We start from the raw sequence: 72,089 nt of genomic DNA on the forward strand, positions 1-72,089 counted from the left end.
TGGGGCTCACAGCGAGCTGAAGGAGCAGGCATGGGAGGCAATCGCAGAAAAAATAAATGCCCAAAACCCTTCAGTGAAGAGGACGATGGACGAGATAAAAAAGAAGTGGCACAACTTGACAATAACGATGAAAGAAAACTTCTTCAAAGATGAAAGAAGCATCCCGAAAACCGGTGAGTACTAGTATATTTAATAATTTCTCTTCACGCTCAGATCAAAGACTAAATCCATCTGTCGACTTAATTTGTGTAGACTATACCTTTAAAACGAAAACGAATTTTTCTGGAAAAAATAAGGGAGTGCAGAATGGTGATATTTGATTGGGATACCGTCGTTTGGTGGTAAGTGGACCAATATCTTGTGATACGTTTGTAAACAGTAGAGTAACTATCAGAAAGGCCTACCACAGCTAACGAGGATCGAGGAACGATCGTGCTAGTTGAGTTTGAGCAGGTCCCATTCATGATGTTTAGTGTAAAAGGTGTTCTGGAGAGGACTACCTGGACCTATTTGAGGGCCATATTAAGTCAAGAATTGGTGGTGGTTGTTCGAAACAGGATGTTGGAAACCAGGTTGTTGGAAACCAGGTTGTTGGAAAGCAGGTTGTGCAAAGCAACACAGAAGGCAAGTGTCAGAGGTTAGTTGCCTTCCTCTGTGTAAAGTCGGTGGCGGTGAGCCCTGGATTACTGCTTTGTTGTAGTGCCTTCCAGACTTTACATGCCATGATAGCTTGTATTGGGCGAAAAATATTGCTTCTAATGTTCCACTAAGCTTACGAATTGCAACAGAAAACAATGACATCAAGTAAAACGGGAAGAACTGCTCAAAAGAGGGTATTACTTTACATATTGTCAGAATAAATTGTAGCTCAATGGGCCCTTTTTATAATTGGCTAAAGAGCCCTTAAAATAATTTATATTTTTTTCACTTTAAATTGAACAGGGCAAAGGTATTGCATTGATTTTTCCATTTTGAAGATTAAGAGTCTGATCTGCATTCTCATTGTATTTTATGTTTTCAGAGCTCTGTGGTTGAAAACCAATGGTGGGTTGTGTTGATGTTGTGACGTCAGAAGCGGGGTTTTTAGCTGGATTCTGCATTCAGGTCGTAGAGGGCGGGATTTGATTCTGTGGAGCTACTGATTTACGTTACACTGAATGTTTATTACACTGAACAGTCTACTGTTAATTTTGTTTTCCTGAGACAGCCCAATGTTGTAAGTAGAAAATCACTGCATATTATGATCGCTCAATATTTACTCTTTTGCCTGATGTTAATGGTGATTATAATGGTGGATTGATGTGATGTATGAAATAAGATTAGTATCATAGAACATCCATACGTTTTGAATGTAAATGTACCACATATAAGTTTTGGTGTAAGTAGCGTATACGATAATTCATGCTGGAAAAGTACGAAATATCCAAGTAAGGTTATGATATTATGAATGAGCAAGAAGCTCTATTAATGTACGATTATGACTTAATTATGAACAGAAGATGATGGTCTAAATTTAGTTAGCTAGGGAAAGTAGCATTTGAGGTAAAAGGGAAATTTTAGCACAAAATGATAGAAAGTAGGTCGGGTCAATTTGCATGACAAGGGTAGGCATACAGAATATGGAGTGAATATTTTGATACAGGCATCAAGGATAATAATGTCATTTATAGTTATTATTCGGTGCTATGCATTAATTTGGAAGACAGTTTGTTGCATCAAACTTGATTGTTTTAATTGCGTGATGCATATGTATATCAGCCATGCTGATAATTTGTTTTATCTGTTCTATCTTTTATTAAAGGTTGAACCACTCATTGGTATCATCGCAAGGGCATTGTTGTCGAGTCGTCATTGCAGTTGGGCTTAGTAATACTCATAACGTCACCGTTCCTACAGGTTGTAAAAGCATGTTATATCACCTTAAACTGGAACGTAGGCTCCAGCTTTAATTTGCATGCTACCTAAGTGACATTGCCATAGTACAGTCATCAATAGGGAAACAAAAGTAGTACTATGTTAGGCAGTTTGGCTTGGTCTATCACAAATGCCCCTTTGAATATTACACTACAGTTAATGTGCTATACCATTAAAACTGAAGTGCAGTACACGCCAGGATTGCCCTGGGCATCTTGATTTTGAATTTTTTACAGGGGCCCGTTTCACATAGCCTTTTTTCAATGACAAATGACAAAAATCAGTGACAAATCTGATGATAACCAATCAGAAGCAAGTATTTCAGTAGCTTATAACAAAAACTGTCATTTGTCACTGATGACAAGTTTTGTGAAATGCCCCTCAGGTCTCAGTCTCTATCATGCGAGGACAAACCACACTCTCATGTTGCTATATTGCAGACGTCCAGGAGACAGAACTTTGAGCGGCACGTCGGACATGGTGACCTTGAGCCGAGCCACGTCTCTGGTTTGTCCTGTTGTTGTCTGCTCACCCACCACTTACACAGGCACTCCAGACACCACATGGGCCGGCAGTAGCACTGGACACACTCCCCCTGGGTTGGGTCGTCACACAGCTTCACCAGCTTGACGTTGGATGGGGTCTGCAGGCAGCCTATGCAGGCCTCAGGACGCTAGCGAAGGGAGGGAGGGAAGGTCATTGGAAGGATAAAGATTAGATAGGTATTACAGTGTCAGTCTATGCACTGATACATTCTAAGACTGTATAATCTACTGAAAACCAGAACGACATTAACTTGAAACCTTCTGATTCTCGTAAAATGATTCCATAACCCCAAAGTGATCATCAGCTTTTTAAATAAGGTTAGAAGGGCAAATGTGCAACTGTCAGTTGGGCTTCATTTAATTCAGAGCACGAAGCTTTGCAAGTCTGAACCACTCACAACATTTGTGAACATTCAAGTTTCTGGTCTTACAGTTCTTTTGAAAAGCTATGCATTGCATTCTATATGAAAGTAATAGTGACTTATGAATAGACCAGTTGACAACCTTGTATAAAATGTAATGTGCATAGAAGTTAACTCTACATTAACTTGTGTGCAGGCAATTGCATAATATTATGCTTTCCATTGAGCTCTTTAATAAACCATTTAAATGTCTTACATAGATATTTAAGGATGATTTCATTTACAGATGCAAAAAACAATCTTTTCTGGTCATTCCTCTCATAAGAATCACTGAAAATATTTCTGTGAGAACACAGCATTAGTAAACTTACCGGTGCCCCATCGGGTAAGGCGTATCTTTGGTTACCATCCACCTGTTGTCTGAATGCCTCTAGGAACCTGTCAGTCAAGGTCTGTTGGATGACTACATTCCTAGCGTTGACTATCGGCATGCTCACCTTATCCTTGAGGTCTCGAAAATCAAGTGCATTCAACCTAGCATCACACAAATAGAAACACGGATAGTGTCTGATTTATAAGGATCTTCAGAAATTCAGATATATATGTGGTGTGGTTCTTCAAATGGAAAGATGGACTGTTTGATGACAAGTTCAGGAATAGATTGAAAGGAGCACTGTAATTTTATGGATTGATAATATCAAGTTTATACAATACATTGTGTAAACTATATTTAACTGTGAGTGTGAGAACATCAAAGAAAGAGTCATAAGAGTTTAGAATCTTTTTATAATGTTTAATTCTAAGACAGATGATGTGTAAAATCCTTTTTTGTGTGGAAGATTTGATATTACAGAAAACTTTAATTGCTTGAGGTGATCATCATCATAACAATAACAATAATACAATGTGTCAATACTATGTTATATTTGTTCTTTTTTTAAAGATGGAAAATAAATTTTGGAGAATATTGACTTTCAAAATATTTCTAGTTTCCATTTAAAAAAAAGAGTGCCTTCATAAAATAATACAGATATTAATATATCTGTATTCATATTTATCCCTTGTTTTGTTATTACGTTCCAACATGCAACAGTGTGATTGCCACACATCATTTCTTCACACGTTATGTTTTTGGAAAATAAAACAAATATATAGAGAATAAAATACCTTATTTGGAATGGTTTGATATTCCTGTTGATACTAACTACCTCAATGGTCAGAATTTGTACACCAGTGCTGCTCTCGTGAGATAGAGCATGATCCACAGTCTGCAAAATATTCAAATGGCAGTCTTGTTTGTGAGCAAAGCACACTGAATATGCAGAAGTCCTAATGATCCACGAATCTGTGACGTAAACTCTACAACTTGGTGGGCCGGTGGAGAACTTGTTGATCCGCCGGAATTCAATGTTGATGTTGGAACATACAGCCCACCACGAGTGGTCATGATGTCCGAGGGTGGCCGAAACAGGGTGATTTGACCAGTGTTTTCTTGACCAGTAGTATGCTATGACCAAGGCAATGATGGTGACCAGGACAGAGGTGATGAGGTAGGCAAGCCATATGGAAGATACTTTCCATGGTTGAAAGAGATTGTACTCTGGACAGACCAGACCAAATCCTATGTAGTAACCTACCAGGAAAAAGAAACAAGACAAGTAGAACCATTACAGAAACCGATTTATATTATGTTCATGTTTATTTTCATTGTATCCAAAGGAAACATATTATCTCAGTTCTTTGAGTAATTGCATAAAACTATATAATATAATAAAGTAGTGATGGCGCTGTTGATCATCAGTACATTATATTTTGTTGTTGTTGTTGGTAAATGTTTTATGGTGTTCATTCAGTATTGAATATATACGCCATAAATATCTTCAATTTTATAAGAAAATCAGTTATAGTCTTCATAAGAAAACTGAGAATAAAGATTTGTAATGAAATAATTAATTAATAAGTAACGCAATTCATTAGGAGTCTCTGGAGTCTGGATGGTTTGCAACTTCGTGTTTCTGCTTTTTTTAAAGTTTAATCTGGTCAGCCTGGTTTTGATTGCATGGAAACTAGCTTTGCCCGATTTGAAACAGGCTTCTCGGCTACTCGGCGTGCGTGCGCGCGCCTGTTATACATGTATGTCTGCATGAAAATTGGAAGTTCTTTTTCATCCTGATAAAGTGGAAGGAGATTAAGTGCATCTGTACATTTAACAAAGTTAAGTTTATTTTTTATTGTATTCAAAGTATACTTAACAAATTAAAATGTATTAAAATTTACTTAACTGTGTGTGTTCTGTCAAATATCATCTTGTTGCACTTTTTAGCGAAGTATTCATGCTTGTGCAGCGATTTCATCATAACAATTCAAAGGAACACAATATGAGTTATGGTAGTGAGACCAAATTTCGCATTGAGAATAAGTTAGACAAGGCTATGGAAATGTTTACAACCAATATACAACTCCTGATAGGCAAAATTGACCAAAAGGCTGATAGGTCTGAGGTTGTTTCCATCCAGACACAACTCACTGCAGTCAAATCTGATTTGGACTCGCTGAAAGTGGACCGACAAACAAATGCAAACAAAGATGTTGGACTCTGTGTGAGTGAAATGGAAGAGAGAGAGGTAAGAAAACTAAATGCTGTGGTTTTCAACGTTCAGGAGAGTGATAGCATAGATGATAAGATTAGGAAAGAGGAAGATACTAACTTGTTTCAGGCAATACTCACACAGATTGATGCTCCACCCACTAAGATCATAGACGTTAGACGTTTGGGGAAATACAGCAGGGAAACGGCCGCTGGCAAACCACGCCCCCTTAGAGTTAGCACCGAAACAGTCAAAGAAAGGGACTCGATCATAAAATCAGCTCCGCGACTAAAACAATTTGTTAACACAAAGAGAGTTGTTATTCGTAGAGACTTAACTCCGATCCAAAGAGAGGAAGAAAAAAACTTATACATGGAATTGCAGGAAAAAAAGGGAGAGTCAGCCCGTCAAGGGGATATGAATGCACAGTGGGTGAGAAGGAGGGGAAGGGTGACCAACATCGGGACATATATAGAAGCAGCACAAGCAAAGAGAATGGAAACAAATGTGAGAAGAAAGACAAACATAACACCCGTAGAACAAGTAAAAGACCTGGAGAGCCGCGAAGACTTCCCAGAAATCAACCAGTAGGTTGTAAACTTAATAAACTCAAGTGCATTTATGCAAATGTAGATTCATTATTGAATAAAAGAGATGAATTTAAATCAATCATTACTTTGTATAAACCACAAATAATTGGCATTACAGAAGTTAAGCCAAAGAATTTACGTTACAATGTTGAAGTAGCTGAAGTGAAGCTAGATAGTTTCGATATTTTTCATAATCTCTACGAAAATGGCCGTGGGATTTGTTTGTATATATGTAAGAGCCTCAAAGCAGAGGCCTATACAAGTTTTTCTGTTAGTAGCTTCAAAGAAGCAGTTTTTGCCACAGTTGATTTTCAGGAAGGTGGTAAACTCCTTGTAGGTCTTTTTTATAGAAGTCCAAACGCAGATAACCGTGTAAATGATGGGTTGTGTGCACTTTTCCAAGAAGTGGGTCAGAGTACCTTTCAGGATGTTTTGTTAATTGGGGATTTTAATTTTCCAGACATAGACTGGGGATTAGAATCTTGTACAAAGGGTGTAGAGCATCCAGCTCATAAATTTATTGAGAGTACTAAAGATGCTTTCCTAGTACAGCACCAAGTTCAGCCTACACGGCACCGTAGTGGCCAATGTTCCAATGTCTTAGACTTGGTTTTTACAGCTAATGAACATGCTATTGCAGATATTACAACCTCTGCCAGTCTTGGCAGAAGTGATCATTATACATTGATTTTTGACATGAAAATAAGAGGCCAAGGCGCCAAAACTGGAGAAACAAGATACATTTATGATAAAGCAGACTATGATGCAATGTATGATAAGATTATGGAAATTGATTGGAATAATGAATTTTGGGAGATGTCCATGGAAAAATCATGGTCTTTCTTCAAAACTACACTGTTAGACATCTTTAATCGTTATACACCAAAGAAAACACTAAACGTAAGTCAGAGGAAAAAACATTGGATGAACAGAGAGACTCTGGAAGTGGTTAGAGAAAAACATAGACATTTCAGAAAGTGGCAAGAGATGAAAAGCGAAAAAAATCGGGAAAAGTATTCTAGTGCAGAAATTGAACAGCAAAGACGTTGTTATAGTAGATCCAGCAACCAAGCAAGGTGGCAGTGTAGGAAGGCGGTGAGTTCATATGAGAAATATATAGCCTCAGGAGTTAAGAAGAATGCAAGAGCCTTCTGGTCATATGTAAACTCAAAAATAACAACTCGGGAAAGTGTCTGTAATTTAACCAAACCTGATGGGAGTAAAACAGAAACGGATCAGGAGAAGGCTGAGGTTTTGCAAGATTTCTTCTCTTCAGTTTTCACCCAGGAAGATTTACAAGATATTCCTCTCCCTTTAGATGTTGAATTTGACACTCCACTAGACGACATACAGATTACGTCAGGAGATGTGTTTGAATTACTGCGTAGACTTAAGCCTAATAAATCTCCGGGGCCTGACAAAATACATCCCCGTCTACTAAAAGAACTAGCAGATGTGTTAGCTCTACCGATTTCTTTGCTGTTCCAAAAGAGTCTTGAAAGTAAACAGTTACCCCAGGACTGGAAATCTGCAAATGTTACCCCGATTTTCAAGAAAGGTAACAAAAGTGATAGTAAAAATTATAGGCCAGTTAGTCTAACAAGCATTATTTGTAAAATGATGGAGAATCTTGTGCGTAAGCAATTGCTTGACCATCTTATGACGAATGATTTGATTTCAGTTCACCAGCATGGGTTTGTAGTTGGTCGGTCTTGCATCACCAATCTTTTAGAAGTGTTGGACCAGTGGACACAGATTTTGGATGATGGAGGCACAGTAGATGCCATATATTTGGACTTCATGAAGGCGTTCGATACGGTGCCTCACCACCGACTGCTTCTCAAATTAGAATCGTATGGAGTTCGTGGGAATGTACTTGCATGGTTAGAGTCTTTTCTGAGTGGACGGCAGCAAAGAGTAGTGGTCAGAGGCAAGCAGTCTAAGTGGGGCAAAGTCCTGAGTGGAGTGCCGCAGGGCAGTGTGTTGGGTCCATGTTTATTTTTGCTATTTGTCAATGACCTTCCAAAAGTTGTCAACTCAAATATTTCGATGTTTGCAGACGACACAAAGTTGTATGTCCGTGCTGATACTGCAGATTTAAGAAAGCAACTTCAAGAGGATCTGTCACGTATGGAAGAATGGGCTGAGAAATGGCAGCTTTGCTTTCATCCTGATAAGTGTACTGTTTTAAGGCTTGGGAAGTTACCGGCAGAAGCCTCTACAGACTATTGTATGAAAAAGGGGACAGACTCTGTAACACTATCTGTTACAAACGTAGAAAAGGACCTAGGTGTCCTAGTAGATTCACAACTATCATTTAAAGATCACATTTCCCAAACAGTTCTCAAAGCGAATCGAGTACTTGGAGTTATCCGTAGGACATTTATGTACCTCAATACTGATACTATGCCGTTTTTGTTTAAAGGCCTCGTTAGGCCCATTTTAGAATATGGACAAGCCGCATGGTCCCCATACAGATTAGGAGAACAGAGAATGTTGGAGAGCGTACAAAGACGTGCAACAAAGATTATTCCTGGCCTTAGAAATTTAACATACCAGGAGCGCTTGACCAAACTCAAACTACCAACTCTTGTTCACAGGCGTAAAAGGGGGGACATGATCGATGTGTATAAGTACGTGAATGGCTTGTACACTGTGCAAGAGATGCCCTTTAAGATGAGTACAGAAGATCGAACTCGAGGTCACTCTAGAAAACTTGAAAAGAAATATTCAAGGCTAGATATAAGAAAATACTTTTTTAGCAATAGAGTCGTGGAACTGTGGAACGGTCTCCCAGAAAACGTTGTGGCAGCTGGGTCGGTAAACTCTTTTAAGAATAGACTTGATAGTCACTGGTCAAAGAGTGTACCAGTAAGCCTTCTGTATGAGCCGGTCTAGGTGTTGTCTATTGTCTCATGTTATTACACAACCTCCTCCCTCCACAAAATAGCAGTAATCACGGAAGAATCCTGGATCGATGAACAGGCTTAGACCTACAACATCGTGTTTTAAAGTAAAGTAAAGTAAAGTAAAGTTCATGGACAACCTTTATCTTTTCAATTCAACTTTATTTTGAAATTTTGCCATCATTCATGGAAAAAGACTCAAAGAGTCGCCTAAAATTAGCTTGTCACACTAAATTTCTTAAAAATCTACGGCCTGGCCTGGCCTCCTTAGGCCTATAAAGAAATTGTCAAGATTGCAATTTTGTGTGCTTTCCAAAAATTTGTGACCCAACCGATTATAACTATCAGGGTCATGATTATCAAGAAAACCGTTTCATTAAAATTTAGATATTCACATTTAGCATTCACGATGTTAATTGTTATCCATTTCATATTAAGCAATTATTTTGCCTTAATTTGCATCTAATCTTTTATAGTTGATCATCTGTAAAGTCTTGTGCAAGAATTCGGTCTCATTCTTTGTTGGACCTTGTTGTGTGTACCATTTCTGACATCAAATTTTGAGGTCGCATTAAACTCCATTTCTGAAACTCAACATTAATTGCTTAGCTTTGTAATTAATTCCTTACAAGTTTACAACCATTTACAATTAAAAGAATGTTAGACCCCCCCCCCCTATTTTTGTGGATGTAAATTTGATTAAACAGTATTCGGCAAGAAATAAGATATCAAGGAATCGATCAATCGTGACATTTTTGAATAATTTTTTTTTTTTAATGTGCACAAACTTTTACTTTCAGGAATTCAGTTCTAGAAAAATCTAGTCTAGATTGACTATTGACAGGTTGGGTTTGAAAAAAAGAAAATTAATTAATGAAGGAACACTCTACTTACCTAAAGGTATTAGGGTGTGAAAAATTATAGTTGCTGTCGTCCTTTTGATGTGATACTGAACAAAATGAAGTTCTTCACTCCCCAGCCAAGATGAAAGCAGATTCTGGATAGTAAGGCCTGCAGATCGAAACTCGCTCGGAGGGACAACCAAACAGGCCGATAAAAGCATGTAAACTAACGTGAAAACGAAATCCGCCGAGGCCTGATACATTTCTATTTTCAATGAATGATACTATTGTATAATTTATAACGAGAGATGTTGCTGTAAGAAGTACAAAACACTTTTCACGAGGGGAAATAACCAGAACTAACGCGAAATCAGGTACCAGTGGCAGTATCGAGATCTTAAGTCTTTACACCGATGCGCTAGCGGGCTAGCAATCGTTAGCTTCCCGTCCACGTCGTGTCCTGATGAGCACACAGCTACCGCACATATTACGATGGAAATAGTCGACTGAAATTTTAGGTGACTTTAATCGAAATATAGAACTGCCTTGCCAAACAACCTATGATCATAAGTAGAGCTCAGTGATTAATTGTTATTTCTCTTTGTCTAATATATATACTTATCAAATTTACTTGTAGACCTATATTAATTCGAAAAATAATGCCACCCATGATTAATGCCAAAACATATTTTAAAAAGATATCACTACGGACATGATTAAAATGACTAAATTGACACCTCTAAATGTTGTTGATTCAAATCATAGAAATATGAGGGTCCTGTCTCTTCATATCTCTCAGAATCTGAAAAAGGAGGTCATATTTATATTCAAATCATTGATTTATATTAGTGAAATGTTAAGAAACATATAAATAAATTACAGACTTAAAATATATTTCAGGCGTATATAGGCACATTTTCACGGGGGGGGGGGGGGGGGGGGGGGACTGACACAATTTGTCCAGATAAAATCTTTTCCATATAGTCACTAAATTCTGGATGTGAGAGAGCAATAAAAATAATACCAATAATCACGATGACTTTGTGGTACAAATCCGTTGATGGAACTTTAAAAATCTTTTGGGGCAGGGGAGTTTCTGTTATATGTTTGATACCATCATGTGTTTGTGATTTGGTCTCTCACTGCTTACTTCTTGTGAGGGGTGTTCGATCTTTATCAGTTTTGTTAATAATATTTAAACAAATCCCCTATCACATCCCAACTGCACACTCTCTCTCCCCTTCTCCCTCTCATCATCATTACTTTCATTATAATCATCATAACCATCATCATCATTACTTTTATGATCATCATAACCATCATCATCATTACCCTCAACATCCTTTTGTAACAACTACACTATTTGTCTCTTTTAAAATATATTTTATCATACACTATAACGTAAAAAGGAAGAAAAGATTTATATATATTTAGACAGAGAGAGAGAGAGAGAGAGAGAGGGGGAGCAAGACCAACAGTGGAAAAGAAGAGAAAAAATTAGGAGAGATGCTGGGTAAAAGAGTGAGAGAATGGAAGAGGAAAATGCTCACTATGAGACAGAGGTCAGTAACTGGAGAACTGTTATCACCATCATCTCCTTTATCATCATTATCATCATCTCCTTTATCATCATTATCATCATCATCTCCTTTATCATCATCATCATCATCATCTCCTTTATCATCATTATCATCATCTCCTTTATCATCATCATCAACATCTCCTTTATCATCATCATTATCATCATCTCCTTTATCATCATTATCATCATCTCCTTTATCATCATCATCATCATCATCATCATCATTATAATCATCATCATATCATCATCTCCTTTATCATCATCATCATCGTTATAATCATCATCATCATTATCATCATCTCCTTTATCATCATCATCATCATTATAATCATCATCATCATCATCATCATCATCATCTCCTTATCATCATTATAACCATCGTCATCGCCATGGTCACCTTCATCATCACCAACATCATTATCATCATCATCATAGGCCTACATTTTTGTTCCTCTATATTCTTATATACTAAAGTGAAAAGAGAAGGAAAAGAGATAGAGAAAGTTGGTGTATGAGTCTAACACCCGAAAAGAAAATTAGGAGAGGAGCTAGGTAAAGAGAGTGAGATGGATGGAAAAGAAGAAAATGTTGACTATGAGACAGAGTCCAGTAAAAAGAGAACTATCGTAATTATCATCATCACCTTCATCATCATCATCATCATAATTACCATCATCATCATCATCATCATCACCTACACCATTATCATCATTACCACCATCATTGTCATCTTCATAGGCCTTAATTATTGTTCCTTTTCATATATATTTTCTTATATATATTAAATAGTAAAAAGAAAGAAAAAAGTCTTACCGTGGAAAAAAAGAAGAGAAGGAGAGGAGCTACAAGGTCTAAAAAAAGAAAGATGTTGTATTGCCCTTTAGGTGCCAAAACATGGGTCCGTCGGTCAGAAATCTTTTTTTTTGTTTTGTTAACTCTCTCTTTGGGCTGATATTTTTCAATTTTGAATGCATTAATACATTTTTTCTTCTAAAAAAAGGTTTAAAAAAACTTGTTTAAAAAGCCGACCATTGATTAAAAAAATTGTGGGGTTGGTCGCAAAGGGCAAAACAACATCTTTTTTTTATAGACCTAATAGATAAAGAAAGTGAGACCATGGAAAAGAAGAAAATAATTAATTATCATGAAAACAAATAGTTCAATAATGAGACTAAGAACGACACAATCACATCCAATGCAGCTTTGGTGTATTGCCAAAATCCTACAATTTCCCATTATTAAACATATAGAAGCCAGTCAAATTTCACACAAAGAAGCCATGACTCAAGTACCTTTATCACATAATAAAACTCACTGAAACAATCAAAATAACCCAGTCATCACTATGACTATAAAAATAAAGGAAAAATAATCAAAATAGAAAAATCACTTCAAATACTGACAAATTTCATGCTTTTTTTTCTCATTTAAAACATGGTGAAAGAAAAAACCTGAAAACTATACTGACAAGTACACCTACCAGTGTGTGTGTTTAAGGACAATAAAATGCAACAATTCTCTTTATCACATACAAATCAATTGTAAATTAACCTCACACAAGGGCCTATATTTAATTGTTAACAATCTATTCTTAACATTCGTTGAGTGCTATCATTTTCAATGAGGAAACTTTTGATTCTTTCATACCTATTTGCAACAAGTGTATTCAATATAACAGATGGTGATACATATGAAAAATACATCACATCATACTACAGCTGTTGATGATGGCAGTACATCATTACATTTGAGCCTTTTAATAATAGATTCTCTACATAAATTGTATTGTTCTTGCCTATATACGATATCATATCAATGTATCATAATATGATTAAATGTAAAGGACCTGTTTCTGAGAGGATTTTTGACTGGGATGGCATATATTTTGAGGGAAAATTGTAAAATCTTTTCTAAAATAGAAAAATTACATCATTGTTTTGAGGTGGTAGAATGTTGTCATTGATAAGTACTCTGTTTGGAGCCAGAAGGTCTCTAACTCATATCTTTTAACATGGAGTTAAAGTCCTTCTGCCCCCAAACAGACAAAATGATAACAGCCAGGTTTATATTTGATTTTGATAATTATCTTCATACTTCGAATTTTTAATTTCATTTTAAATTCATTTGTGATTAGTAACAGTTGGAAATTCTGAATAATATGTTATACAGTGTGGGAAAAATTTATGTATTTTGGCTGCATAAGATACTAAATATTAAAATACTTGAATTAATTATTAATCACACAAATATATCTGATGGAACTCTAATGCTCTATATATTGGAATGAAAATAAGTTGGCATTCAATTGAAATTCAAATAATATATTCAATCTTAATTTGCAAATAAAGGCGCATAAATATATACCGAATTCCCAAATACCGCTAATGTTCGGAATTTACAGCAAAATTCAATTAGTCCTACTAGGAAAAATGTCAATATATATATTAATACTAGCAGCGCTGTAGCATTTGGATTATCAATATAACAACTAGTGAGCCAGGGTAAAAGTTAATCTACTATTAATGGCTCCAGCCGGTATACCAAAAAACTCAGGCACACACATGAAGATAAACAAAAGGTGAAAAAACAACCAGTTTTTCTCACAAGCTTGGAAGAGCAAATACGTAACAATATTAAGTACAGTACAATGGCAATGCGTATAATAATCAACAGCCAAATACAAACTCAAAGGAATTCACCTTCTCCTGTTATAAATCGTAAGGTGGAAATCAATAAAATAAGCCTAAAAAAATGACTATTTCAATACAATCAAATACGGTATAGAAACAAACATGAATGTTCATTTTCTGAGTTAGAAGGTGAACAAAAAAGAAAAAAAGACAATATTGGTATAATGATTTCAACATTGTCTGAGGCACATCTCTACTATAAGACTGAAAAGACATGTACCAGAAGTAATTGTTGTGATAAAAAAAGGCAAAATACATCCAAAACATCCAGAATATTCATTTCCAACAAGTGCCCTATCGAACCCAGCACTGATAATATGCATAAACACTTACATGGTAAAGAGAGAGAGAGAAAAATCAGCTATTGACTGCTGTGTAATACTTTTTGTCTATTCGTCATGCAATTCATAGAGTCAAACTTTGAAACTTTCCAACAAAATTTGGTCAGCATTCATACCAAATACTAGCACTAATCTTGAAAATCCACTCACATTCAAATATTACAAACATCTCACATCACAGTGTGGAGAATAATGTTAATAGATTCATAATTGCCTACAAAGGTTTCCAAAATTTGTACCAAATAACAGGATATTACATATGCGCAAAAATCCCCGCAAATTTACAAAAGCATTCTATATCACTATTCAAATTCAATATTTGAGTAATTCTGTATAATAAAAAAACAACCCAAAACAGGTAACAAACATTAAATACTCTTTTGATAACACCACTGTTAATACTAAATAGTAATTTCTTTGTATTTAACTCATAAGATCTGTTCCATTTGTTTTTTTAATTTACAGAAGGGTTTTCACCACAAGCTAATCTCAAATTTATAGGTGTATAACGTTGAAATAAAAGTGAAATATTCATGCCCCATTTAATACTCAGATAAAAACAATTCACAATGGTACAGTATGTTTGTACCAATTTACATTCCTTCAATTTTTACAATTCAATGTTTCTCAAACTTTATATATGCACACAGAAATAATGATTTGCATGTGACGACCCTATTCTCCAACGTTTCTAACAAATCCAGATGAAGAATATTCTCTACTCTACACAAGTTATATCCAGATATTCAAAGATACAAGAACCATCTTATTCTAGACATTCTAAATAGCATTTGCCTCTAATCAGTCATCAGAAGTATGTCTTCCCATCAACAAGATGAAACATCCCTTAATCTGGGTTACAAAACAGAGCTCTAATTGGATCTCAGAAAAATAATGTTTTCTATTTGTTTAATATGCCACAGTTAATGAAAGTTTAGATGTGTATGTTTAATAGCAGAGTTAAGACATACAAATGACCAATGCATTTTTCAACAGGATGAGAAAAAAAATGATGTCACTGGATTACAGCTTTTACGGTATGTAATAAGCAACAGCAGTTAGGGATATACTACAATAAAATAGTTGACAGCTATCCTTGTTTTTTCACTCATCCTTGTAAACAACACAACTTTTCCTTTTTTCAAACATGGATTACATCATTTAAGTTAAAAACAATGTGGTTCCTACAGTACTGAATCTTGGTTAATTCAATTACTTTTTCATCTGTGGCAAATTTGGTCCATGTTTTTCTTTTAGTAATATAATATATGCCAATTCTTTTCCCCCTATTGATTACTATACTCTATCATCAAGTGTTATAAGTTAAGAATAAATACTGATTTCATACAAGTAATTCAAAAAAAATCTTGATGAATGATAAAGTCAAAGTTATAATACATTTGATGTACTTTGTTTCGTTAGAAGTGATGGTTTTAATTGTTCTGTCATAGAAGCGCTACGAGGGACAATCACACACTCACATTAATGGACAAACGGATAAACAAACAAACAAACAAACAAGGCTGTGAAACAGAACAATCCTAATCAGTATCAATATCATCATCATCATCATCATTACTATTGTCGAGATTAAGGCTACACAATAGTTGCAAAGAGAAGCTGAAATGAGGTAGTTTGGTGACTGGTGACTATCACATCTAAGACAAAACACCAGCATAATAGTGTAGGCCCTATGAGAGCAGAAGACCAGCAAAGTCGTCACAATCTCTGCCTGAAGAGATTCTTTGTTTGGGTACATGTACCCTGAAGTCAAGTACCATCCAGTGACAATAATATTCTAATATGAGTTTTAAAAAAAAATGATTTGAAGGATGCATCTCTTTGTTCTCTTTTTGCAGCATAATTCCTTTTTAATGGAATTTTTAGATTTTTAGAATCTGTATGATAGAGCAACACCCTTGCTTTAATACTACACACGCATAAATTCTTTCAATATTCTTTCAATATTCTTCTGTAGTGCTACGGACAAATCATGATTTTGAACACTTTTGATCTAAGAATTTTACAAATGCAAGACATATCACAAAACTTCACAGCAAATCCAGACTTGTTTCTTCATCTAATGCTGTATGATTTCCCTGCAAAGCCGGGAAGTCTATTGAGGATACCAGAGAGGTTCTACAAATGCTAAGTGCAGAACATCATATAGGTAACTGTCATTTCAAATCCACACTTGAACGATTCAGAGGCACTAGACTTTGACAAGAAACAGACGAGGCATTAAACCCCTCCACTACTTCGTTCATTAACGATACCTGACAAAACTGGAAAATTCAAACGTATCCTAACAAAAAGTCATATATCACATGGTTCATGAGTAAAAACCTATCTTCTAATATGCGCCCATATATGCTCAAAATAGGAAAATGCTATCACAAAGAAAAGGAAATTTCCTACATCGAGTCTTACCGTAACACTTCCATGCTTCATACAACACAACTTGTTAAATTTTCACACAATGAGGAAATACATTCACTCCATGAACAAGGCATTGTCATTTGTTTTTTCTATCATTTTTTTTATTATTATTTTTTTTCAACCACAATGTTCCAGAGCACAAATCCAACTATCCAACTATCATTAACGATGTTTACTAAATACTCAATATGACATAATTCCACTGTAAAAAATTGAAGATGATATCAATAATGTATTTGTTTGTTAAAGAACACTGCAAAGTCATATGCTATCATTATTATTCAAGTGGTAAGACTCTCATATCCACCATACAGATAATGCAATTAAACAAATCCACAGCTAACGATAAATAGACCATTAGAAAAAAATTGTTTCATACATTTTTTTGTCTTTTGATATCTCATGATATATGATATACATGTATTCCTACGTCAGAGGTACAGTGATACAAAATACTGTGTATAAGTTCTTTTTACACTGAAAGCCGCAGCCATCAAAAAGCGAATAACTTGTTGGTGAGATTCTAATGAAAGCATGTATACACAACAAAGCCTGATATATAAAACCCAGAAATCTTTATATTCACGCCCAAATGAGTCTTACAGCTCATTCTAACTACTCTAGCACTAACTCTTAAAAAAGACTAGGCACTCTTGCTCTTCAGATAAGATTTATAAGAAAAAAAACACGAAAGGAAATACAAGTGACTCTGATTCGCGTGTAGGTACATTTTCAAAATTCTTAACCCATTTTTCTATCAAAATTGCATTCACATGCTAGATACTGATTAGAATAATATCAATCAATTGATGCGCGGGAAGCATAACATTTCACTAGTTTGGTAAGTTTTGCTTATCATACACCTCTAAAATCCACTTCATTGCTTGCTTTAAATCAGGAAACATTGCATCTACTTGAAAAGAGAGAATCATGCATGTTAATTTAATTGAAAAGGGGCATTTTTGAGGGGGATTGGAGGGGGGGGGGGGGGAATAGCATATTTCATGCATAACAAATTGCTTGCAGATGGAATACTTTAATTTCAATATTTTTACATGAAACAAAACGAAGGCTATTCAATATGCTGTGAGGTTGGGGAAGCATGTTAGAAGATGCATCACAATCCAGGAGAAATTTCTTGAATTCACAGAATTATTCCAAAATATGAATTAAAATATGAATCAAAATTTGAGAAAATAGCACAATTTTGTACAAAAATGCTATTTTGAGATCAAAAGGTTATAACAGTTTCTTTCAATAGTGTTGATAGCATTTTTTGGGAATTGTTGTTATGACAATATATGAATTGTTGGCAAAGTGGACTGGAGACAATATGAAATCATGAATCTTAAAATGATGTATTGTTCTCTTATGGCATTTGACCGTCTCCTTTATAACCTCATCTTAACCACTGAAAATCTAACACATATCCATCTCAATGTTTGCTTGAAATGACATCACCTTGACATGTATGGTAGTATAGGTCTTGCATGAAAATATAGAAGTCCATTCTAAGCACAGTTTCCCTTTTTCCTTTTTTGTTTTTCCTAAGAAAGCACCACATAGCAGAATACACTATTGCATATTGCCAACTAGTACAAGAGTTCATCGGTAATAATACTTCATAGTTTACAATCAACAATCAGGACTGGAAAAAACGTGTAAGAAAATAAACTTTCAAAACATGATAAAGAAAGGGAAATGGTTTTGTTGTTGTTTTTAGTAGAAGTATTAGTTGCAAAATGACAAAAGAAATACAAGGAACAAAACTAAAATCATTTCTCCAAAGAATAAATATTGCAAACTGGGTAAACACAGAAGTGGATAGAGCAAGCAGGTATAGTAATACAATATTGGCAACATGAAAACAAAAGACTGATGACACAACTTGACCTACTTATAAAAAAAAGGTATAAAAACAAGTCAAACGTGACGATTACACGAGATCTATGAAAGTGGAACGTGAATATAAAAAGTAAGTACACCATAGCAAATTGTCAGTGCCTACTTGCAATATAATATCAAGACACTCTAAGGAAACCTCACCAAAAAAAAAGGAAAGAGGAACGACTTTGGACGTAAGGAAAAGAAGGAAAAAATAAAAACCTATAAGGCACTGTTAATGATCGATAGAATGGAGGGAAATATAAAGAAGAAAAAAAAATCACTCATATCTATAAATGCACATATAAACAGTCGTTGCCATGGGAACTGTACTTTGCAGATCAGAAGGGGCAACACTACCGGGTAATCAAATTTAGCACTATCAAAAGAAAAGAAAAAAAAGTAATTGTGTTTATCCCTGAGCAAAAAACTGTTAGAGCAACATTGTTTGGGGAGTTGGAGCGATAAATCCTGAGCAAAATTGAATCAAATTGACAACATCCTGTGCCATTGGCCTATATATGACGGAGAGAGTATAGCCGGATCATGGAAGAATGAATAGCACGTCGGTTCATTGGGACGACAGTAGCTTCGGCAGCTAAGGAATTCAAGACCATATCTTGACAAATATCTTGCATATATGGAAGATTTTTGTCTTTTAAAATGTTTTCTGATCACATAATTGTAACAGTGAAAAGCACTGAACAGCGCATAATAATTCAAAATATTTCAGCACTACTTTCATCTGATCCATGTTCATTACGCATTTTAAGGAATTATAGGAATATCAGAAGTAATGTCATATAACGATTTATCAACGGCTTAAAGAAAGCTGGATTTAAAAAAAAATGAAATGGCAGCAGCAGTACATGGAAATATAACAAAATATCAACAAAAATCAACTAATAATAAATGAATACACCAGGATTAAGTAAATGCCACATGATTTGCAGATAAATAAAATAGGAAATATCTTCTAAAAAGCATACAAATAGCAAGGTTTCATTCATAAATCTTTGATGAAAGTATGGAAGTCATACTTTGATAGAATGTACAGAGAAGCTAAAATTCAATTTAAAACAAAAAAGCATGAGTATAGATTGCACGATTAATCTAATGAGAAAGTTACGAGAGAAAGAAAGAACCAAAATGCATGGACAAAAAGGGTACCTTCCATTAACACGGGTTAATGATAGCAAAAGTATGACATTTTGAGGAAAAAAAATTATTGCATTTTTCAAAATAAAGCCACACCTCATGAAGGATTGAAGCCGTACTGAATTAGAGACTGGTCACGAACAAAAAGTTTTGACGAGACCATAGTGCTGTTTGAAAATATCATGCTATATTTCATCCAAAACACTAGCTAGGAGGACTAGGTTTATTGCTACGCTTGAGTTGCTTGTGAGTCCCACGGAACATGCTCTTGCCCTACAATGATTGTTAAATATAAATTTGAGAGTACTAGCATGATATAGAACAGAGTGAAGGTAGCTGGCTCTAAACACAAGGTTACATATTCTCTGAGGTACATGTACAACTGACTGCAAGCAGGATTACTTGGTTAGTTTTTTTTTCTTCTTTCAAACAACAAATCTAATTCTCTGCATAAAGAGTGCATATTCAACCGTGTACATAACAAACAAAAATAATTCTAATCTCAAAAAGCAAGAAAAAAAGAATTAGTAAATATCCCTGAAATATATAGAAATAAACAAGACTTTGATCTTTTAGTGACTCCTCTCAATGATGCCTGCAGGAAGCCTCAAAGACCACATCTTTGACAGGCTGATCTGACGACAAGCGTTTGTCTCCCTCCTCCTTGGCTGATTGTAAGGGAAGCTGATGATTGGTCGATGACACATCACATGACGGGTCACCTGATGATCTTGCAGTCACTGTCTATTGGTGCGCTTTGAATGCTTGGCACGATACTCTAACTTGATTGGCTGTTGATCTCCGAGGCATCAGCACGACAGATCGGGCAGGTCCTGTTGCTCTTGAGCCACTTATCGACGCAGCGGGCGTGGAACTCATGACTGCACGGCAGAACACGTAGGGTCTGTCTGGTCTCAAAATCACTCATGCATACCACACAGCTGCAAGAAAGAAAATTTGAAAATGGATTATTTTTCTATCTATCAATTAGGGGTAAATACTGAGTTTGTTGATCATAATTAGCCAAAACAAAAAAGGTTAAATGAATCAAACGTTGACTTTCACTGGCTATATAGTAGACAAACTTTGCCATCAGAATAGATTTAATTGACTTTAACACTAAAAAAAAGCATATTGGGGGCTATTTTTGGTTTGTTTGGGTCACAATATTTGTACAAGAGAATGACTGTGCAGTGTGCTCTATATGAAAATAATGACACATGGGACAAAATCTAAATGATCATAATCCAGCATTTCCAATTTGATCATTTGCATAGATTGAATTGTTCAATATGATTGTAGGAGGCTCAAAGGGCACAATTGTTAGTGACAAAATATTCTACACGAGCTGAGAGCAATTTAGCAATAGAAAGCTCCAAATGAGAAAAGATTAAAACCAAATGAAAAGTGCCTCTTGTAAAATCACACTTTTTAATGGTGTATCTCCTTCAGAATTCTACCTTTATTGCCAATTCAAAAAATGTAATCAATTTACATGTACTTTAAAAAAATCCTGTTTTGAAATGGTTCACAAAACAGGCAACAAATCTCACCATGTTTGGTCATTAATGGTACGAGGTGTCTCTGGATTGTAGCGGTACGAAGGTAGCTGATCGATGTTAGCCTTGCTCAATCCCCTGGGCTTGGCCTCCCCGAGTCTCTCGGCTAGGTTCAGCAGGGCCTCGTAGTTCTCTACCTCGGCGTCATCCGCTTCCAGCTCCACGGGGAAACCCTGAGTCACTTGGGGACTGGGTAATCTGAAGAGATATCAAGGTCAAACATAGGATGCTGGTCAATAAGGTCCGATTACGATTCAATTACAGGATGATAAAGTGACATGTTGATATCAAAATTACTATATTTATACAACAAAATACAAATAATTCTATTTTGAACATGGGCATTAGATGAATAATATTGGCTGGTCAATAAGGTGCAATTACAATCCAATTACAGGATGATCAAATGACATGTTGATATCAAAATCACTATATTTGAACTTGAAATCCATTTATGCAACAAAATACAAATAATTCTATTTTGAACATGGGCTTTAGATGAATAATATTGGCTGGCTTTTGCAGAGGATACATACATTGCCCAAATATAATCATATTGCCCTCATCGCAAATGAGGGTGATATGATTATATACTGGAAAATCATTGATACCACTTGAAAATTGAGCAAGTCCATAATCACAGTACCGTATTCATGGACGGCTACTTTATACTTCAAAGCAGCTGTTTATATTCTCTTTTCTGTAATTTTAAAATTTCGCTTATTACTATTTATCTTATTTTGGTTAATTTTTGTCTCATTATTTTACTATTACCGGTAATACTGAAGATGACTCAGTAGCCAAAATCCTTTAATATCTATAATCATACCAACAAAAAAAATGAATAGTTGTTACCATTAAAATTTTTGGTTAAAACAAAAATGTACATGAAATCATTCCTTTGGATTTACATCTTATAATAATAATGATAATACATCACATTTGTAAAGCCTCTACTTTCTTTCTAGTCGCAGTATATATTATTACCCCGGTCATTTAGGATTCAGGTTTACCCACACACAATGTATGCACATTCTCCACTCCTTGGGGAGCATTCCTGCTTTTGATTACTGTATTACATGTAGTTATTCGAAATCAACTTACAGATATCTGAAGAGAAGAGGTTGGAGGGCTGCAGGTGGGGGTCTGAGTGGGCGTGGCAACGGTCTCCGTTGGTGACGTCCCATACTGTTGAATCTTGGGTAAGTAAACTGTAACCAATAATCAAGATGATATGAAAAGAAAGTTAATAACAGCTGTTTCACATCATATACAAATTGCAAATAGTGACAAAACTACTATGTTACTTTTATAATGATTGACATCAGATATTGGCAGATAGTGTCGCCGATGGAAATTTGGTAGCATAATACAAGGATAAAGCATTAAACGTTTTCAGAAGCTAGGTATTTATTTCAATGTTTGTGTTGATAAATAACATCTCACATGAATAAATCTCCAATTAAGAGTTCAGAGCTGATTTTAACCATGAAAACATGTCAAGGATAAAGGTTTCTCTGAATTGCCACAGAGGGAGCCCTAACCTCCACTTTACCACAAGCCCTTTTGCAGGTGAGTGAATCACTGGGTTGTTTATGACAAACATCTTTTCTGATACTGACTAAAATCCTACAACTGTCACTTTGTTTGGAGTATATTTCATATACAAATTGTATGTGTTACAAAAGTTGACTATAGCAGGCAATATTTGTGCAACTAGTTGACCAAAGGGGGTAAAAGGTTAAAGTACAAGTCCACTCAAAAAATAATTTTCTTTCAATAGAAGCAGAAAAAACAAACTTTTTTGATTGGTTTGTCTGATTGAAAGTAAGTTATTTTTGGAGTGGACTTGTCCTTTAATGGTTTTGAAGGGCTTACGATACTGACCAGTTGGTGGACATCTGCGGAGGTTCTCAGGTAGGGGTCAGGGATGATGTGGAGGGAATTTGAGGTGAAGGGAGGATTATGATGCGTAGATGAAGGCACATGGAATGCTGCTGGACTCTCATTCATCAGGTGATCCACTTCACCGGTACGCTGGTGGTGCTGCTGTCATGGAAACAATCACAACATTGCATTAGATTCTTACATTCTTTGATTAAAGAGTGGGCAAGTCAAGGGTATTTTGTCCCACACACATTTTGATATATCTTGTGATCGTATTGAAACAAATATGTTATCTATGTTCATTATTCTATGACACTTGTTATTAAAGTATAGGGCACAAGACGGCCTTGAAACTTGCACTTTCTTAAGTATGCAATCTTAAGATAAGCATGTAGTCTTTGAAGACTTAAACTTTGCTCTTAGGACAATTACCCCTAGGATTTCTACCTTTCTAGTATAATTGCCCCTCTATGGCAGCTGCTAAACAGACAACTATGCCTTATTTACCAAGCAGATGAAGATAAGTGTCTCTTACCAGAGCTATTAATTACAATGATTAGCACCTTCCTATGGGGTAATTATCGAAGAGGAGCATTGTCACGTACTGATTTGATCTAGATATGTTTTGAACTTACCTGATGATGTGGTGCTGAGGGAATGTACTGCACCTGTGCCGTGGGCATGTGATGATGATGGTGGTGATGGTGTGCAGCAGGGTGCTGTTGCGCCGCCGCTGCTACTTGGAGGTGCCCTAGAAGTGCCTCCTGTTGCTGTTGCAGGAGGCTGGTCTGGGTCCCCTGCGAGACCGGCATATGGTGACCGTGGCAGGTGGGTATGTGGATCCCACATACCGGCAGGTGGCCCACGTTACACATGGGGATGTGGGAGGGTAACGTCTGATGGTGGGGCGGTACTCCACCGGCGAAGAGGGGTGATGGGTAGTGGATTGACTGGGTGGTGCAGGTTGGCATGGTGGTATGGCCGGTGCAGACAGGCACCGCAAAGGTTGGGACTGACATTGGAATGGAAAGGGGTACGCTGCTTGGTACTGACACCTGGTAGAGAAAAGAAGCATACAAAATATCATCATTACTTCCTTTATGTAAATTCTTTTTTTTTTTTTATACAATATATCTCCCACTAATTCAGGAACACATCTCATCAGAATTTTGTGCATATTTATTTATCTATATCATGTACTGTCAACTAAGAATGTTGCAAAACAAAGAAATCATACAAGAGCCCTACAAGAATTTGAATTCCCTTCTTTCAAATAGTATCTTGCAGAGTGATGTCAACTTTTAATAAACACAATATTATTCCTCTACTATAACTTAGTCATGGTATTACATATATGTATCAACCTCTAGATTGGAGGGCAATTATCACATCATCAGCTAGATGACTTGATCCAAACTTGTAGAGAAAATATAGAGCAACCTTCAGGCTTATGTTCTTTATATTTTACTGGTTTCTTAAAACTTTCAGCAGAAATACAGCAAGTGAAGCAAAGCATAGCAAAGCAAAAATAATAGTTGAGAAGGAAAATTCTGGGGAATTTTATTTATCAAAAGAGGGGGGGGGGGGACCTTTACCTTTAACTATTTGTATTTTTACTGTAACATGTGATTATACTCGCTAAATAGTAAGTTGTGTCTTACATTATTCCATACCTCATTACTGAGATCAATGATGAGCTGAGGTTGGAAGGGAACCCCTTGATGATGGGCTTGATGGTTACCATGAGGTAAAACACCAGGATGTTGAGGAGGGTTGGGAGGATGAAAGGCCCGTTGGTCGGCAGGGTTCATCACACCGATCGACGTAGGCTGGTTCCGGCTCCTCAGTAACCGCTCCCTCTGACGTTGGCTCTGCCTTCTCATCGTAGGTGGACTACAAGATGGAAGATGAAATAACAAGGGAGAATGAGAGAGGATGCATCGGAAGTGTTAATGGAGAAATATCAATACATCTGGTTTCATGATCACTCATGCTCTTGAATAGGTAACCATTTTTGGTACTGGTAATACTCACACATGTAAGTCTGAATTCTAAGCCCACTAATAACAGTTTTAATATATTTGTACGCCTTTAGTGATTTTCATGAATTATGTATACCGGTATCCATTTTTGAGGACATTTTCTTTATTTTTAAAGTTTTATTTGATTCGATTTTTTTCTGGCTGTGTACATAAAGTATACAAGGATCCGCACTAACTATTTTGGAAGGGGGTAAGGATTGAATTTTTTACAGTCTGTATGTACCAGCCCTATGTAAAAGCTTGAAATTTGTTGGGGGTCCAGACTTATATTTTGGGCGCCCATGGGTCCTGGGCGCCTGATAGTGTCGAGCCTTGCAGTATATACTGTCAATAAAGAATTTATAACCCGCTGAAACAATGACTTGTTTACTAGTATTTGTCAGTGATATAGTGCTGAGACTGCAAAGTGATTTCCTACACAAAGTTTGGACTGATTTTACAATATTCCAAATATGATCACCCTGGAAATTCAAATTTTTTTTTTTTAAATTGGTCAATTTGAGTTTAAAATTACAGAAAATTGCAGGAATTTGATAGAATTGTTCCATCCACTACAAAAAAAACCTACCATGTACCTAACACAGAATGCATAATATTTTTGTTATTATAATTTCTATCTTGTCACAAGACTGGCCTTTAAAATAGCATGCTACAATTCCCATTATCTCAGTCAATATCTGAGCAACCCATTCTGTTTTGATGGATACAAAGATTGACAGCGCTTTGCCATGAGAATGAATTGAAACAACCTTCACGGTTTAATGATTAAAACATACAAGTAATTAAGTCAGTCAAATCTCAACTATTCAACAAATGTTTACACCGGTTCTGACTAATTTTCATTTTCAGCCTTTTGAATTTACAGAGTGGAAAAAAAATTGGTTGACACATCAATAAAATACACTTTCTTAACCAAAGGTGAAGCATAAAACAATCCAAAATAACTGCAAAATGAGTAAATTGGGATTTTAAACAAAAAAGCCTAATAAATGCCCTTGAAAAGAATATTATACAGAGCTTCCACAAAAAAGGTAAAAAGTAAATTGGTCAATATTTTGTTCAACAAAATTCAATAGACACAACATCATATTCCTGTCTGAAAATATATCTCAAAATAAATCTCAAAATAACTTGAAATTTGTTTCTTAGATGAGAAAGAGGGCTACTTCTTTTTGAAAAATGAGCACATGATGCTGAAAAGCACTTGCATGATCACAAAGAAACTGAATATAAAAACTCTTCTAGTTGATGTACCAGGCTCAAAAATTAGGTTATGGTGATTTTACCCAGACAGTCCCCTGTAGGCTTTATATCATCTCTCATACAAGGCACACACAATCTACATATCATGGAAATAATGAAGTCGTATATACGACATGCAAGGCAAAGTAAATGGAATCCTATGGGTTTTTTTGTCAGGAATTTTCATGAGGAAGGTGAGGACCGTGAGGTTCTATTTTATTTGATCTTCGGTATTCATCCAGCAAAATCTAGGTAAAATTGAATATAATTTAAGAAAAACTAGCTCACCAATCATCATTCTACCCATAATAATGCTTATTTATAGTAATGTAAACAGTTTTATCAGACATGTCTACAACAATGCTGAAAAAACTTTCTCTGAGATAAATGATTCCTTACATTCTTTTGTTTATTTTTCTGATACCTTGATTGTAATCCTGCTGCATGGTATTCCAAAAACTCATTCATTTTGTTCAACATTTGTCTGCATTGACAAGCACAAGCACATACTGCATTGTAAAAAAAAAAAAAAAAAAAAAATTAAAAATGATTGTATGGCTTCAACCTAATTTTGTAAGCAGCTTTCCAGGGAACTCTTGTTCAAGCTTCTTGACTGCAGCTGTTGAAATGTTAGTTATCGCTAACATAAATTAAATCAACCTAATGATGATGATTTTGGTATCATTGAAATAAGATTTTTACAAAACTGTTCCCAATTTTCCATCCACATTCTATTTATCTTTCAAAATCTCCCCTTGTTTATTACATTTTGGGGATTTATTTCATTTTATTTGTTTGTTTCCTTTCCCCTTCTCTTTACATTTCTCTAATTCTATGAAATGCATATATTTCTATTATTCTATTGTTATTTGGAACTTCCCTTCAACATCATCTTTCTTTTATATTACATTATTATTATAATTTTTTTCTTTCTTTTTAAAAATAATTTTTTGTTTCCTTATTCCTCTTCTTCGCATTTTTCTGATTCTATGAAATGTGCACATTTCTATCATTGTGTACGTTCCTTTTTCTGTGGCTTTTTGGAACATAAATCAATTGAAACTGAAAAGTTATTTTATATTACATTATTATTAAAAAAAAAAAAGAAGAATTTTTTGTTTCCTCATTCCTCTTCTTCACATTTCTCTGATTCTATGAAATGTACACATTTCTATCATTGTGTCTGTTATTTTGTCTGTGGCTTTGTGGAACATAAATCAACTGAAAGAGATCCTTACCTAATCCTGCCAGCTTGTCTCTGCGCGGCTGGGTTGTTGCACCAATCGAGGGGTCCTGCGGTACCTATGGTGTGGTTGGTAGGGGGCGATCGATGCGCCCCTGCCCCAGTGAAGGGGTGGTGCGGGTGGTGATAGCTGGTGGTGCCTGATAGCCAGGGCCGGGCCAGGGGAGGACTGGGCGACGTCTCTACCAAGCCTTGGGACATCCTTCTTCGCTTTCGACTAGGACTCTCACTCTGTAACAGATAAAGAAGAGGATTGCAAGAGGTAAATTAAATGCTACATACGTCTAATTAGCTTCATTAAAATTTGGACATTGCATATTATTTATTCTTAAATCTTAAATCCTACAAATGCACATATGGTGAAAAGATTATACTCCTTCCATAAAAGACATTTTCAAATGACAACTTTGAAAATAATTTATTAATGAGAAATGACTTATCATAGAAACAAATATGTGATACAAAATTAAGTACTTTGATCGGGTAAAACATGATTCATGTCTGTTTCATTGTTATCTCTAGAGATATCAGTGTTTTGAAGTGTTCAATACTGTTTTGGCTTTCAAGAACTAAAGAACCATATACCCAGTATCATTAACAAATAAAACAAAACATTGGTAAGTAACTGGATATCAGTTGGCATGGATCCATGATCTTGATCATCAAGAAACAAAGAAACAGAGTTCTTGTAATAAAACCAATGTGTAAAATAACTAGAATACAACAATAAAGGAAAAAAGATTTCTACACATAGATTCCAGAGAAATGATCATTACGATCTTGACCACAATGGTCTGAATTCTGAAAACAATACCTCAAAAAAAGAGCACAGCATGGAATATTATCTGTGGCTAATTTTCTTGAAAAGATCATATTATGTTCAGCTCGACTATAGAGAAAAAGATAATTCTATAAGGATCATCGTAGACTATATAAATATGTGATAAAGTACACAATATCAGCTTCTTTAATCTATTAACAGAAAGGCACTGATAATAAAACAGATTCTTGTAGCCAGGCAGTAGTCCAGTCATAGCACATTGTAAAACGGAAGTACAGTGTGAGTAATAATTACATAATAGATATTGCACCAAGACAGTCATCAACATCTTCTCAGTCTCATCTTCTACTGCAAGATGTGGTCAATTAATTGATAAATACGACAGACAAGATGCCAAAATTAAAAATTCTAGTAAATATTTTCAGTACTTTTTCATATTTTCAATCACAACTATGTTTTTTCTATGTACTGTTGCAAATAGTTTGTACTGGAAACATATTAATAACAACGTTATTAATTTAATATCCAATACAAACATATATATTGCGTGTTTTCATTAGTTTAGGTTTGTTTAGTTGCTGTATATCCACCAACCTTTTCTCTTTTGCGATCACTAAGACAGCCCATGGATGATATCCTCAAACTTAAAGACACATATGTCTTTTTAGCTTCACTGAAAATAATATTGCTTCTCTACCAAATGTGTTAACTCATTGATCCTGCTGTAAAGCTCTCCTGACTTTGATCAATTTTGACTTTATTTCTTTAATGTTAGTTGTTTTCAATTCCCTGTAGAGTAGAGTAGAGTTTACCTCTGTAGTTTGTTTATAAATGCGGATATGAAACTCTGTTGGCCTGTTCTCTCCTCTGGCTTATTCCCAAAATGAAACTCCGCTCTAATCCGCTGCTAACATTCAAATAGGATGATCCTCTCACAACGCTTTAACTATATGGGAATTAATTCACGTCATAAAGACAATCATTTGTGAGTGAATGTAAAGTTAGAAATGTAAATATCCACTGAAAACTTCTTCCTGCACTGTAAAAGGAAAGCCAACAGCATACGCAGTCACTCTACACTACAGTCCAAACTGCGATCCAAATTTATAGGCAGTGGCTAACAACGCAACCAACGTAGCTAGCTAGCTGTAGAGTATATATCCACATATCCAGTACACACAGAGCATCTGTATAGAGTCGCACAGTGAGTCCTTTCACACAGAGAAGCAAACGCTACGTGCTTTACTGAAGAGAGCATAAACCTTACTGATTGCCGTGCGCTCACTTGTATGTATGCATGCATCGAGCCAAGCCAAGCCAACTCAACTCAAGTCACCCCCTAATGAATGCCCGCGCCTGCGTGGCGGGCCTGCCAGCATAGCTTGCCTGATAGAGTATAAGGCCCAACAACACTGTTTGCAGTGAAAGAGGATTTAGTTTATCTCAGGGCTGAATCAGCGTGGGGCATTGACCCATGTTTGTCATGGTATTAGTGTGTAGTGAGAGAAAGAGAAAGAGAGAGAGAGAGCCAATGGAGGGAGGAGGAGGCACCCAGCATAGCTTCGGTGAGCCTTTGCAAACGCAGGCTGATAGACAATGGCTAAAGCTATGGAAAGGGTCACTCGCTCAATAAATGCGTGGGTGGAAAATGGCCAATTCGGCGTTGGGTAGTGGGCTATGGAGCGGGAATGAATGGACCTTGTATATGATGTGATGATGCTGGTAGTGGTGGTGGTGTGGGTGGATGTGAGTGTAGTGACTGGATGCATTCTTGGAAAACGGTTAAACTCATGATTCAATGTTAACTCTTCTGAGAATAGGGGAAGGACGACTCATGGAACAAGGGATTCTCATTTTCTTTGAATTTGATAATCAAGGAACCTCGACATCAAGTTGGAATTCAGTACAGAAAATGTATGCAGGACAATTCTTGATGGTGATTCAATTTGAGATGTTTGCCCATTTCCACAACAAAAAAATCATGAAATAACATCAATATAAGAGTTACCTACTATGACCTCTTAATTTCATGAATAATATATTGATAGATAGAACATACAGGCCATACATAATTATAAGGTTTTCTTCTTCTGTCTTTTTTCAATCAATAGAGTTTTTTAAAAACCCAACTCCATTTACCTATCAATCGAAAGATAGTTATGTCACTTTAATGATTTCAGTTGCCCATTTTCATTTTCCCTTTCCCTCAACTTTAAATTACATACTTTGTTGCTTCAATTCAAATAGCGACTTCTGTCCCGTTTGAATAACAATTTTCTATTTTCAAATTATCTATCTCTCCCCGAGAACCAATTCACCGCCATACCCATGGGTAGTTAGTTACATTCTTCAAGAGCATCTATTGATCAGTTCCTCCCTGTCTAATACCTATAGATTGATCCCCGATCTATGTACCCTCATCTTTAGCCCCAACCATGTCCCTCTATCCAGCCTTCCAACCAAATCCCTCTATTCACCGCACAGCCCGACCATTCATCCTGAAATGAGGCTAAAACCACAGTGGACCTCTTCTATGGAAGGCTCTGTGTGCCAAGTCACCTTTGTATTAGGCTTAGGCCAAGCACTGAATAGGCCGGACTAACAAGCCGGTGCCCCCTCTTTAGTTGCTCCTCTTTTATGATCACCCAGAATCTTTCTCGACTGAGCAGTGGCTTTTCTTTTCTAAAGTTGGCATTTATCTAGGAGGTATTGAAGGTGGGGAGAAAGGTTCCTCTTTTATGATCACCCAGAATCTTTCTCGACTGAGCAGTGGCTTTTCTTTCTTTCCAAAGTTGGCATTTATCTGGGAGGTATTTGAGGTTGGCGAGAAAGATTCTTGGCTCCCCGTCGCATATTTTATGTGACAGTATGAATGCATAGAAACAAGAATGTATGAAGAAGAAGAACTGGCCAAGAAGAGGCATGACTGTGTTTTCCAACATGTTCATTTCCTGACCCTTTTTTTAAATTTCTTGTTCGGAATGGAAAGTAGAGCATTTTCTCAAGCCTCATAGAGGCATTCACTATATTACTATCTGCTCTAATATACTCCCATTTAGGAAGAAAAAAAAAGAAAAAAGTAAAGAACCAAGATGTGATTAGTTTGAATATGATTTCATGAGCATTGCCATGAAAGTGTGTAGTTTTTGTTGAGTTTATCCACAGTAAATTGTGGTTAATCCTTTGCTGATTATTGTGATTTCATATTTACTTGCTTCCAAGCAATGTTTGATCTTGAAAAACAATATGTCTAATTTTCATGCATATCTTTTAACAACAATTAGTTACTTTGTTCAAAATAAAACCTAAACATTAACACGGAAGAAAACATATAATCCATTCCAGACAATATGCAAGTAAAGGTATAAATCTTAACTGTAATTTTATTGAAATCCTTCCTCCTTTATTCTGATATTGATATACATACAAGCAAAACTAATCTCCTCTTCAAATTCACATGCAAGTACTAATGCACCAGTCAACCGGAGTCTTGAACCTACCCCCCTCAAGGATCGTCAAGCATTCGACGTCAACTCGACGTCGAATCTTGGGGTCGCCAAAATCTGAGCGTGGTGAATCTTTGACGTATTTTTGTTTGGCCGTAGTGAATCTTTACCTTATTATTTGTAGGAGAAGGTGAATCTTTGCCTCATTTTTTACCGAATGTTGTGAATCTTGAACGAATATTTTTCACATACAAGTGAACGAGCGTCGAGTGAAAAAATTATCGTGTGTGAACGAGCGTCGAATGTCTTTGACTAGCTCCAGGGGAAATGAGGGTTCAAGATTTAAATAAACTGTGACGTGGAGCTAGCTACGTTCGAGTTCGGATTTCGCGCTAAATCCGGTGTCCACGAATATTAAAACCCGAAAATATATACCTTCTAAACCTTCTGAATTTGGAGTCAGCAGGGCGGTATTCCGCATGTCGCTAACTTGTATGGCAGATTTTGTGATGCCATACAAGTTAGCGACATGCGGAATACCGCCCTGCTGATGAGTACCAAAAGTGTACCCCGATAAAGTTTTTAATTATTGAAGAGTTTCTAATATGTCTACACTCAACGAAGACTGCTTTGTCAACTGATCACATTTTGGGTAAATCATAATATATCCCGGCTATGCAGACGTGGGGGAAATTTGTTTACAGCTGCTGTCACGTTTTGTTTACTTGTATAGCCTGCGCCAACGAAAAAAATACACGATGGCAACGGGGCGATTCGCCTCCTAAACCTCTGAAATCGCCACAGTAAATATCAAGACGAGGGCGAACAAAATTGATATATAATGAAAAATCGCCCCCGCCATAAATTGATATTCCCTGGGAACTAATAAATCAATTTATTGATATGTCTGACTGAACTCTCCGTTCCAACTACCAACTCCAAAACTAGAAATTTCCATCAACATTTTAAAAGTTTTGTGATTGCAGCGGATCGGCGGTCGTACCTACTGCTGTAGCTAGATCGGTATATCCGCCTAGCCTAAGCACGCGGCCAGGCCCGCGCCCCCGATGTAAAATACGGAGTACAGATTCACAATACACAGAAACTAGCTACTCCAGTGCAGCGCGAGCCCGCACGCTCCTCACTATGAACATGATGGACAATTAAAGCGGACAAAATATACAGTTCCTCAGGTAGACAAAGGAACATCCCTTCACTGCTATTATGTAAAAATGTGTGGAACAGGTGTCACATGCATATTCACCTGTTCTACACATTTTTACATAATAGCAGTGAAGGGATGTTCCTTTGTCTACCTGAGGAACTGTATATTTTGTCCGCTTTCTTTGTCTGCCATGTTCATAGTGCCTAGAGTATGAAGCAAATAAGTATTTGCGAGTGACGAGTGCTGAACTGCTAGCGACCAAATTGGTTCGTAATATGTTTATTTAGTTTTTTTTCCGACCCGAATTTTTATCATGGACAGTGCAATCCCATTAAAAATAATGTTATTCCGTCTTAAATTGTGTTATTTATAACTTAAAACCATTAAATGCGAGTATATTTTTACCGTTGTCCCACATACCGATATATTTGTTGTAACGAAACGTGCAAAATCAATGCCAGATTTTTTCCTGTAAAATCGGTATAAAGCTAATTTCGTAGACAGAAATTGAATTTTGTTATAAAAACCCCGTAAATAAATATATAAATGATGTCCCTATACCTCAGCATTTTTCTTACAACTGTTTAATTAAATTATATTATTTATATACTAGGCCCATTGTCATTGATGCCTGCGCCGCGCCTGAGTGATGGCATCAATTTCAGTCTACGAAATGAAACTAGCTTTGGCTTGGCCTTTTATAGATTAGAATTAGAGTGTATACGGGAACAAAAATACGACTATGATTTTGCATGTTTCTTTATAACAATGATCGTTATGTGGGACAACAGTAAAAATATTCATTTATTGGTTAAGTTATAGAGTCTAGATCTAAATAACACAATTTTAAACGGAGTTACATTTTTTTTTTAATGGGATCGCATTGTCCATGATAACAATTCAAATTCGGGACAGAAAAAAAAGACAAAATGACACAATATTACCTACCAATTTGGTTGCTAGTACTAGTAGCATGACGGCTAAGGAAAAACACAACTTATTGTTACAGCTTAAAATGAATTAGCCCCCACTTTTCTTAAAGTAGCCCCCATAAAAAAAAAAAATCCTAGCCTAGCTGCGTGTCAGTGACAACATTTTCTTATATAAAAACAAGCAGTTGAACAAAACACTCCTTTTGACAAGTTTTAGCCACATGTAAATGTAAATCATTAAGCCACACGTTTAACACAAAGTGAATAAATCATGGATACGGAGATCCAAAAATAATAATTATTGGCGAGACATCGTAGCCGAAGCGGAGACCCGAAAAAAATAATTAGTGGCGAAATTGTACCTTTTTTTAAATTCTAGCTACCATTTTCAGAAAACAGATTGTTTCCACAAGTACTCATGATCAATTTTATGTTTCCTTTACTTAATCACTCTATCTACCATAGATAGCGGTGCTGGTGAAAGGCCGGTGAATCTTGACCTAATAAAAATTAAGCAGGTGAAGACGTGTGGTGAATCTGCACCTAATATTTTTAGCGGCGAGGTGAATCTGCACCCTATTTTTCTTGGAGATGGGTGAATCTGCACCTTATAAATAATTTGGAATAGTGAATCTTGACCTTATCTGTTACGAAGCAAGGTGAATGAGAGGTGAATCTTTGTGTCGGACGTTCAAGACCAAAAGTGAATAAGAGTGAAGTCTTGAGGGGGGTAGGTTCAAGACTCTAGTTGACCGGTGCATAAGTAGAAGAAGGGGGAGGGGGATATAGACAATGCAAGTGTTAAGTAGCCATGGCAACAATATTTTTTTCCCTTCTTATTTCATTTTTCCTATGAGGGGTTTTGTTGTATATTCCCAAGCGGTAGAGAGGGTTACGGGTGCTGGTGCTTTGGAGTCCCCTGGCGGTTTCACATCTAAGTGAGCCCACCAGTGGTCCAAGAAAGGGCCAAGTTTCACACATGTGCAGGCGTATCAAGTCCCGTCATTCAGCCGAGATAACTAGTCTTCATTTGCAAACAACGTTTCACTTCTACATCGAGAAGTAGAGCTACCCATTTATAGAAGTGCGTTTCTAGAAGATATCTGGTGTTGATTCACAAAGAGTTTCATTTCTATTGTTCCTACAAATAAAATGATGTTGATCCACAAAGAGTTTCTTTTCTACCGAGAAAGATTCTTAAATTTCTACATTTTGAGGCAACAAATATTTTTAAAATAAGGAAAATGTAAAGGCCTAATAGGCTCTCACATGTAAGTCTTGACACAACCTACTGTATATTTGCCTGTTATAAAGGGCCACAACAGTGTTGTTTCATATCCTTTCTTCTCCAAACACCCATAGCTTAGAAAAGACAGCATAAACAAGTACCTGCCAAGCAAATATAGGTATCAATATTTTTCAAATATCACATGACCGTGATGAAATGTCTCATCTATGATACACATATATTTGGCAGTTGTTGAGAGCCAGAAGGGTGTTAACTTTGTGCTCAAAAATAGGAGTTAAAAACCTACTAAAACAGACAATATGTTCTTTTTTATATTTTCAAAGTGTTAAAAGGTGTACGAACAAAGATACAGTTGACATAAATGCATTAGCCATGAAAAAAATGCAATTAAAATTGGAGAATCAACTCTCTAGAATGTCTTGCACATATCTACAACACTCCATGGAATGAAAGGATTTGGGCACTGGCCAAGGTGAGGGAGGCAGAGGCGTTGCCAACTTGGGAGTGAGTTAAAAAAAAAAAAAAAGAGGGAGAACATGGTTGCAAATTTTCAAATAACGCTGCTTTTAATAATAAAAAAGGGCAATATCTCTTTTCCCTGCTGCAAAAGAAAAACACCCCCTGAAACGCAGCGAGATTAAGGGGCTGAATGATCAGACTATGATCGGCTTGGGTGAGGGAGGGTTCATTTCAGCGCTTGACTCACGCTTGGTCAGTTCCTGGTAGCACTACTAGACCTGCACAGATGTGTGCATCCACCAGCAGAACAAAGAACCACTCCGTTCGTTCGGGGAGTGACATCGACAAGGAACAGAGAGGTATGACTGAGCTAGAGAGGGGGCTAACTGACCATGCTGATCAATAAAGTCTCAAGAAAAGAAGGCACCCGCTTCCCTCATTAACTTGCAATTTAATGATAACAGGGCTGCAATTTGAGCCTGGCTGTAATGTGCAAGCTGTTCAAAAAAACGAAAAACCTTTGTCTGAATCTTACCAGGAAGTATACCTATTCCTAACGACGACGACAACTACTACTGCTACTTTTACTGCTAGTACTACTACTTCTACTTCTACTACTACTACTACTACTACTACTACTACTACTACTACTATTACTACTTCTACTAATACTACTACTATTATTAAAACAACTGCAACTACACTTATACATGTAGTATACTAGTGCTGCTAATCCTATGCAATAATAATAATAACAATGTTATTATTATTGTTATTGAGTAGGTTTGTACATAACAATATTCTTTGGTTCTGACTCACCCACGATATTACAGTCACCGTTTAATACCAGAAAGCATACAACTTCATGAATATCTGCTAATGACATACAAACATTCAAACCCTACAACCCTAATGCCCCCTGCTGCTCTCCTCATGACTCAAGGATCATGAAACCTTACAATATTCATAGGATAGAAATTAAAAATAGAGCAATTTGAGTTGAGTCTGGATTAAAAAGACTATTCCTTCTCTGAAACGAATAGCTACAACAGGGTTACGATGTCAAGCTGCTGGAGTAAAGAGAATAATACCTTCTCTCCATGCAGCATGGAACAAAAGCCCCGTTACACAAAAGCTTGTGACGTCACTTCCATGCCCTTCATACTGCTTCACAAACACAAACAGTAGTGATCGGTGGTGGTAGCGGAACTCCAGTGAGCAGGCGGAAACAGAGGGCATGGATTTGAAGTGAAACAAAGTGCGCTTCCGGGAAGGCATTCCACTGCACTGAGTAAGGGGGGCATGATGTATTTGTGATGTGCACTGATGGAACTGATAACATGACTGGTTTCATCATTCATATGTGCCATAGAATGTAACAAAAGAAAAGAAAAATCATGCAAACAAACACCTTGGAACTAAAAGTTTTACAATACTGTTTACTTATTTTTATCAGGGGTGGGGGGGGGGGGGTGGGGTAAGGCTTTAGCAAAACTATATTTTCAAAAATGAAGAAAAATAATGCCCTCGCTACATAAAAACCTTCAGACAGATACATTTTTAATTCTTGTTTCAATCAAATCTGTTCAAAGAAAAAAAAACAGTAGGTCTCATATGAAACGTACTATTAGGCTTATAAATCAGAATATATCATATGCCACTGCAAAATAGAGTAAGAAACGGGCATCCTTGAATAAAAGCAGAGCAATTATTGACTAGTTTAAAGTCTTGCCAAAGTCATACACTTTGGACTGATATAAACATAAAATGATACAGAGCACCATGACAGCAGCCATAGAAATGTTTATATTTCAGGCTCCATTCTTTCAAATGGTTGCCAAGAACTCACTCTTCTTTAACACCCCCACACAAATATTATTTGCCAATGAGAAACAAAAATGGTTTGGGCTTTGTTGTTCACAAGAGCGTGTTTTACAGACATACAGCATTCAGAAAGAGCAGAGAAGTGGATGGGTTTTTTTTTTTTATCATATCCTCCATAAAGTACAATGGCATAATAGGGTCACTAGCTGTTTTCTGTGAAACAAGTTAGGAGGAAGTTTTAGAGTTTTCATGGATTGTCCATCCTTCCTCTTGAATTTCCTCTTACAAGAATTAATATACAAGTATCACAGCAAAACACACCCCTATCAAAGGATATGGGAGTGTATGATAAGAACGCAGAGAAAGCATTAACACTAATAAAGTCAAGAGGGAAAGAGCTTTTCCTTCTAAATTCATTAATTTTTACGCTCCAAGACTTTACAGGAGTTACCTTTCTCTACTTCCTCAAATATATAGAATACACCATGAGAATATTCCTACAATTCAAAGCAACTTGTGCAATTGAACTAAAAATTGCATTTTAAATACAACCATATCTTACTTTAAAAATAAATATATAACTCTAATCTTAATAAATCTGTTTAAATACAAATTAAGATACTTGCTTTCCAATCATTAAAAAATGGTTTCAGAAACAATATAGGGCCTATAGATGCACTCACTTGGTCCTGCACATACAAAACAACTTACATTGTATATACATGTATATGACGAACACAACAAGTGAGGAGTCAATATAAAGCTACAAGTGCTTACTAATTAGTGCATTTTACGATATTTGAGCACGAAACAGAAACTTACTTGAAGTAGATGAGCCAGAAACACAACCCGCTATCTCCCCCCGCAAATGTGTGTACCAGGAACCACAACGAAATCAAGTATTTTGCACTGGTAGGTTAGGATATGGGGTATTTATGGTGGTGGGAAGATCAAGAAAGATCATTAAATAGTCAGCTTATCAGCTGCTATCTTCCCTGGCATCTTATCCAGGCTTCCAAATGAGTGGTATTAGTGGTCTTTGTACCCTGCTCAGCTCATAGCTAAACTTTGGTCAGGGGGATAAGGGCAGGTTTCAGTCCTGCAAACCCGAGATAAGGTGGTGGTTTTGTGTATGCTTGCATCTGGCGGTAGCAAACATGAGGGTCTATTTCTTTTTTGTTCAACATATAATAGGCTTGTTAGGTTTTACAGCATGGTATCTGAATGGGCCTTGAAACAAAACAAATCTCTCTGATCCCTTCCCAGAATGCTATAATGACCAGCAGGATTTACTCATGCATGTATCGTAAATGATATGGTCTGTTTGGAACCAGAAGGGTGTTAACTCTGTGTTAAAGTACATGACCTGAGCTACATAAAGCCTTTTTGGCTCCAAGCAAACTATACAAGTGTAACAATACCAGCAACCGGTGTAACTGCTTAATTAGGACAGGCCTACATGAAATGGATGAATGGACATAGAGGATGGTGCTTTGTTGCTATAACTGAATCAAATAGGTCTAGGTCACCAGAGTATACAAAAAAAAAATATAAGAAAAAGAATACTACTAGAAAAAAGGTAATAATACCAGTGTAGAAGAGTATTTGTAAATTACAAGTTTGGGCTTTAGTTTGTATATCATGTACATTTGTTTAAAATATGAATTTAACAAATGTACAGGATAAACCCATAGGGATTGCAAACAACCATGCATGATATATGTTGCTCTAATTTATTGAAATGCTTTCCAAATGAATCTTTATTCTTGAAGTACACACTATAAGATTTGTTCCAATTTCCAGTTCAGTGTCAATATACACCAGATGTTCGATTAGCACATATACATGTAACATTACCGCACACTAGGCCCTGCCCAGTACACAACACACAAGTCTCATAGGATGAAACATCAAGACTACAGCTAATCATATGATACAGTCCCGGTCTATAAATTCTCCCCCTTAGCGTGCAGCTCTCCCTCTCTCTTATAGCAGATCTCAAATCTTTTGAGAGGGTAATGACGGCTGGGGAAACAGAATTCTAAGGTTGGCCCCTTTCCTTCTTCTCTCCGCTATGCAGCAGGCAGGGGCAGCGCTGAGGCCATGCGCTGGCTGAGGCCGCATGCATGGCGTGCTACTCTTGAGATTGTTTGATCCTCCTGAACTTTTGAACTATAGAGGGCTGTGCTGGTGCGCCTGCTTGCCTGCCGTGCCTGCTATGACGAGACCTAGCCCTCAAGCTGTCTTTAGGAAACCATGTACCTCATGACAGTCATCTCCAGCTTAGCATTTTTCATCCTCTGCAAAGTTAGCATCAATGATCCATTTTTTGCTTATAAACCACTAGACTGAACCACACCCAAGACCAATGCACAGTCCCACCAAAATGTCATGGTAAAGCTGGTGGAAAATCAATGTTATCATTAAAGGGATTGTTTAACAATGTTAAATCTGAGTTACACAGCCCTACGTGTTATCAGTTTCTGTCATATGATGAAATATTGAAGCCTAAAAAAAATGCGCTTCAAAATGATCAAGAAGTGCCTCAAAAAAGTAAAAATCTTTGAGTGACCGGTTTTTACCATACTCGTTTTACCCAATAGACTGTAGTGTGCCAAACGGTTTTCAAAATTTGTAATTCCAATCATAAATATCTTGATAATCAGACAGGCGATCGGCTTGTAAAAGTCATGGGGTTCCTGACTGACCTAAAGGGTTATAATTATCATTGCAGCATGAGCTAAATCCAGAATTTTGTTTCAGAATCTGAGACAAAGTTACTGGATCCCTTTAAAGAGGGTTCACAGGTGAGAAGATATAAAGAGCCAGCGATCTATCATTTCGCAAACTTTGAATTCTCTCACAATAAATGTACATTACTAACGTAATAGAAAAACTATATACCGGTATGTACATATTCTTTCTCGGATGATAACATGAAGCAATGACCATATTTAGGTGTATACTCTATATCTATGGTGCTATTGATGGCCTGACTCATGATTGTATGTGCATGTCACATTATTGTCTGGTCTGCTAATCCTGCTAAATGTTATTTCACAGTTTAACACCCTTCTGACTCGCAGCAGAAAGTCTACATGGACAAAACACTCTCACACTACACAATTTTCTTTTCTTAAGAAACAGGAAGAAAACTACACTTTGAGTTTGAGGAAATTTCTAATTGAATATTTTGAGGGAATATTATAAAATGTTGGAAACATCAAAATTTCTTTCCCATCATATATAAACTATGGAAATCCTTCTGTAAAATATATGGGTGTACAGGACTCAGTAAAAACATTACAGAAATCTGTTGCTACAAATGATGGACTTATATTTGAAATACACTTAATACAGTCAAACCTCTCTATTAAAGTCACCCAGGGAAACAGAGAAAATGGCCACTGTAGACAGGTGACCTTTCTAGGCAGGTTCCACAACACAAATTTCTCTCTCTCTCTCTCTCTCTCTCTCTCTCTCTCTCTCTCTCTCTCTCTCTCTCTCTCTCTCTCTCTCTCTCTCTCTTGAGGGAGACAAGATGCATAGCTACTATAGACAGGTGGCCTTTATAGAAAGGTGGCCACTAAGACAGGTTTGACTGTACATATATTGTTCTAAAAGCAATTCTGTGACTCAATTATTCTTCCTCATGAGTAAAAACCTGAGACGCTCTCTTAAATTGATGAGAGTTCTTTACCTTTAAACAATGATGACAAGTTAGAACATAGGAAGATGACTGTGTGACAGCATGGGGAGATGTCAATTGATCTTCAAACAGCTCTCGCACAATTTGCATTTTTGCTTGTCGTTACTGGGTCAGTCGGCGTCCAGTTTGCAGCCGATTTACATTGCCCGCACCGCAAGTGAATCAGGGGCTGACCGCGGGTTCGCGCAGGGGCTGAAATTTGAGATTCGTGGAGATCTTAGAGGGAGGCAAAACAGAGTGAGATTGGTTGGTGGAGTCAGCGTGCTGGCTGCATCGACAACGCATCCATCATTTGATCAATCTTCTTGAATTGACCCGCTGGAAGATCTGTGTCAGTCACATGTCTAATGCTAAAGGCACTAAAGGCGTACACATCTCACAGTGTTCACACACACATCCTCTGCGGAGTGTGGAGAGGTGGAAGAGAGCGTTCATCATGAATGTTAACTCATGTTCATTTACATGAAGAGTTTGTGTAAAAGTAAATGAGATATTGTCTTCAGGCTCACAGGAAGAATATGTGTGTATCAGAGCAAACATTGCTTTGTTACATTGGAGCTCTTACTGGATTTCCAGAGAAACATTGAGCTTCCATTAGCAACAATTTACACACTTTTGTAACATCTTTCACTTCATTCTTTATGGGTTTCCTGGACAGATGCATATAAAAACAAATAAATATATCACACAGTCATAACATAATTATGTTCAAGGCACAGTTTGTATTTCACAAACAAACTCTACAACAGCTATTGTGTGAGTACCGCCTAAACATCAGAAACAAACAAACAAACACCACTGCAATTTTATATGTAAACAATTCACATACAAGAGTAAAAAAAAAAAAAGAGAATGAAAAATAGCTGAACAAAACAATGCCTCTGTGTATTCAGTGTGTGTTCCAATGAACAAATTGACGAAATACCCCCACCCCCCCCCACCTTCTAAGAGAAACAACAACACACACAAACGTGTGCGCCCACACATTGAATAGGGGAAATAGAGAGGCTCCTCTCTTCCATGCGGTGTGATTCTCAGTTCATTTTATGAGTCAAATCTCAAATCCGAATACAATACAACTATACCCCTTTTGCTGATAGAGGGCTCACATCATGTACCATACATAAACAAAGTTGTTGATAAAGTAAATCCATTCATTACTTCTTTGAAGGGAAATCTCAAAAGAAAAACTTGTTTGGGGTAGAGAATCCAAGCATGAAACCACTGATAAATATCTTCAATTGTATTTTTATTAGAAAATTAAGGCAGTTAGGAGGAGGTCAGATATTCTTGAGCAAAATACCTTCATTTCTTTTGTTACTTCAGAACAATTAAATCTATTGAACTAATTTCACGAATGAAGGCGAGCTATGGTGGGGGGGGGGGGGGGGGGGGGAGGGGTAATATTAGGGACTTTTCGATTTGCACGTTCACTAGTGGACTGCGACGTATGCGGTCACTTTTGAAGCAGTGCGCATGCGCATCGACGAGCTCATCATTCTTAGCAGAATTCTTGAATGCGTTCGCCCTTGTTTTGCCGTCGTTCGCAAACTGTGACGATAACATGTTCGTAAGCAATCTTTTGTAGACACGAAACATCAGCTATTCGATCGAGTTTCGCGCTCACTAAGCAAGTGTCGTAGTTGTGTAAAATCGAAAAGGTAACAAACAACAGTCAGCGTGCCTTGTCAACCCTGCTTAAAAATGACCGCATACGACGCAGTCCACTTATGAATGTGCAAATCGAAAAGTCCCTAATGCCTTATTATGTGCTCGGGAGTTCTTACAGGAACAGACTTTGAGCATGTGTAGGGCAACATGAAAATATGTCTTAGAGATCAATTTTTCACATCATAATCATAATGTGAATAACAGTGAGCAACCTTTGGTCTCTTTCTCTCCACATCATGTGTTGTATTTGAATTACTTTCGCATTCAATTCAGGTCCCTGGAAAGCAACTGCTTTTTTTTTTTTTCCCGCTAGTACAACACTTAGTAAAGAGCATTCTTCGTAAATTTTCTTTTTAAATTGTTCATGGGGAGACAGATTATGATAATTTTTCATCTGTCTTAAAAATGATGCATAATTGCCTTCATCAGTTATTGAAGATGGCCCATTTTACCATAATCTAATGTCTAAATAGTTCAAACAATAAATTGGATAAAACAAATGTCAGATAAAAGAAACCTAGCGCCCACTGTCTATTAATCAATAGAGTGCTTCATAAGGATCTTTGCCACAGAATTAAAAAAAGAAGCACAATATATCTTCTTCAATAAGGCATACTGTGTGAATGAATACAGCTCCAACATACAACTATATTGTACTGTCCATGTATTTCATGAGATGATCTATTTGTAGCTATATGTCTATAATACCACATATTTTCATGTTCACTGCCTGGTGATGGAGATAAACATTAGTGTTGTTCAAAACGTGCTTTGTTTACAGACATTTAGTCATGCCACAAATTCAAAGTATGATTGCAAAGAAACTGTGTTCTCACTGTGGCAATCATCTTACAAATAACATTGGTGTTGGGGTGTTCTGACTTTAATAACCAAGGCTGCAAAAAGGTTGAACCTAATTCCTCCTGGTGACATTCCCATTTCATTTCCGGAGTATGACCAGTGCCCCCCCCCCCCCCAATGGCATCAGTGCCCCATCAATGGCTGGACTCAAGCTATGCCACTGATTTGAGTCACACCTTTAATGTATGAAACAGCTACAAACTTGATTCCATTCATAACAAGGTTGGGAGGTAACACAATAACACCATCCATGGGAACGGCTCGTTCACATCAGGCAGCCTGTATATAACTTGAAGATGTTTAATACAAAACCTCTAGTCACAACACAAGATAATTATCTTGATGTGTATGCACTAGGCAGAGATTAAGCATTTGAATATCTGTAACAAGAATAGTTGGATATAAATTTTCATTAATATTTCAATTTTGGATCCTGTATATATTCAAGATATTACAACTTTCATCACAAAAGAAGAGATATTCTCTCACTGCGAATATGCTCAGTATAGAATAAGCCTATACTTTCCATAAAGAAAGATATTTGAAAATAAACATTCATTAATGATATTGCAGATCAATTAGAAAGAAGAGAATACTTTCCAGTCCTATCAGCATGATTATCTCCTATCTTAGAAGGCTTTTTAAGCTGATGTGCAATTACACGCCACAGCACGAGCAAGAAAACAAAGAAAACATTAAAACTTGGGATCAAGGGTAAAACATACAGAGGAGAAAGACACATAGTCGTCTCATCTCCTTTGAGCGAGAAGCCTGATTTTCCATCAATTCTTGAATACTCCCCCCCCCCCCCCCCTCCCTCAACCCGTCACAGGTTAAAAAGAAAATCTGATTAGTTGGAGATGAACAACCTTCTCGTGCTCCGTACAATAAGGCCTGTCCTCATCAGCTCGAGATTGCCAAATAGCCTGCTATTTCTGATTTGGGAAATAATCGAGAAGTTACAAATCGCGTCTTCACCAGTTCGAGACTTGAAACTCAAGCTTGAGAAATTTTGCTCAGCATTCGCACATAGTGCGAGTCTTCGGGCTGGTGACGCCACACCGGACAAATAGCCGGATATTTTGCCAAATAGCGGGATATTTTGCAAACTAGCCAAAAATATCTTGGGACGATTATCTCGACCAAATATCCTGCTTTTTGCAACTTCGGGCTGATGAAGACGCAAATTAACTGGATAATTTGCGATCGGGATAGTTCAAATAGCTGGATATTTGGCAATCTCAAGCTGATGAAGACAGGCCCAATGACAGAGGTTCATGGTACTCTCCCATGCATGCATACACTACCGAGCTATGATACGGGATGCCATGGAGTTTCATATCAATGCCATAAAACATTTTAACATAAGCGAGGTCTAGTGTGTGAACTGCGAAGGGATCACATCAGTTGGTTACATTCTCTGTGAAAAAAGTAATGTGTCCTCCAGGTCTGTGCTTCTCTCTATATACATGTACACGTATATGTCTAAAGTAATTCACATCTTATTGTTTTCAAGGTTACGTATCACTTGCTTTTTAATCCATTAGAGGGTGGAAACACAAATGCATAATACTAATTATCATACAATAATCATCTCTAAAATTTGACTGCATTCAGCAGTCCACTTCTCTCAATACACTTCTCTCAATACCTATACCGTATATAACGGTGTATAAACCGCACTTTTTTGCCGCCGATAAAATTTCAAAGTCGGGGGTGCGGTTTATACACGGTACACCAAAAAAAAAAAAAAAAAAAAAAAAAAAAAAAAAAAAAAAAAAAAATTTAAAGTTTTAATTTATGCCCCTCCACCTGGCGCTATGCCTGGCAATGTCTCCCAGCTCGGTAATCGGTGTGTTGACTCACCACTCGGAAACTAGAACAACACTCAAATTTGTCTGTCATCTTGGTTTGAAAGTAATCTTTCTGATAGATCTCAATATGTAGTTTATAATAATAATTCCTCCAATTTTTCTTCTATTACATGGTGTACCACAAGGTTCTATCCTAGGTCCCTACTGTTTTTTAGTTTACATTTCCGTAATGATCTTACACACACACAAAAAAAAATCTCGGCAAAAAAAAAAAAAAAAAAAAAAAAAAAAAGTTTTTTTTTTTTTTTTTTTTTTTTTTTTTTTTAAAGGCGAAAAAGAGGGGTGCGGTTAATACACGAGGGCGGTTTATACAACGTTATTTACGGTACCTCTAAAGTAAAAGACATCTGATTGTTTTCAACATTATCACTTGCTTTTCTATCCACTAGAGGGGGGGGGGGAGGGAAAAAGCATGTTCTAATTAGCATACAATAATCATCTCTATTCTCTAACATTTGACTGCATCCAGCAGGCCATTGGTAATGAAATGATGAAACAAGCTTGTTAACTGTATTTGCAGTTTTGTAAGGCTTCACTCTAGTCTTGGTAATCAAGGGCCCAGTTTCATAAAACTTTTAATCAATAACAAGTTACAATAACTGTTATAAGCTACTGAAATCGTGGCATTTGATTGGCTGAGAGCAAATTTGTCACAGAATATTAGCATTTGTTACTAACAACAAATGTTATGCAACAGCCCCCCCCCCCCCCCACGGGTGTCTTGACTGGGGGGGGGGGGGATCACAACCATGATATTCCATGTTGTCTCACAACTGTACAAAGTCTTCAGAGGTTGATCTTCATTGTCCAAGCCTGAAGCAGGCTGGCATTGTACATAAGACAAAATAATGAAGCAAACTTGGTTTTATAGGGGGGATCCTTCTTAACTATCAAATTTCAAAGTGAGAACTTCTAAAATGATGTATTCAAGCATTTCTATTTTTTGTTTGGCTTTCTAAAGTTCTTTCAGAGCTTCCTCGAGCTAACTAAAGCATGTATCCGCCTACACTACAGTCTGTGCGGGAAGACTACCACAACATCTTTTGTCTTTGTTTTTTCTTCCTTCACTTTCACTCTCCTTGTCTTACATCTGGCTTTCGCTGTATTCAATTAAGCCATTATGTTCTCATTACCATCTCACTCTCTTTCTCTGGACTCTCTCTCTCATCTGTGTCTCCACTCCTCTTCTTTAAAAAACAAACAGAGACTAAGGACGGGGTTGGGGGTGGGATGGGGTTGGGGTGGGATGGGGTTGTAGTGATCACATTCACCAGCCAGCCAGGTCTCAAACACAGACGTCATGTTGTTCCTCATTTTCTTTCCCAAAATACAATTTTAGAATCAAGCCATAAGCACATCTGTGATCCCATCCACATTCTTACACCTTGATATCTTGCTTGCTAGGTGCCTTCGCTGTTCCAGACATTGGTGATCAAGGCTTTCCATCTACTTCTATCTACGGTTCATTGTAATGTGATGTTACTTTTGTTACCAGACAGCCCAAGGAACTTATCCATGTATTTGATGTGCTGTCTCCCCCTGCTCTACGCCATACTGTTCATACATAACTCCCTCAAAACTGGAATTTAAAGAAGCATTTACACTGGGAAGTGTCTGGTTTGAGCATAACGCTGGATCGGTTGTATGACACTTGCTCCCACGACAACTTCTCCGCGTCAATTTCCTATACACTAATCAAATGCTAAACTTAAACCTTGGACTCAACACTGTACCTAAACCTAATCCTAAACCTGATTGAAACCCAAACCCTAATCCTATACATTTGACAAAATAAAGGCTGAAATAATTGTTGCACGTGCAAATATTGAGTTATCCCTGGATCACAACAAGGAGGCAGTTCAGTACATTGGACAGTAGAACTCCAGTTTCATGAATAACCTTGTCTATAGTGAGAAAAAGGAGGAATTTGGACAATGGACTTGTTACAAATAAAACAACATAACTTAAAGATTGTCTTTGTGGAGGCATAGTTATATAAAGCGTTCTTTTGACCATCTCCATTTTGTAGTGTGAAAAGGGTCTATGATCTGGGCCAGTGAGTTGCTACCAATTTAGACACCTCATGCTGGCGGCACCTGTTAACCCCCACCCTGGTATCTGGTTGCTATGACAACAACTGCTAGTTCAAGATGGGGAAGCCATCTAAAGCTAGAAAAAAGGGGCTACTCTTCCTCTTATTGGGCTTCATTAAAAAGAAATAATTACATGTATATACTTGATGCAAATATTATAATATTTGTGTAAAAGTATTGCTCTTTGCTCCGTGAAGAAATGAAAGGTTTAATGGAAACTATTACGAACACATTTTATCAATAAAAGCAGATTTTAACAAAAGGTATCTCTCTGGAAATATGAGAAATAAAGTCATGGTGAGTGACTTCAGGAATGATAATAAATGTTTCATGTTACTCTAACAAAGCGTTAACAAATAGTTCAAAATTTCTGGAGCATGGTAAAATAAAATTTTAGTCAATTTGTGTGTTGGAACAAATGGGTAAGATGTCCGGCACTACATCACAGTGATTTTACCAATTCAGCCAATTTGAAGTTCCCATGCATGAATGTACACTGTTAGAACAAGTATTACAATTTTTAATCAAGTTGGTTAAAATTTTAATCAACCACGGATTACCAGGTGAATCACACAATCGTTGGTTAAACTTTAACCAACAGCCTGTTGATTAAAATTTAACCTGTGGTTGATTAAAAATTTTAATCAATTATTGGTTAAAAAAATTTGCTCAATGTTGGTTAAAATGGTGTTGATTAAACTTTAACCATTTGTTGATTAAAAATTTAATCTTTTGCTGGTTATTTATGCTTTGTTCGGGGCTGATTCACATGATGTTGGTTAAACTTACATGGGTCGTTGGTTAAAATTGTAACCATTGTAGGTTAATTCTTTTTTGATTCACACGATGTTGGTTAAACTTTAGTGGGTTGTTGGTTACAGATATAACCACTGTTGGTTAAACTTACGGGGGTTTGGAGGTCTTATCCTCGTGTTTGCAGGTAAGAAATTGTTTAATATGATTATCATCAATGCTAAGATTGTAAGGAAGAAGTGAAATAAGGTTCTTACTCAAATTAAACACGCTTTGTGTCCCGGCCCGTAGCTCAGCCAGTAAATGTAACGGATGACCTACCCAAATTGCATGCATAAAGACGTTTCACTTTATGATGACATCTTATTTTATATTTAAATGTTTCAAACAATTAGATACAATTAGATTTTTAAAATAAGATTTTTATTCATGCATGCAATTTGGGTAGGTGATCCGTAATAGGCCTACACTTCTCCTTCTGTAATTGGGTCTGCCTCCTTCACGGTTGAAGATTCTTGCAGACTGATGAGTGTGTGTGTGCTTACGAGAGAGCCAGGTGCACGGTGCAAGTAAAATGTTACTTTATTGGTTTAGCTACGTACAGCCTAGGGGACACAAATCGTTTTTGATTTGAGCAAGAACCTTATTTCACTTCTTCCTTACAATCTTAGAATTGATGATGATAATATTAAAATAATTTCTTACCTGAAAACACGGAGATAAGACCGTCCAAACCCCCATTTCTCAGGTCCTCGCGACAACCTCCATTGTTAATTTTGTCGCACGCGTAAACTGCATGTACTTTGCATGCGCTATGCATGCGCTGCATGTATATGTGTATGTCGAGCGATCGCTAGCTACGCGCCTCGATATCGTTCCGTTGGGTCACGTGACCAGTACTTTAATCAACATTGATTAAACTTTAACCGGAAGGGGGCTATCATTACTGTCGGAATTTTGTTTTTAATCCATGCTGGGTTACAATTTTTGCCAACGACTTAGACTTAACCAACATGGGTTAAAAGGAATAATTTTGATCAACATTGTTTTTAACCAACGCAAGATTAAAAGTAAATTTTAATCAACACTACATTTTTAACCATGGTTGAGCGTTTTTTAATCAACATTTTTTTAACCCGCAGTTTTTTAATACTTGTTTTAACAGTGTATAATGATTTCAATTTTCAGAAATTCACAACTTTTTTAATGTTTTATTTCATTCAAAACTTTTACCAGTCTGCTTCTCTGATTTTTTCTGTTTTCTGTTAGAGTTGTTTGCTATCAAGGTTGGATCTCCCTTTAAGGAGGGAAACTGGTGACACATACAATGTAAGGGTAAACGAAACAAAGAGAACGTGGATAAATGCATGAAGATCAATGCTACAGTGTAATGTACACAGTCTCTGTAATATAGTCCTATCAAACTTATTAATACAAATCCATGATATTCTGCTCAAGAAGGTTGAATTACCAAAATCAAAACAAAGACGGTACTTTCGCTTTTACTTGAGAAACACAAACAACCACAATTCAAAGAAAGAAGCAGTTTCTTTCATGAGCAAAATCAATATCAGAAGTGAATCTTTCGTGAGAACTGATGAAGCTCAGTTTATCAGTTTATGCAGAAAACAGCTGGCTAATAATATAAGAGTGGACTCCTCATATGCATATCATATGCATATCATTTGCATGTCATTAATGCATGTTGGACAGAGTCAACTGAAGCTTGAAACCATAACGATCAAGTTTGATTCAACGGATCATGTTGTGATGCCATCAAAAGTTCAGGCGGGAAAGAGATGAAATTTCATATTAACTGATATGCATATAATTTCTTCACTGAATGTGACAGCTATATTTTTCCTGGGAGGGAGGGGGGGGGTGACTTCTGACTTGGGTGGGGGAGGGGGCTCAAGAATGGTTTACAGAACATAGAACAGGTATTGCTTTGTTTTTGTTACACATAGCGGGAAATAATTGGAAATATTCTGACATTAAATTGACTTGTCAATATTTGACCTTTACTTTACTAAAAAATAAAAAAGTAAAAACTTCTTGTAATTTATACTCTAGACTACTCACAAGATAACAACAAATTGCATACAACAAGCTGGCAAATAGCTATCTATTCTATTGTTTATATTACTGATGTGATATCTGAGTTACTATAATTTTATGTATTAAGTAAACAAAACCAAATTTTTTTTTGAACTGTAAAGACTAAGTTTCCCTTTAATCTTGATGTGTCATCATGTGTGCATTTCGAGGATAAAAAAGTTAGGCACCATCTTCACCATGAAATCCCCTGTCTTCTTTGTTCACAATCCCAAGAGGACGATAGTAAACTTAATTTAGCCATGGCTTGTATGCTGATCACATGCCCATTAAGTAAAATAATTTAGGGTGTAGCTCCCATGCCAGAGACGGGGAGGGAGGGAGGGACAGGAGGCAGTCAACTCGGTCCAGAGTTTGATAAGACTGTTCACACGAACAAAAAAAGATGATGTTCACACGAACAAAAAAAGATGATGTTCAAATATTGTTCCATGATCATTCACATAGTGGAGTGACTTGTAAAAAAAAATTGGCAAATTCATGATGTGAGAATCTAGTAATGTTAACACAGTTTCTCAAGATGGTGGTTTGAGGTTGAATCATGTTTAAAAAACAATGTTCAAAGTAAAACTAGGAAGAAAGCCAAGTTCTGATTGGTCATTGGGAGATAAGTATTCCTACCATGTTAGTTTGTTCAAATACTGCACAGGTAGAAATGCAAATAATATGATATGTTTGGAGCCAGAAGGGTGTTAACTCACACTTCAACACAGAGTTCATGGCTCTGACAGAAATCTGTTGGAGCCAGAAAGACATTATGTCACTTTCTGAAGAGGCCCTGAGTTTTCAAGAGTAGACACTACCTTTTAACACAGTGTAATGCCCTTCTGGCTCTTAACGGCCATACATGTATGTGAAATGACATTCAACAGACGTTCGTTAGTAAGTGTGTGAACAGTGGATGTGTGGTTTCAAGATGAGAATAGGAGGATGACTCCCTCTTTCTCTCTTTCTGTCTCAGGGTTTGGGGAAACTCCTGGACAGATGGCCCAGACCCTAACCCTCTTGCTTCTGCAAATACCCGGACTTACTTTATAGGGTTCTAATCCAATCTTTACACATGAAGAAGAATATTCAATGGTCTTGTATTTCACCCCAGCTTAGATATTATCCTCCTCTCCCCAATCATAATCCAGATAGGCTTGCCAATTGAAGCTTGTCTTTGCATAAGGGGGATGACAGTGAATGATCAAGGGCAAATACAAGATATTTGTTCCATCTTCTTTCTTCCTTTTTTTTTTGGGGGGGGGGGGTCCAAAAGTTGAGGAATTATTGACACCATTTGATTATTGAAAAAGTGAAAAATATTGAAATCAAAATTTATGAATCTTTCTAGCAAAAAATGCAGGTTCATGCTTGAGCAGGTCTATCATCTTTTTTCTATTTATTGAAAGGATAAAGTGGTATCATTTGAAGGGAATTAATGTTTAATAGTGTAATACATCTGTTTGGAGCCAGAAGGGCATTAACTTGTATACTTTAACACAGAGTTAACGCTCTTCTAGCTTGATTTCCCAATACAAGCCGTTATGAAGTTGAAACTGAAAAGCTTGATATTAGTAATACAGACCTGTGTCCATTCATGCTGAATACAATGTATTCTTAAATCAAACATGACTGTTACCATTATCACATTCGTGAGCTAACTGCCAAAATATAATCTGTTTGAATGACTATCAAGTTAGAAGACAGCTACTGCAAAGTAATGAATTTGAATTGAATAAGTAATAACGTGAGTATCATTGACAATATGGGGGGGGGGGGCAGGGGACCAAAATTGAATTCATGTTGAGGGTTCTAGCTACAGCGCTGGCCGATGAGACATCAACACACGACCATTCATAGCTGATCATGACTGAATACATAATCAGCCTGCCGTGCTTGCAATGCGTGATGGTGAAAAGGAAGGGGTGAACCGAGGGTGAGGAGTGTCCTCCGGGGCGATACTCCCTGGAGTTAGGGAGCGATGAAAGGGGAGGGGCCAGCGAGCTCCTTAATAGGGTTGCGGGGGCAACAAAGAGTATCAGTTTCCACTTCCCACTTTCGAAAAGTTAAAAATGCAAGAGCTTTGATCAGGTCATAATTTTTTTTCTCACAGAACCGTGACCTGCTAAATATGTTCTACGTAATTTACATTTTGGTTAGATGGACTAACTATCCTACACTAAGTACATGTACATTGATGTCACTGTCACAAATAGGGTGAAGTCAAACTACCTCCTCAATATGTCAAGTATCACTTCAAATTTCTTATACAGACGCAGACTTATTCCAGTTCTCAAGTATTCCAACTTTCCAAGCTCGATTCAAAAGGGTTATCAGCCTCTCATTAGTACAATTCTGTCACTTTCTCAAGAGCCCATGAGTCTTCAAATGTAGACACTACATTCCTGCATCATAAACCATCTGGTGTGAACTGGTCTATTAAAGCAAGGAAAATATACCTCCAAATCTAGATACTTTTCTGCCAGCACCAGTCATCGCAAAGAGGATTCCCAAGATCCCATCCGTGGGAACGGTCTTGCCAAGACCCCCGCTCACGTACCTCGCATACCTATCCCTGCAGCTCAGTTACGACTAACCCTATAGATAAACCAGCATGCTAACAAAGTCACAGAGCTTCTCAACGGTGACACCAGGAACTCTAAGAAACTGTTAAGGCGTCATGATTAGCCTGCGATGTATTTATCAAACGTTGATCTGACTCTGCGATAGTCAGGCATGGCAGGCATCTTATCTTGTGGCCGGTAGAGAGGTCTACATGAGACATGGCGAGACAGGGGGTGTCTTCAAGGCAGGGTGGAATGTTTAGATGTCCCTATCGCTCTGCAGGAGTGTGTGTTGATCTCTCGGGATGGGTCATCATACAGACTCACCTGCATTCATGTATCTCTTGAGAATAATAGTCACTCGCAGGGACTTATCTCACATTTTTCACGCTATGTGGTGTGTACTACAATATATATTTAGATCCAATTACAACCGGCTACACGTTTGCTGGGAGCTGAATAGCTGTTCACTTATAGCCATACTTCATTTCATTAAGTTAGCAAAGTTTTTCAGAGAAACTGTCTGCTGAGCAATGAAACAATAAACACAGTTAACTCACTTGCTTGTAACAGATGTTTTTCATCCTGTAGGCTATGTATGAACAAAAAGATAAATATTGTAATGAAAGATATTGGTAAAGATTATTCTCAACTCTTCAGTCAAGTCTAGCACTAAAAAATATAAAAATAAAGAAGCCTCTACAACTGGAGCTTACCCAACCTCTAATATTATTTATGAGAGTAAGACGGGAAGCAACTCTATGCTAAATTATATGATTTAAGGCCGTTCTGGCCATTAGTAGATGATATCAATGCTATGTGCCATAAAAATATGCCTCATTGCAACACCCAGTTGTACCATTCCATTGCCTTTACATTGGCATACCATAGTATCAATAACCTTCGACAAAAAGTCCAACTAAACCAATACGAAACAAACTGACAAATGTATTCATGCAATCCGATGCATGCTATCTCTTTTTCTGTCCTATCTCAATTTGCGTTGCCATTTTGAAGGGAGGATCTGCTTCCTGCGCTTGCACCGATCTGGTAGTAGCGTGCACAAAGAGCCATGACCACATCTTGCTCTGGAAAACTCATTGGTTGACTTCAGAGCCTCTGGAAGGACAAAGTACAGGCTGTCTCATAAAAAAAAGGCCAACAGTCATTCCATAGATTCAACAGAATCAAAAGAAAATATAGCCCAACTCCTGATGATTTAGGCTCCTATCAAGAAAACTGATACAACCATCGAAATCTTCCTATCTTCCTATAGAGCAAGAGGGCTCTTCTCAGAATTAAAAAAGGAACAAATATTTCCTAAATTAGGAAAATACAAGTCCCAAAGTAGCAAAATCATTGGACATGATGAGTAACACGATATGAAGGGCAACAGACGCTATGTCAGTGACATAACAGGTGAAAACCTCCCTCCAGAGTCCCCTCTAAGTCCCATAGAGTCCTCTCATACAAAAAGATATAAGCAAACATATAATACATAACCATATGGAAAAATATGTACTGTGGAAACTATTTTTTTCTGATGTACACAATTCACAATTCTTTACTTTGCATTGTGTTTTAAGTCAGCTTACAACATAATCTGTCTCCAATTTGTCCCCAATAACAGTGGGTCAATAATGGTTCACCTTGACTTTTGAGCTCACAATCTTGACAATGAATCAATGCCCAGTATAAATACATGTAGTGCAATATAATGTTCAAATGGACGATGGACCCTGATAACGAATTGATACAAAATTCAAAACAAGGAAAGCGTGTAAATATAGCTCAGAACCAGAACAGGGCCTTGTTTCATAGAACTTGTCATCAATAACAAGCTACAATACCGTATATAACGGTGTATAAACCGCACTTTTTTGCCGCCGATAAAATTTCAAAGTCGGGGGTGCGGTTTATACACGGTACAAAAAAAAAAAAAAAAAAAAAAAAAAAAAAAAAAAAAAAAAAAAAAAAAATTAAAGTTTTAATTTATGCCCCTCCACCTGGCGCTATGCCTGGCAATGTCTCCCAGCTCGGTAATCGGTGTGTTGACTCACCACTCGGAAACTAGAACAACACTCAAATTTGTCTGTCATCTTGGTTTGAAAGTAATCTTTCTGATAGATCTCAATATGTAGTTTATAATAATAATTCCTCCAATTTTTCTTCTATTACATGGTGTACCACAAGGTTCTATCCTAGGTCCCTACTGTTTTTTAGTTTACATTTCCGTAATGATCTTACACACACAAAAAAAAAAAATCTCGGCAAAAAAAAAAAAAAAAAAAAAAAAAAAAAGTTTTTTTTTTTTTTTTTTTTTTTTTTTTTTTTAAAGGCGAAAAAGAGGGGTGCGGTTAATACACGAGGGCGGTTTATACAACGTTATTTACGGTAACTGTTATAAGCTACGGAAATCGAGGCATTTGATTGGCTGAGAGCAAATTTGTCATAAAAATTTAGCATTTAATATTACTGATGACAAGTTTTATGAAATGGGGACTAGATTGCATTAATGTTAAAATTCTGACGACGGATTCAAAAGTGTTCCTTGACGAGTTACCTGCCCATCCAAAGCCGTTATGGTACTAAGGTTTTTAAAAGAAACTAGCAAGCCCGACCAGACCACGGTTTGGATCATGACAAAGAAAAAAATACATTAAACATTTCGGGGGCTACTTTTCAAGCTCGCTTGCATGAAAATAACACTCTTTAATTTGTTTTGCATTGAACTCTATGCAAATATTTTTTGGCTCCTTTTTAGCATTTCGGGGGCTAATTCGCCCCGGGCCCCCATGTATTTCTTTCACTGGATCATGAGCAACAACATTCAAATATCATTACATCAGGACATCTGATAGGTATATATATCTGGCAGTTCAGGTTTACTTTTTAAATGACACAATTTTGTATACGAGGGGTTGAAAGGAAAGTGTTTCTGTGCACACTTTGTTCCTTTTCACCCAAAATGTTAGCTGTTCACTTCTCCTCTCCAACCGATTTCAGTACACTCTTCTGTGCTTCACCACACAGTGCAATTGTACCCTGGAATTTTACCTTGGCTTTTTGGCATGAATGTGACCTCAAAATGACCCTTTGACCTCCGAGACTGATTTGGCAAACTGAGAGTGAGAGCAGGAAAAGCGGAAGTTGACCCCTCTTGTTAACACAATAATGCACTTTTGGGGTTTAATATGTTTGCATATATGTAACACGACCCTCCACTGTTACCTGAATCAAATCTATTTTTGGGCGAAAGAGAACGCTTATTATGAGATAGTTATATGCCAAGTACCAAAGCACAAAATATTTTAGACGGTTGAAATTGAAGATAAATCAACATTACAAAAAGTACATCAGTGAAGAAGGAGGGGGGGGGGAGGAGGGGCGTTTGCATGAAACTTTTCCTGAGAGTCATGGGAATATCTCAGCTAGCTTTGACAAAATTAAATAAATCAAGTAAAATAGCCTTTATTATTGTTTAGTAAATCAAAAGACAGGTGTCTAGAACAACACCATAAAATATTTTTACACCGAAATACATTCAGTTACATAATTAGGCCCTAAACAAACAGGTATATGTTCAAAGAATGCAAAGCAACTAATCACATACAGAAGCTAAAACTATTAAACAACAACAAACCAATGTGCAAGTAAACAAGTTTGAAATAACATACCTTTTTTTAGTTCAAATGGTAGATAGACTCGGCCTAAATTGTTATGATTTCACAGTATTGTACCACATTTCAGCAGACAAAATAATGCTAGCACCTTTGAACATCGTTCCCCTGGAAAATGAAGTCCCAAGAAGCCAAAGACAAATCTCTACCTTACAACATGTAATGCTTTGTTTTGTTGGTTGTTGTTTGTTTCACCGAGTAGACAATGCTCGGGTATCTGCCTAATTTGAAGAGACAGTGAACATATGAAGAACAATGTTCTATTCCGGTCCATGAACACTCTTGAGTCTTGACTTGTGTTTTCCTTTTACAGAGGCCACGTCCATGAGACGTTCAATGCCACATCATTAAAAGCTTGGCCAAAGTTGTCAGTACACATATAATGACAGAAACCTGGCTTTGATAGGACAATGTTTTCTACTAACTTAACTAGACCTTAACCGTTTACTCATATGCCATTAAGGTTGCTCACGCGAATTGTCCTTGATTCATCGTCCTTGATTCATCGATGTTAAGCAAATAGACCTACTCACTTCATTTTGATAGTGTAGAACAATCTTTCAGTTTCTCTAAATATAGTCTAATGAATATTCTTTGAGTTTTAAACGCTCTTTCCACTTGACTTGTATGAGTTTGATGCCATGACTCGTGTTCATTTTTTACAGTAAACTTTATGGGGGAATTGATAAGAAATAGATTGAAGTATAAAACTCTTACCACAACACCTCACAGTTCCAAGAAATTTGACCATCAGCCAATTCAAAGTAGATTAAATGTAGGAATAATCACAGCAATTACTCGATATACATTTAAAACTTGATTTTAACTAGATCAGGTGGCTGTACTACCACAACCCCTGAGAATAAACTTGATGTTCACACGCTCTATCACACACTGAAAACATTCACAACTATGGCATGCTTTCTTTCTCCGAGTCCGTACCCGCCCAGCAAGCACGATACCAGATGAACGGGTCTATTATGTAGACCTGAATAGAGAAAATATTTGGGAGCTATTATTATCTGGGTGATTATGATCTGCATCGATCGCTTTCAATCTTGATTTCATTTCCCAGCCCGTGACCTCCATTTTTTAGAAGAAAAGAGTAGCGCCATAGTAACCGAAAGTTGACGAAGCATGCTGGAACCACTTCCTGTCGCCGCACTCCTTCCTCGTTATTCTCTCTTTCGTTTTCTCTTCCCTCTTTCACTTCCCGCTTTTCTTTGCCCGGTCCTTTGTAGTTTTCCACCTGTACTCTTTAATCAAGGCTAGCTATTCAGGTTTTTATCATACTTTGAGGTCATTCTTAGCTCGTTCTCTTTTAATTACCACGTACTTGATAAGTATGGTATTAAAGGAAGCTTCTCAGTCTGCTTTTGAACACTGAAGTATGTTTTAAGAATTTTCATCTGATGAGTTTGCACGACTTAGCATCTTAACTACCTGATACTATCCTATGCTTTATGATTCCTTCGCCATATAAACCTTGTAATTTAAACATGAAATCATTCAAGTAAATAAATATAAATTATTCAGAGCTCAACACTAAACAGGCACCCGGTACACATGGGCACCTAACATCCGAGTCCAGACCCCCCCCCCTTCCAAAAAACCCCCCTGATTATTCCTTTCAAGTTTCAAGAACTCCATATATACCGTATATATGAAATATCTAATAGAATACTTCCATTCATTAGTTTTTTTTTTAATTTGTAACCTTAAAACATCACCACTTGATTCACCTATCTTTACAGAGTCGGTCTACATTTTGTTGTCAAGCCAGCTTTCAAACAAACTCTCTGTAGTTCTATGGCTGCGTTCATGCTTAAATTTTGAAGGCAGAATCAGGCATCTGTTACGCGTTTAGTTTAAAACACGCTTGCGTTCATGCTCACTTTTGTAGAATCACCGAAAAACGGCGATCACGATCGCCGATCGTAAACTCACAAAAAGATGCGTTTACAATTTGTAAACATGCACACACAGGTTTGCGAATCCAGCTGAAGGCCACCCAAGGAGAATTGCCTGGAGAAGTGAGCATGAACAGTGCACCGTGGAACTGCGATTACGATGAGCGTTTACGATGAGCGTTACAAATCGCTCATTCTGCCTTCAAAATCAAGCATGAACGCGCCCTATGTCATGTAAACAAAGACAAAGTCTCCTCTTTATTGCTTGTTTTATCAATACTTTCACAAATTAATAAAAACTTAGAAAATAGCTGTATAACGACTGTGACAATCACTTGAATTATTTTCAGATAAGGGTTTGTTTTTGTTGTTATTATTATCACTAGCCATTCAGATTCCCCTTTCTATAAAATTATAGATTGCACACACCCTACAAAATTATTGTACATGTAAATCATTGATATGAGGGGGAAAAATACATGGGGGCTCAGGGCGAATTAGCCCCCGAAATGCCCAAAAGAGCCCCCGAAAGTAAAAAAAAAGAGCCCCCAAAATTTGCATAGAGTTCAATGCAAAACAAATTAAAGAGTGTTATTTTCATGCAAGCATGCTTGAAAAGTATAGCCCCCCAAATATTTGTATTCATTTTTTCCCTGATCGATATGTTTATTGTAGGGCCACTTTCAACAACTGATTTCCTAGGCTTTGACTATATCTGGCCTGGCTTACAATGGACTTCTGCTTTCGATTCCAACCCATGTTTGTCTTTGTGCCATATACTCCAACCCGAAGCACATTATATACACAAAGGAATGGATCAATAGATGTTCTACAAATTTCCCACAATTCTTTTTCCATTGATGGCAGTACAGATATTAATATGTGCTATATTCCAGTGATTAAATGTATATTCTCAGAAGATTAAATGTTGAGACGAGCTAACACAATCAATGACTCAAATCATTTAGAATGCAGTGGTCACTGCATGGTGCATTGATATATGTACCAATAATCCTTTGTTTACTTCAAGAATGTGGGGAGTTTCTGAATGTGCTTTGTCCTCATGAGGCTTGAAAACAAAATCTGGTACGTTGTATCATATGTAACCAGAAAAGCTAGTTTCATAATCAGTTTCTATATTTTCTGTTACAGTTGACCTTGTAAAAAACATATAATAATCAGCCATGCTCTCTATATTGCCTCTGCCTTGCATTCTACACTGCAGTGCAATGTGGCCTTTCTTTCCAACACACAACAACGGCCGTATGCACACGTACCCGGCTGTATGCATGCTCGCCTGCATGTGCCCCTGCATGTAAACAATGGAGCGCCGTCCTGGCAGCATGTGCACACGGCTAGCTATCTCTCCCACAATGCCACCAACACAATGGGCCTTCGCTCTGCTCAGCATACTTGCATACAGATGAGAAATCATACACATGACCCCCGACTTACCTCCGTTCTACCCCTTCTCCTTCTCCTCGCACCACGGGCCACTTTCCAAGGCTTGATACACCTCCTCAGGGGAAGAAAACACTGTCAATCCGATCGGCCTGTTCTTAAATAAATCACACGACCGAGCCAATGTCCCCTCGCTACGATTCTATCAGCACTGGACGCAGGACTCGTTCACAATCAAAGCACGCACAATGTTATGATGATGATGCATACCATGTCAATAACAGTATCTCGTGCTTAGCGGAGTTCATACCTAAACTAGATGGCGGACATATATAACGTGGGAATCTGTACATCTGCTGCCAAGAGGAAAAAAGATCTCCCTACTCTGTGCCTTGCTCGCTACAGCTACAACGCTGCTGAAGTGGTCGTGGGCTGCTGAAATTAAACAGGAGCAGTAAACACCATATTTTCCCTCGGCGAGCCTATTCTGTTCTCGGCCTCCTCTTTCCCTGTTCATCCATGCGAGCCAGGGTGGCGCTGCTAAGGCTCTAATTCCCCCTCAACCACAAACCACGCACATCAGCCAGGAATTCTCTTTTATTTTGCACAAGCCTTCGCCAATGTGGCGGCTTTCCTTTCTCTTTCTTTCTCTCTCTCTCTCTCTCTTTCTCTGCACGTTATCCCCTCTCCTAGCTAAGCCCTCCAGAGGGAGACCTCACTGTTTCTTTGTAAGGAATGGATGTGGTTATTTTGTTGTTTACTCCTTTGTCAACACACCTACTTGATAAACTCTAGGAGCATCGATTGGTGGATGCATGATTCATATCTCAAGACTGCTAATAGATTACATTATCCATTGATGAATGAATTGGATAATTCTATTCTCATCAATCACTTTTCCCATTTCCTCCTCCATTTCTCTCATTCAGACTATTATTTTCCTGTCATAATTTCCCATACCGACCAATATGTATAAGATTTTTCTTTTTCTCATGTAAGGTTTTGTTGTTGTTGTTGTTAGTGTTGTTACATTAAAATAATCATCTTCTTTTCCAATTTTGTTCCTCTCCCCTCAATTTCTCTATGCATGTTACATACAGACTACAGAGAATACCCCCCTCCCATCTCCTTTTTATTTTTACCATCCCCCTTCTCCCCTTCTCTTTCTCTCTCTCTTTCTCTCTCTCTTTCTCTCTCTCTTTCTCTCTCTCTTTCTCTCTCTTTCTCTCTCTCTTTCTCTCTCTCCCTTTCTCCCTCTCTCTCTCTCTCTCTCTCTCTCTCTCTCTCTCCAATCGCTAAACATCTGCCATTCTTTTACTCTCCTGCTTCAAACCTTAAGGCTCAAAACAAAAGACCCCCTTTACCACTTGAGATCATCCCTGCCCGCTCCTACTACACAAAGGAACCAATTCCTTCACATGTTACCCCTACAGCCCCCACTCACAATCCCCCTTCCCCCATTGTTTGCCGTTCTGTTGAACATGAACAAGGATTAGAGGCATGAATACTTGGACATGAAAACCTCCTTTTATGCTCCTGCCATTAAACGGAATGCATCCAGGCCTCATTAACCCATACCCAACCGATCCATCACTGCTTCATACAAACCCAATGGCTTAACGATCCCGGGGTAGGGGATAAGCAGGGGATGGGTTAGAGGGTGAGGAAAATGAGGATGGGAGATGGGCTGGATTTCAAGGAAACTAATTGGATTTCTGATGCAAATTTAATCCTGTTCGGGTTAGGAAAGTGGATTTTGGTAGCTTTGGCCACAAATGTGAAGCCAATAGAGGGCTTATCATGGCGTTGTTCGCGAACATTGTACAAGCTGTGCAAAGGGATGATTCACTAAATGTATTTCCAGGTAGCATGCAATATAACAAAACTACCTCTTTTTGTTCGCAGTTTAGTTATAACCCCTCTATTGGAAGGAGGGGAAAAATATCATTACATGTCTTACAAACCCTTTATTTGTTTTTAAGCCTATTTAGATCTTTAGATTTATGCAACTCTGCTGATGATAAAGATACCGGTACAATGATGATCACAGAGTTAGATGTTGGATAGTCTTTGTAAAAAAAAATCTTCAAAATCTTCTATTTTTGAGAGTAAATTTGAAAGGTAACGTTTTTGCTGGCGATAAGGCCGCAGCGCCGCATAGGCCGCACCCCAACTTTGACATTTCAAAGAGGGGGAAAAAAAAAAAAAAAAAAAAAGGGGAAAAAAAAAAAACGAACAAAACAAAAATAATCATAATTTTTCTTGTAAAACACTATTTTTTTTTTACAAACTGATACTAAATTCATCAATATTCTTATAATTTACCGGAAGTTTAGCCAAAAAAAGATCGCAGGCAGATTTGGTGTCCGATATATACCCCTACCACAATGTCGGGTGTAATGCGAAATTGCATTTGAGAAATGGATCTTATCATTTAAATTGTAGTTGCGCTCTGAATATGCATGGATAATGGCACAATTAGACTTGGCCTTCCAGTAAATCAACTAAACTGTATAGGAACGGATTAAAGTACACTCCAGTATGAACACACCCACTGACACACACACAAAAACAATCCACTACTCACACGGAAGTCTATAGACTTTAGATGACTCTCAAATACACACACTCCAGGGCTCGTTTACACATGGCATATAGACCGCTTACAGTATGCATGCAGCTCTCCAGTAAATTGCATTAACGTTTGCACACCTTCAAGTCAGTGTGCTGATGATAAAGAACACAAGAGCACTGTGCCACAGATGGTCTTGGGTACATGCATGCATCACCAAAATCAGCTAATTTAATACATTAAACGAGGGAGGGGTGTGATTTCAAACAGGAGTTCACATGAACAGACTTCAAAAAAATCTCTTAAAACCAGATATCCTGTTGTTTTTCACACTTGACCATCTTTGTAATATAATCTTAAAGTCATCATGTAAATTGATAGGTAGAGAAAGGTTGTCCTACCTAACAACGAATGTATGCAATTCATATTCTGATTATTGAAGTACAGTTATTTGCAATACTAGTGGGTGAAACAAATACTTCATAGGAGAGGAAGAGGAGTGCGAGATGGAGAGAAGGAGTGTGAAAGAAAGGGGAGAAAAAGAAAAAGGACAGCATATCAGAAGAGGAGAAAGAGAGAGAGAAATACAGTGAGAATGAGAATGGGAGAGAGAGAGAGAGAGAGAGAGAGAGAGAGAAGGGGGAGAGAAAGAAAGGAAGGGAGAGTGATAGAGAGAGAGAAAGAGAGAGACAGAGAGATATCAGGAACAAGAAAGAGAAAGAGAAAGAGAAAGAGAGAAAGAGAAAGAAGGAGAGAGAGAGAGAGAGAGAGAGAGAGAGAGAGAGTGGGGGGGGGGGGGTGAAGTGGTAAAGAGAGCTACCTGTGAGAGCAATTAGCAGGTCATTAAATCTAATTCATAATTGAGTACATAACACATTATCTCAATTACGGCAGAATATAGCTGCAACATTCAACTTTTTTACTTCGCAAGAGGTATCAAGAAATGTGTGGTTAAATTCAGAGAAATATATATATATATATATATATATCTTCTACAGAATCTTTATAAAAAGACATAAATAGCATTCCTTTTAAAGAGCACAATAAAAATCCTGTTGATTAGTTGATGAAAGGTATCGATTAGTTGATGAAAGGTATCGACTACCAGGGTAATATGTGTAAAGCGCCACGAGCGTCAGAGCCTGGCGGATTCCGGCGCTATATAAATAAACATATTGTTATTATTATAATACTATAACTAGCTAAATGTTTAAAATGCCTCTTATAATGCTGATTAGTTGATGAAAGATAGAATATTATAAATAGCTATGTTTTTTACTATGGCTCTTATAATGACTTTACTGATCTACAGGAGTTAGTGCAAATCAGTTTAATATTTTTAGACAATCCCATCATGAAGAATACAGCCTGCTTTTAAAAATTGTTTTTAACTTAACTTCTGATATTATTGCACATACACTATATCTAGGCATCAAAAACTGAAATCATACCAGCATTCTACACCCAGCACATAGACCTAGGAGCTACATATCCTGCCCTGGTAATGAATATATTCAACATGACACGGCATATCAGTTCTCGTGGAGCATCCATACGAGAAACTCGTCGAATTTGGAATTTGTCTTGCCAAGCCTGACGAAGAAGGAGACGCTGATGTCTTCCTTTGCCCTGCGCATTTGCAAATCAGCCAGATGGTAAGGCCGTTGACGCCAGGCTCGAAAATGAGCGCGCCACAGTCGAGTCTTTGTTCGCTGCAAGCATCACGAATAAGGGATGGTGGAGTCATCGAATCTTGCCTCGTTGGATCGTGGATGATGTGCGTCGTCGCGGCCGCCGCAGAGCTGCCTCCCTGCCTGCCTGCCTGCCTGCAAGAAGATGACGACATTTAATATTATTGAGGGCTCTTCTTTAGCTCATGCCTGACTGCACAGCTGGGGGAATGCTTACGCCGCCGATGGAGGCTGCATATGGCAGAATATATCATGCCGGAATTGCCCTCCGACAATATTATAATTCCATACTTAGTTCTGTGTGTACTGGGTGCCAGTATCTGTAGAAATACGCTGCTTCTATATACCTTCATTTGCAGAGTATTATATTCATCTCTCTAACTACCTATCTGTTCATCTATATATGTCTATCTTTCTATCTACATGTGCCTCTTTGTACTTAATATGTACATTTTTCTCTAAAATTTTGCTTGTAAGAAAATCTTTAACCAATCACTCACAAAAATATTAATTAATTAATAATGAATCAACCATCTTTGAAATTTCCAGCATTTTCTTTCTTAATCACTACATGCCAGTTACTATCTGAATGCTTTGAGTGTATAGATTTTAAAAGTATTCCTATATTGGAATATAAGGGTAGAATGAAAAAAATAGATACTGCTGATTATATAGATGGCAATAGTCAATTTCAAAAATTAAATAATTTTTTTTTAAATGTGACTGCTTCAGTTGCAAACTCAAAATTTCAGCTTAACCAAATAAATAATTGCATTTTCAAAACTTTTTATAAATAAAAACATGTGGGTGTACAGAATGTGGTTGTTTAAGTTTAAGAACATGTTTTCTGTGATTCATTGAAAACATACCAAACATACTAAACCCATCAAATGCTAAAAGCCCACAATAACTGCAGATTGAAAATTTGAAATGCATATGAGGGAAAATAAATCAAACCTGGCTTAACATGCATGTATTCATCAGACATTTAAGGGGGAATTTTTCATGAAAAGCTATCTAGAAAAAAATGAAATTATGAATGATCTTAGTTGGTTAGCTCTGCTGCCAACTTTTCCTTTTATACCCCTTCCGTTGTACATATATACATGTATATTGGCATTCAAACTAAAACAGAGATAAAACACATGGCATCGATGATAAATTTTGAAAGCCCCTGCCAACAAAACATACAAACATTAACATGCACGCTGGATGTAGAATACTATAACTGCATTCATATTCCATTTCACTCCCGATTGTAAGCTTCACAAACAGTGTATATTCCAATCAGATTATCAGAATACCTGCAAATTAATAGTGCTGTAACATCACGGATATCTTCAATATAACTGCATTCATATTCCATTTCACTCCCGATTGTAAGCTTCACAAACAGTGTATATTCCAATCAGATTATCAGAATACCTGCAAATTAATAGTGCTGTAACATCACGGATATCTTCAATTCCGTTTAACCGCCAGTCAAAACCGGACGGTTTTCGGTTAAACGATTTATATAAAAAAATATTGGAAAAAAAAAAAAAAAAAAAATGATTTTTTTTTTTTTTTTTTTTTTGGCCGTGTGAAAAAGCGGGGAAGACTGCGAGGTGATTTAATTGAAGGCGCCGATTTGTGCTTGTGAACTAGTCACAAATAATAGTAACAATGTCGTTTTTAGAATAATGTGTAAGATCATTAATGTAAATTAAAAACAGTAGAGGACCTAGGATAGAACCTTGTGGTACACCATGTGTTAAACTTGGATGAATATATATTGAGATCTATTACAAAGATTACTTTCAAACCAAGATGACAGACAAATTGGAGTGTTGTTCTAGTTTCCAAGTGGTAAGTCATCACATTACTAAGCGGGGAGAAATTGCCAGGCATAGTGCCAGGTGGAGGGGCATAAATCGAAACTTTAAAAAAAAAAAAAAAAAAAAATTATTGAAAAAAAAAAAATTATTAAAAAAAAACATAAAAAAAAAAAAAAAACGGGAAAACGAAACCGTCCAATTGAAAACGGAATCCGCCATGGGCGGTCGGATACCGGACGGTTAAACGTTTGACTACAGCACTACAAATTAACATGAGACTTTGTAAAGTTAACAAGTGTAAAGAATTAATTTTTTTATTGTTGATTGAATATTCTCATAAAAATTTACTTGTACTCTTTAGGAATATCTTGAGATTGCATGAGCAGCTGTAACAACATGTACAGTATCATGGAACAAACCACACCTTTTGCGATTGAGAGGTTATGATGTTAAAAAGCATTTTTTGCAATTATGACCTTGTCCTCGGCTGGACTTTATGCACACACAAAAAAGACATTTTACTTGAAACTCCATGACTACCCCTGGGTTGAGAGTGGCAGATGTGTATTTAATGCTTTGTCTTCTTCTTCTTGGCTTGGCTTCCTCCATGGGGGACAGAGAGCTTTCACATCTCTACACCATTATACTTATTGCTAATATTGTGAATTGTTGCTAGAAAGTGAACTAAGTATTGATGACATTGTCTTTGTTAATTATATTGTATTTTAACTAGTATTATTTGAAACAATTGGGAAAGAAATATGTTTTTAATTGTAAACTGTAATGCAATTCAGCCCAGGCTGCGAAATGATGACAATCGTGACTTTTAGATTTGCACAACGACAACATGGATTGCTACGATCAACTTCCTTTTAATGCAATGCCTTGAATGAACGTCACACGTATCAGTCCACGCAAATCTAAAAGTCCCGATCAATAAACTGAACTGAACTGAACTGAACACCATACACTTTACAAACCTATTAAGTCATGAAGTTATAGGGCAGCATATCATGGAAAGTCGGTCACATTTGAAATGATGGGATGATGATAAAGAAACATCATCCATCATGAAACATGCATTTTCTGAAGTTTAAGGAAAACCACAGTTCTTAAGGGACACATTTCTCAAAACCTTCATGGGCAATTGGGAATATATCATTATTCCTCTGAAAGAAACTTGCCCTACAAAAGCAGTAGCATGAGATTAAAGGGATCTAATTATTGGTCAAATGCAGTCATGTGAGTTTTATGTATTGAGATTTTCATATGTTTTTTATGAAAAAGTTTCCAGTACTATCCATCTGTCTTTGAGCATTGCGCGTAGAGTTAGGTGCGATAATAAAGTATGTTCATACGTAGGTATGCGCTCGTAACGCTGCACTACACTGCTTATAGAGTTCAGTGTGCTTTTACCCCAAGTACAGCTAGTAGGCCAGTACATGTAAGTCTACTAAAGTTGGGATTTATTTGAAATTAATAAGACTTAATAAGTCTTAACATGACTCCTTATATTATCAAATAACAATGATCTATGAAACAAGTGATTCATATCTTCATTCATTCATTATATGATCTATTCGCTCTCGTTGAGGCTGTATATGCACCTATCGTATGAAGCATGCCAGCTTTGTATGATAGCTGCACACATCCTCAACTCGAGAGCAGATAGATCGTATAATCGACTAAAACGCGCGCATCATTTGCATACCTTTTGAGTGCTCAATAGAGCCACAAATGTATGACAACCTTTAATGGTATGATGCACCTCAGTGGAGCAGTGGGTTGAAATCTTGGTCCTCTTGTCACAACTGGTGCCTCTTCCATCTTCTTCCATCTCCCTCTCTCCTTCCTCTCCCGCCCTCCATCCTCTTCCTCCCTACCTCCTCACTCTTTCTCTCTTCCTCTATCTTGTATCTCTCTCTCTCTCTTGTCTCTCTCTCCTTTTGCACACACACTTACACTTTCTCTCACTCCATCTCCCCCCCCCTCTTTCTCAGCCTTTGTACTCTTTCTCTCTCTCTCTCTCCCTCTCTCTCTCTCTCTCTCTCTCTCTCTCTCTCTCTCTCTTTCTCTCACTTTTTCAGTATCCCTGCCAGGTTCTTCTCTTAGAATAGCTTATCTCTGCAGTCTTAGCTCCTGCCTGGTTCCTGCTGCAATTAACCTCTGGCTCGCGCAGCAGTCCCTTGATGACGAAGACTCCTAAGGTTGGCCTATACCCTCACCAGGCTCCTAACCCATCTCCCAGCAAGGCAGGGCCGAGCTATATCATCAGGTTATGAAATGTGTGATTTGTTACCAGTCTTCTTGGCAGCGCTGATTTTGAAAGCCGATTGCTATCTCAACTTCGGGGGAAAGTTTAGAGTTATGGAATCCTTTGATATTATTCACAGGTAAAATCTGCATGGCCTTTAAGGTACTGTACATACCTTCAATATTGGTTCGATCATATATATGCTAAAAAAGAGAACCAAGAATTCTGTATACATTGATATTAATACAAACATAAATCTAACTCTAGAATTTTGCTCTCTAAGAAAATAGGTTAATCTAAAGACATATTTATTCCTTGTCAACTAACAGCTACACTAGCCCCCCCCCCCCCTCCCAATAACTGAATCACAATGTCTGAACAAAACATGCAGGATGCACTCACATCGTAGGTCATCTACACAGCAAGTTGCTTACAACAACAAAAATAAGAAAAGAAAATATATCTATTGGAAACTGGAAAGCTATGTCTTCATATACTTTTACAAGACACATGAATCATAAGTTAGTAAGTACCAGAATTCCTCTTCACCAAGAAGTTTCAAGAAATGTTTGGAAGATCGAGAGGAAGACAAATTTCTATTGAAAAAAAAAATCTTCAAATCTTCAAACCATTCTGCATTTCACACAGCAAACCAGACCAAAAAGCAGTTTCATGTCTGTATAATAGTTTAGTGTTTACTACGACAGTTATGAATTATGGCCACTAATAGATAGCCTGCCTGAAATACATGTTTTTTTTAAAGATTATTCCATCATTTATAGTTCTTTTCAGCGAAATTCAGCATTTAAAAAAAGCATTACCCATCCAAAATGCATAACTATAAAGATTTGCATGCATGTGGGATAACTGGAAAGATTTCCTTTAGAACACAAAAACTCCTATCTCTTCTTTGCTTCCTTTCTATGAAACCTGCAAGCTTTCTTTTTAAGAGGAATAGATGGACGTGATTTTGCTTGCTTTCCTCTGCCTCGTCAAGTTAACGACAGGGAAATCTCAAACCTCATCCCCCGATGACAAGAAATTATTTTCATGCTCCTCTCCGCACACTCTAAATGTGATATCAATGAGGGTGTCATCAATATATTTTATGACGTGATTATCCGATACATCGGAGGAGCTCTCTCCGGGGCACTGACACTGACTCATTACCATAATACCATCAAGTAGATGCATATTGTGGGCTTCCCTGCCTGCTGCAAAACCAAGATGGGAAGCACTGAACTCGACATGCAAATATGATCCTCTTTTATCTCTTTCTATCTTCTTGTCCATATATTACTTTTGTTTTCTCTCTCTCTTTGCTCCATCTGCAGTTTTTAGAATCACATAAAATATAGTTAACAATTACATTATTCATATCCTTACAAAGTTTTAATTCTTTTTGAAAATTGATTTGTCCTGATATATTTTTCATGTGACAGTGATCGACAAAGGCCCTAATTCAACTATTCCACCTTCCATTCTTGAGTTACAGAAATCACGAAAATCATCAAATTTGCAAGGGGTATGAATAATTTAGTTGCTCACTTATTTTGAGTTCTAACTTCCCTCTCTCTCTCGATCTCCACCCCTCATTCACTCACTCACTCTTTTTCTCTCTCCCTCTCTCTTTCACCATTCCAATTACACTCTCTCTCTCTTTCTCTTTCTCACCCATTCTCTCTGCCGTTTCATTCTCTTTCTCAACAAAAGAAACATCACCAGAAATTGGAAATGAAATAAACTGGCATGCCCTCCCTCCCATTTATCTTAGTTTAATGGGACATGCCGTGCTTCTAAAACCCCCTCCATAATATTGGGCTCTATTACGAGGATTATGCCTTGTCAGTCCCTTCGATTCTACACAAATTGGGATGTAGGGATAATTAACTTGGTGTGGACAAGGAAGCCCAGGTACAACGAGGGATGCAGATCGCCATGGCAACGGAAGCCCAGTGCTCTCTTTGTCATCGGCCATTCAACCGAAGCTAGCTGGCTTGAATCTGTTTTTTCTTGGGGGAGGAGGCAATCAGCGGGGTTTCTAGAGGTAAAATCTGGATAAAGTCCACATGCAAATGTATCAAAGGAATGAGAAAGATACCAGAATTGCAAAATACTACATATAAACCATATGTACATGTATGTTCATTCCTTTAAACAAAAATAATCAAATTATTGATCTGATAAACGAATTTGGAGTACAATATTTCCACCATGGGAGTACCTTAGGTTTACAGGGTATGTATACAGTGTAATGTATTTGTTTACGATTTTCTGAATGCCTTGATCACACGGTCATATAGAGGGAAAGTATTCTAAAAGCTAGGTGTCCTCTAGTTCTGCTAGAATATTTAGAAAAGACGATCACAATTCAACTACAGAAGACTTTAAAAAGTTTGTGCGAAGAGGTTTATAAACCAAATAGGGGTAATAATGATTATCTAAAATGAGTCGGAAATGGTATGGGAAAAGCAATTGCAAGGTTTGAAAGACCTGCGTAGTCTCATGCAACAGAATCATGTAATAAATGGCAATTATGTGCTCAAAACTGTGTGGGCTATGTAAAGTACATGTATGGTTGGTAGGAATTTCATTGGATTTACCACAAAAACAGATGCTTCAACACATGATTGCTAACCCTGACAAATGAAGTTATTATACCTCAAATATTTCAAACCAGTATCACCTTTTTCACATTGAAGATGATTTTTTTCTTAAAGTGAGAAAGTAAACCTCCCCCAGCCCCCCCCCCCCCCAAAAAAAACACCATGCCTTATTTTTGTAACGTTTAAATGAAGGGTAAATGCCCGCAACAAAGGTCCTACATGTATTCACTGAGCTCTATGAATATGAAGTGTATTGTAACACGTTAAGTCTTGCCGCTTGAATGCAACATATATCACTAAGAATCAAGATTGGTGAGAGCTGCAATTACCCGATTCTGCCTTTAAAGGCCCACTGCACTACTTGTAGCTACTTGCACCCTCTATACAACAAACAATGCCTAATCGGTGACCATTGGTCCCCCATGATCCTCTTTTTCTTATGTTAACTGAGAGCCGAGTTGATGAGATAACCACCTGTTCAGTGACCTTGCAGGGCGGTCTAATCCCTCCTGTAAACTATGGCAGATAAGCTTTAATCAAATTTCAATATGATGGAGCAGTACACTGCTGGGTATGTGGAAAGTGAAAGAGCTCAAGATTGGTGAAAGCTGCAAATACCCGAATCTCCCTTTAATCAAATTTTGATATGATAGAGCAGTATACTGCGTGCATGTGGAAGAGAAAGAGATCAAGATTGGTAAAAGCTGCAAATACCTGATTCTGCCTTTAATCATATATTTTGCTACGATGGAGCAGTACACTGAGAGAGAGTTCTTACATTGGATGAGTGTGAAGGGAGTGGTAGAGAAACAAGATGGATGAATGCATCTATAGACAGTGTGAGAAACCAGTCAGCGAGCTGA

At 37.2% G+C, this 72,089-nt stretch overlaps 3 protein-coding genes across 6 annotated transcripts in view; all 3 read right to left on the reverse strand.

Moving 5' to 3' along the window:
- Positions 1–2,227: 2,227 nt before the first annotated feature.
- On the reverse strand, positions 2,228–10,243 carry LOC762775 (E3 ubiquitin-protein ligase TM129-like). Its single transcript, XM_011664101.2, has 4 exons — positions 9,800–10,243; positions 3,989–4,454; positions 3,193–3,355; positions 2,228–2,587 (listed from the first exon to the last, which is right to left on the reverse strand). The coding sequence occupies exons 1-4, from the start codon at positions 10,008–10,010 to the stop codon at positions 2,336–2,338; spliced, it is 1,092 nt and encodes a 363-aa protein (XP_011662403.1). The 5' UTR covers positions 10,011–10,243; the 3' UTR covers positions 2,228–2,335.
- A 2,277-nt stretch (positions 10,244–12,520) lies between these two features.
- LOC585279 (RING finger protein 44) lies at positions 12,521–30,232 on the reverse strand. Of its 4 annotated transcripts, none has more exons than XM_011664097.2 (8): positions 29,190–30,232; positions 27,810–28,045; positions 24,949–25,180; positions 23,923–24,342; positions 23,288–23,449; positions 22,505–22,611; positions 21,395–21,598; positions 12,521–20,782 (listed from the first exon to the last, which is right to left on the reverse strand). In XM_011664097.2, exons 1-8 carry the CDS (start codon positions 29,220–29,222, stop codon positions 20,620–20,622), a joined length of 1,557 nt encoding a protein of 518 aa, XP_011662399.1. In that variant the 5' UTR covers positions 29,223–30,232; the 3' UTR covers positions 12,521–20,619. The 4 variants fall into 4 exon arrangements, with proteins under 4 accessions (XP_011662399.1, XP_011662400.1, XP_011662401.1 ...); XM_011664098.2 differs by having other exon boundaries at positions 23,288–23,446; positions 29,190–30,231; XM_011664099.2 differs by having other exon boundaries at positions 23,288–23,446; positions 24,961–25,180; positions 29,190–30,224.
- Positions 30,233–64,579: 34,347 nt separating this feature from the next.
- LOC575097 overlaps positions 64,580–72,089 on the reverse strand; it is a 30,250-nt gene continuing 22,740 nt past the window's right edge. The window contains exon 4 of the mRNA XM_030986056.1: positions 64,580–64,680. Coding sequence (XP_030841916.1) covers positions 64,580–64,680 — 101 coding nt within the window. The remainder of the gene's footprint in view (positions 64,681–72,089) is intronic.

The sequence above is a fragment of the Strongylocentrotus purpuratus genome, unplaced genomic scaffold (genome assembly GCF_000002235.5).
Source record: "Strongylocentrotus purpuratus isolate Spur 01 unplaced genomic scaffold, Spur_5.0 spur5_scaffold_15, whole genome shotgun sequence".
NCBI lineage: Eukaryota > Metazoa > Echinodermata > Echinoidea > Camarodonta > Strongylocentrotidae > Strongylocentrotus > Strongylocentrotus purpuratus.

Coding starts and splice junctions, on each gene's coding strand:
- LOC762775 (XM_011664101.2), bottom strand. CDS start 10,010: ATGTATCAGGCCTCGGCGGATTTCGTTTTCACGTTAGTTTACATGCTT. Junction 4,455..9,799: donor TCACACCCTAATACCTTTAG/GTAAGTAGAGTG, acceptor TTTTCCTGGTAG/GTTACTACATAGGATTTGGT. Junction 2,588..3,192: donor CCTTACCCGATGGGGCACCG/GTAAGTTTACTA, acceptor TCCCTTCGCTAG/CGTCCTGAGGCCTGCATAGG.
- LOC585279 (XM_011664097.2), bottom strand. CDS start 29,222: ATGGGCTGTCTTAGTGATCGCAAAAGAGAAAAG. Junction 28,046..29,189: donor GTGATCGCAAAAGAGAAAAG/GTTGGTGGATAT, acceptor TATCTGTTACAG/AGTGAGAGTCCTAGTCGAAA. Junction 22,612..23,287: donor CCGCAGATGTCCACCAACTG/GTCAGTATCGTA, acceptor TATTGGTTACAG/TTTACTTACCCAAGATTCAA.